At 40.2% G+C, this 60,948-nt stretch overlaps 1 protein-coding gene across 2 annotated transcripts; it reads left to right on the top strand.

Annotated features, from left to right (window-relative positions):
- The first annotated feature begins 5,436 nt into the window (after positions 1-5,436).
- On the top strand, positions 5,437-42,311 carry ELOVL4 (ELOVL fatty acid elongase 4). Of its 2 annotated transcripts, none has more exons than XM_051778063.1 (6): positions 5,437-5,910; positions 24,234-24,421; positions 27,839-27,919; positions 34,510-34,681; positions 36,844-36,971; positions 37,477-42,311. In XM_051778063.1, the coding sequence occupies exons 1-6, from the start codon at positions 5,811-5,813 to the stop codon at positions 37,750-37,752; spliced, it is 945 nt and encodes a 314-aa protein (XP_051634023.1). In that variant the 5' UTR covers positions 5,437-5,810; the 3' UTR covers positions 37,753-42,311. The 2 variants fall into 2 exon arrangements, with proteins under 2 accessions (XP_051634023.1, XP_051634021.1); XM_051778061.1 differs by lacking the exon at positions 5,437-5,910 and adding an exon at positions 5,921-6,118.
- The last annotated feature ends 18,637 nt before the right edge of the window (positions 42,312-60,948 follow it).

The following is a 60,948-nucleotide window of genomic DNA, read 5'->3' as shown; positions in this document are numbered from 1 at the left end:
AAGGTAATACTGCCAGCTTATCTCAGTAGGGCTATATGGCTAACTTACTGTTTATAAAATGTTTAACCCTGTGGCAAATACTTCCACATGATCTTCCGAGGATAAGTCAACACAAGCCTATAATGAGGATTGGCACTCAGGTTGTCCATCAAGAGTGTACAGATCTACAGAATACCCCCCTGGCAGAGTGAAAGGTGGAGCGTGCACCAGGTCGCACCAGTTCAGAGGCCGAGAGGCTGACGCAGCCTTTATGTAACTCCTTTACCACAATTTCATCCTCCACACACCATACAGATAAAGGGGATGGCCAGCACCATTGTTACCACCCATACTCACACAGTTACAGCCAGGGACAGCATAATAGCACTCAACTTGCTCAATCAACGCCCTTCCACCTAACTATATTGCTATAAGCGGCTTCTGTAGGGGACTATGCCCTACATTTCAGGCCATTACTAGCGCAGAAGCAAAGGTGCAAGATCATCCCTACAAACAGCTACACGCCTTCAGGAGGCTGACACACCCAGTGAAGTGGGTGCAGTAGCAGTGACACACACCTGTGGAAAAGACGATTTGGTAGTTAGCGACGTGCTGCAGATCTGACTATACATGTTGCTGTCATTTCAACACAGTGCCCTCAAAACATCAGCCCGTAGTTTAGCATCGTCGTTCTCCAGCATGTACACATATGAAGCCCTCATTGCAAAAGCGTGCTTGCCACACCTCGCAAATGATAGATGCTGTGACAGATATCACTGCAGATAAAAATCTCAGCTGTGTAAAAGTATGAGAAACAGTGTAAGAAAAGTATCAGTAAGGCAGAATGAGATGGTATACATACAGGTTTTTATAATCCTCATGTCTGTGAAACACTCCTTTTTAAAAGGAAGCTGAAACATGGGTGAAGCTATGAACATGTGAGTGTACAACACATCTCATACACTGTATATGCACATTAGCTTCTTGGTTAGTGACAACTCCCACAGAGGAACTAATTATAAATTTATCTCTCAGATTGGGGCTGGGAAACACTGAAATAATGGCTCCTCCTCTGGACCAGTACTGAACAGCAGTAGTTTAAGATGGATGTAGCCCAGCCACTGCAGGCCAGTGCTTCAAGTCTTTGTCCAGATTGCAGTAAATGGGCTTAGTTCTACAGTTTAAAACCTGTAAACATAATGATCCGGAGTCAAACCACAGTTAATTAGCTTGGGAGTAAAGCCTGACATGGCTTGGGAGAAAGCTGCCCACCACTTCCCTGGTCTTCTACTTGGGACCAAATTTGCATGCAGAAAGATGAAGAAGAAATGTTAATATGTATAGTGAGTCCTGTGGAAACAAAAGGTGCATTCACTTTGCCACTTGGAATGTTGGATCTGGCCCTTGAGCATTTAAACCAGGATATTAACCACACTTTAATTCCGATATTTCAGACAGAGCCACAGCAAAAATGGCTGATTTTCAAAACATGAAGTTGACACAGACGAGAAATCCAATTCAGTGCTGATGCTGACAGATGCAAGTGAGGTGGAAGCTAGTGGGAACTTACATCAAAGGTAAGTTTTGGCCAAAGCCTGCACTGAGAATTAACAGCTCTGGATACTTTCTGATGCATCATTCCAATATATTTGGTTTGGAAAAAAAGTATTTTGATGTAGCTAAGTGTACAAAACGGCAGATGGAATCTAGCAGACAGGTTAGAAGACAAATAGTAGGATCTTTTTTAGCTCCTACGGAAGACTCCCTGTGCAAAAGCTGTGTAATCCGTGTGTGCCTGAGTTACCCCACCTCAAATTATGGAGTTAACAATATGTTACGTAATAAACAAAAAAAATTAATTAATGCTGAAAGACACTTCGTTGGTTTTAATGTTATTATTTTTAAAAATTATGGTTGTATTAAAAAAGTGTCTTTTAAACTTGTATAGTATAAAGCTGCCTTAAATCAGCCTCTGTATTGAAGCAGATAGCAGTTGTGCTATTGCATATGAATACACTTGAGCCTGTACTTGTTGATTCAAAGATCAGATAAGCTTTTTTTGGCTCAGCTAGCAGTCTTTATAAGGCATATCAGCTCGAAAGCTTTAATGCAAGGAGCATATCAACTGGACAGGCTGTGCAAGAAAATCCCATGCACTGCAAATGAAGGTGCTATTTTATTTCATAGTTTTCCTTCTTGAGACATTGATGGAAACAAATGAAAAAATATGATAGTTCAACAGTTAATCAAAACACATTTCTAAAGTTAAGGTATTTTGAACATTTAAATTTGGTTGTGCTTAACACATATAATACTTTATATGCCTTCCTTACTGGTAAGTGAATAGGTTGTCCCTTACCACATGGTGTAACATTTAGATCTGTCAAATGCTTTGATTCAAGCACCGTTATGCTTTCCCACCAGAAACGTTGCTGATTGTGGTGATTCTCTTTGTAGCAAGGCAGAGTTCTTTTACGGCTGTTTTTGTCTTTTGGTGAGCTGTCTGGAGGGATCACTGGTGGCAACATACAAAGTTCTGCCTGCTTTCTTCCTACTACTCTTCATAAATATTACCAAACACACCTGTCTTACATTTTTCCCCTTACAGCAATTTCACTGCTAACCTGAAGCGAAACCTGAGTGGGAATACTTTCAACTAGTGCAGAAGCATCTGCTGATTCATCAAACATTATGATAGAGTATGATTCACTGAAATTAATGAATATGTGTGTTTTTATAAGCATTACTGAAGGCGCTGGTCATCCGGAATTTGAAAAATTTCTATCACTATTCATTTGTTTCATGAAGAAGCAGAATATGGCTTGAAACAATTCTGAAATGAGATATAATTGGGTTTTTTTTACCAAAAGATCTGGAAGAAATACAAACAGTTTGTATGTGGAATGGGAACTGTGAGGAGACCTTCCTTGAGGCAGGTTGTCCCACAACTTCCTGTTACCTTCTGCACCCTTCCTGAAGCACACAGACTTACCTGCTGCCAGCACAAACACCCTGGAGAGCTGGCCAAAGGGACAGAGCGCAGTTGGGAATACATGTGTGCATTCCTCTGGGGTCAGCTGCCACAGGTCTGCCTTTTCCTAGAAGAAATTTGCCCATCTGAGATGTCCAGGTTTTAGAAACATGTAGATTACCAGGTAGAAGATGACAACACTAATTAACATATTGAAAAATCATCTTTTTCTGACTACCATGCTCCATTCTTGGAGAATGCTTTGATACTATGCCTTTGGATGCCTTTCTCCTTCTGGTCTCTTTAAGTAGAAGACATGGTCTCAGCATTTTTAGATCCACCACATCTTGCTGGGTGCACAAATGTAGGAAAGTAGCTGGAATGTGTTTGGAAGCCCCCAGACACAGACCTAATCTTAAAAGCATGTCCATATACTTGCAGGTTGAAAGTTAAACTAATGAAAATAGTTTGTCATAGATTTCAGCACATTTTTTACAGGCAATCTCAAAGCACAAAGGAAGTTACTCTGGTTAGATTGTTCATCTTCTCCCCATTGTCCAACCTCTCCAGCTCAGTTGCGACTCTTCTCAAGGCTTATTTGCTCTGTAAAATTATCTATGTACAATCATACAGCCAGTATAAAGGATTTAGTTGCAATCAAGGAAAGTTATTTAATCTGAAATAGATGAAACAGTAAATTGGATTGTATAAACATTTTATACACAATAATTATTGGTGTCAATTGTGCAAAAAAGTCTTCCACAGAATAAATAAGTAAACATTTTAATACAGAAGTTAGCATATCTAGGCTATTAACTATAAACAGGAATATATATTAATATTGATAATATGTCTTGTTCCTTTTTTGTTCTTTGGTAGGTAGACTGGATCTTCACTCCTTGTGTTGGTGGCACTCTCTTTAGACCGCATCTTGCCCAACAAAGGCAGTGAAGTGCAATCCTTTGTCATGTTGATTCATTCAGTAGCCCATTCCGTTTCAAGCAAATGGCCATACACCAATTTGAGGATTATGACTCAGTCTTCTGGTTTCCCTGTGTTTCAGACAATACTAACCACAATTAAGATTCTAAATGTCCAACAATACACTGCAGTGGTTTCTCCTAAAGGAGGCACGGGAACCACAGCTAACACTACACTGTCTGCCCGCAACTTGGGAAGCAGGATGCCCTACCCAGTGACAGATCCGTTTCAGAACTCTCACCAGACCTTCTGCCATGATCAGTGCCATCAAAATAAAGCGTAATTCAAGTCAGCGTAATTCATGAAGAGTTTTAAATGACGCTTCTCACGTGAGAGAACTAGTAGTTGTCCATACATCCCTGTGAGATAGCCTTGCTTTGCTCCAACTTTCAGGCGGCATTGGGATAAGCTGGACTTCCCTCTCCATCCAGGGGTTGACATAGCTCCTCTTCTTTTCCCGGTGGAGGTGATTCCTGCTCCCAAACACCTGGTTTTGGTGCAGCAGCTCTGTGGAGTACCTAGTGATGGCCAGTGTGCCTCTCCTGTCCATAGGGCTGGGATCGCAGCAGCCAGGGCAGTCCAGGAGCTAAGCAGATGGTGACTCACCCAGGAGGAGGAGTGTGAGCTGTGCTCAACAAGACCAAGTGACAAGTGACAAAGGTGCTGGTGCACTGGAGAAGGGAGAGGTAAATACCATCTGATCTGCTATCTGCTGTGAGGAAAGCTCACAACTCGGGTGGAGCAGGTCCCCTCCTGCCCCTCAGTGGGCAAACCGATCCCGGGGGTGTCATGCAGCCATCCACACTATGCAGAGTGTGGAGAGGGAGGGTGAGAGACAAGCTGGCAGGAGGAGATAAGAAGCAAAGGGTGTGAGCAGCAGCTGGTGCCCTCACACCAGGAAGGGGGTTCGTTGGGGCTGAAACGCAGGGTGCCGAATGGATGCTCCTTCTGCTGTAGCACCCAGGAACGCTCTGGGCAGGGAAAACCTCTCTGCACCATGGAGCGAACATACAGGTCTTGGTGTAGCAGATGAGGGGAGAGCGTGGATGGCGCCTGGAGGAGGCTGGTCAGGGAAGTGCCACCAGCCGGTGGGGCAGGGAGGTAGCGAGGTCCCGTTGCCGTTGCTGGTGTTATCCGTGCTGGGAGGAGAAGGGACTCTAGCGGAGGCTCCTTGCAGAAGCAGAAGAGCCGATACTTCGGTGCGCACGAATGGATGTAACGCGAGCGTGGCGAGCGCCGGTGCCTCGGCATGTCCGTCAGGAGCGAGTGAGGGGGGGAAGAGAGAAGGAAAATCCAAACTGCTACAAAGCGAACAGGAAGAAAGGCAGTAAGAACTGTCTGAATTTTTTTTTTTTTTTTTTCCCCGTCTGGTGAAAAAATAACCAAACCAAATCCTATTTGAAAATAAAAAGCCCAGTTAAGTCAAGAAGCTCCCCTTCGCCGCCCCGCACGCTCGGTGAGGGAGGAGCGGGGTCCCCGCGCCGCCCGCACCTGCTCGCGCCGAGGCGCCTGCGCGGCCGGGCCGTGCGGGGCCGTGCGGCCGCGCACCCCGCGGGCGCCGCCGGCGGGCAGCGGGACGGCGGCCACGTGACGCCGCCGCTCGGCTCCCTGCGCTCGGCTCCGCACCGCGCCGGGCGCTGCGCACCGAGCTGCGGAGCCGCCGCCGCCCCCCGCCTCCGCGCCCTCCGCCCTGCCCGCGGGGCACGGGAGCCGGTGACGGGAGCGAGGCGGAGTCTGGAGGGAAGATACCGAGAGATAGAGATTTAAATCACATCCCCGGCTGTAGAAGGGGCAGCAGCAGCAGCAGCCCCGGCGCAGAGGTACGGACGCACGCGCCGAGACAGGTCTGCCGGCTCCGCCGCTGCTGCTGCTGCTCATCATGGGTGCCGCCGCCGCCGAGCCCCCCAGCGCCATGGGCCTCGTGTCCAGCGTGGTGAACGACACCCTCGAGTTCTACCGCTGGACCTGGAGCATCCGAGGTAACGCGCCAGGGCGGCCCCGGCCCCGCCATCGCCGTGCCCGGCGCCCCCCGCCCGCTGCCACTGATGCGCAGCGGCTCAAAATGGCTCCGTCTCCGGGGAGACGCGGAGGGCGCTCCGGCTCCCCGGGACCCCCCGCACCCGCCTCTCCTCCTCGCCCTCCTGGGTGAGCTTGGGTGCTTCGTTTGTTTATCCGCCGTAATCCCCGGTAAGGGCCCGGGGTGCGCGGGGCATCGCGTCGTGGCAAGGTGAGGGTGTCCCTCGGGCACCCGTGGGCTGGACGGAGCGAAATCCGCTTCCCAGAGCCGTGGCTCCTCTGGTTCCCTCTCGCCGCGGTATGCCTTGGGGGGGTCATACGGGAATCTGATGTCGGAGGTAAGCGAGGCCCTCCGGTACTTCGTGCCGGAGCTCAGACGGCCTCCGGGTTCTGCGGCAGGTGCCGTGCCGGCAGAAGCCCCGTGCCGGCATCGCGTGGAGTTAAGCAAACGAAATGAGGAAACGATTATTACCGTCAATGCTGAAGCTTTTTGTTTTATATTAAGTGTGTTTGGTTCAGTTTTGCCGTTTTTCATTTTTAATATGCTCCATTTCTGTAATTGCACTCCACGACTGCAATGTGGAAGATGCTGAAGGAAGAGAGAATGTCTTGGAATATGGAGAAATGTGAAAAAGCAGCTTTCAGTGTTGGAACAGTAAACGAGGTGGTAATTTGCTGCAATGACTAGTAGCTCTGGAGGTGTTATTGGTCAGCGTGAATGGCTCTGTCTCGTTGGTCAAATGAAAGGAGTTGCAGCTTTCATAGCTCATATTGTGAGTAGGCATGGGCAGTTGACAGAAGGATCACTTCTCTGGATGTTTTCCTCATTTTTTTAGTTGTCCACACAGTGATGAGGTCTAGGCTATTTTGATTTAAACCTAAAAACACATAGAGCGAAACCAGAGTGAATGCAACTATGGACGTGTTTTATGGCAGTGTGATGAGTGGAAATGTGGGGCCTTCATTACAGACGGGGAGCTCACTGCATCAGCACTCTTTGCTTTTCCAACCCCCTCCTTTCTGCCATCTGTCAGATAATAAATTAATTTTATGTTATAGATGGAAGGAGCTCACTTTTTTCCACAATTTGCCTTCCCATAATGTAGGTGTTTTGCCATATTTTAAAAATTAAGCCTACACGCGTATTCTTCTTTTCTGTATTTAACAACTGCCAGAATACGAGAGCAAATAAAAATGCTTGCAGCAGCACTGCATTGTAATTTACCAGTGTTTGCTCTCTTTCTCTGCCTCTTGCAACATACCATTGTTTGTAGACTGCCAGGTAATGTGTGAAAGAGATGCTGTTCTAGCCAATCAGTAGCATTTTCAGATGGATATAAAAATAGATGTGAGTACAAAGTTGATATCCTTATGGATTACTTGATTTCTTTGGAAAAAATACTTCAACTTCTGATATGTTTCCTGAACTTCAAACATGTTAAGTCTGTACACAGACCATGTTCGTTGTAAGCAAAAATGATGAGAGAAAAACTAAAAAAAAAAGGAGGGGGATGGAAAAGCAAGTAAATGTAAAGAATGTAACAATAATGTAACTGACAGTGATACTACATATAGAGCAAACTTTCATTTCTTCTCCTCTTTGCAGAATGTTAAGTAGTAGTAGGGTGACTACATTTTGATGGCAACTAAAATATGCTTAAGTCTTATTAATTTTCTAGTGCAGAATTTTAAATTTTTGCTCTAAGTTCGGTAGTGTTGCTGTTAACACAGGATTCCATTGTAATGAAATAATCAGTCCTATTTTGTGTAGGAGGTGGAGCGTTTCTTGTTCAAATTCTGAATTTCAGCAGGTTCCTGCAAGGCTAGTTTTGGACAGAGCAGAAAAACATACTACAGTGCTTTATACCCAGTAGTACATAAACCAAGGTCCTGAAGGGATTACGGTCAGATATGGATAGGCAAAACATGTAATGTCTCACATTGTAGTCACAAGGTAGCTCTGGATAAGAAAATGTCATTCATGAGGCAATGCTGTGTAGCTTTTCAGTGAAATAATTTCTTAACACATTACGTTCCACTCAATTTGCTGCTTTTCTGCATGTGTCTTTGTTCAGACAAAAATAATTGTCTCCATTTGCCATGTCTGAGTGAATATATAGCATCCTTCCAGTACCTAAAGACAGGTGACAGGAGAGGTGGATAGGGAGCTTTTACAAGGCCATGTAGTGATAGGACAAGGGGTAATGGATTCAAACTGGAAGAGGGCAGGTTTAGATTAGATATTAGGAATTCTTTACTGTGAGGGTGATGAGGTGCTGGAACAGGTTGCCCAGAGAAGTTGTGGATGTATCATCCCTGGAAGTGTTCAAGACCGGTTGGATGGGGCTTTGAAAGTCTAATGGAAGGTGTCTCTGCCCGCTGTCAGGGTGGTTGGAACTAGCTGATATTTAAGGATCTTTCCAACCCAAACCATTTTATGATATGTTCAAATCATGAATTCAGCACTGTTATGTGAATTCATGCAATTCACCTTTGTGTCAAGAGCTATGACAGTGATATTGCTCAACAGAAAACTTAAATTATGGCATGCAAGACCATTGCCTAATGTTCAATATCATTAAATAAAAGACTATACCACGCAGCAAAGTTGCTCAACGAATGATGCTATGCAATAGCATTACACAATAAATCATACTGAAACACTACTACACAGCAAAATTACACAACAAAATGTGAAGAAATTTTATTCCCACTACGACTCCTACACTTATTCTCTCCAGTTCCCACTTCCATTTTTTATTGGACACCCATCTGTCTTTAGCCCTGTTCTTAGTATTCAGCAGGATTGTCCTGCCAGCAGGTGTTTTCTCCTGCTGCCTCAGACTCCTGTGATGAGACTTGTGTAGAACTGTGCCAGAATGTCCCACTGAGTTTTGTGCTGCTTTATTTTTGCACATTAAGGATTTGATCTTTTTCCTCCCCTGCTCTGTACTATTTAAAAGCAACTGACCTTTTCTGAGACTAAAAAGAACCCTGAAAGGGTTCTTTATGATGAACCTAACTGGATTTTGTTTGAATGATGTCACAGGTTTTTTTTCAGCATTAAGCATGCTGTCTAAAGCTGGTTTGTTTGTGGTTTTGGTTTTTTGGAGGTTTTTTTTAGATCTTGCATTTGGGAATAATATTAGTGTTCTGTGCCATTTTCCCCATATATATTATCAAGTACATTTTCAGCCTTACATTAATGTTTTTACTTGTTCATTTGTTGAAAAATTATTTTTTTTCTCTCCTTACTTGACTATGTCTAAAAATCTATTGTAGCTGTATATTCACCTAGGAGGCTGAAGGATATAATTTAGGAAGCCATAAACTTCAAGGAGAGATACAAAGGTCAAAAACATGGTCTTGGTAGTCATCAGAAGGAAAAAAAAAAAGGTGGTCGGAAGAATAGTTACTATCAGGAAGGATGATCTAGGAATTCCATGCCCTTATTTCTGTAAGGGCATGGGACTGGTTCCATGTAATAGCTAGGGCAGGGCTTCCTTCTTTCTCTCAGCTCGAGTAGCTGGTTGAGGTGAGATCTGCCAGGAAGGATTTAGGATATGATTAGATGACTGAGCAAGTGATTTTCAGGGAGGTTCCAGACTGTGTCCAGGGGAACTATTAAGATAATAACTCAGGACACAATCCAGGAAAGAAGAATGTGGAAATTTCAAAACTTGGGTGAAGAGACCACTGACAGTTGGGAAGGGGGAATAGGAGACTGTGGCTTGAAAAGGAGATTTGTGAAACGCTGTACAAAAAGATTTATTTAGAGGAACTAGTTAATTTGAATGTATTGAGCTAAAGAGCAGAAGGCTTTACTGACTTTGGGTGAGAATGATTGTTCTTGGAGCTCAGAGTTTAAGGAGGCAGGGCCATCCCGGGCCAGCTGGGACTACTTTGGAACAGCAACTATTTACAGCTGTTGCAGTTAATAAGATTACAGACTTTTTCCGTCAGTAGGAAAGGAGACAGGAGAAAGATGCAAACTTTCACTTTAGTGGTAGGGTAGTCTTCTATGTAGCATCTTGTTCAGGAACAATATCAGTTGTAGTTTTTATCAGTTGGGTCAGGAGCATAAGACAGCGAGGACGGAAAACATGTGAAATTTACAGCTGCTTGCCTGAAGAGTGAATCAGTGGAACAGCTTTCATGGGAATACAGATTGCCATAAAAACTTTTGCCAGGAAGATCTTTAAGAATGCCCAAGAAGTTCAGGTACATTTTCTTTTTCAGTCCAGGGAACAGAACTGGAACAAAACTTGTTTCTTCTTCCCTCATTCATTTCCCCATGGAGAAACCAACTATGGCCAAAGGATCCTGAATGTTTATGCTTGAGGAAGGCTCATTGGGGTGGTTAGCAGAACACTCTGAGTGAAAGTAGTCCCTTGTATTTGAGGATTTGTGCCAAAGCTGGAGGCAAGTAGAATCCCAGTGAAAGTTCCTCAGAAAGTGATGATGGGGGGAGAGAGAATGGTGAGATGAAGGTACAAGAAGCCTATTTCACAGAAACAAAGCAGAATGTATTCCTAAGCTTTTGGATGGATGGCTGAGCATTAGACTTGGTGATTTGGAATGGTGACTTGGTGATTTTTGATACTTGTCTTGCAGATACAATTTTCTTGGGAAAAATTTCTCAAGGGAACAGTTTTTTCCATCTGTGACTGTGACAGGGTAAAACACAAGGATTAGACAGGAACACACCAAAAACTGGAGAAGCCGTGTAAATGGGCTTGGCTGCCTTGTGGCATAAACACAAAGAAAAAAACCTGTGGCATAACCAGCCCTCAGAGAAATTGATTACAGAAGTAAAGAATGTTAAAGACTAGATCATATGAGTCTGCTTTCAACCAAACTGAGCAATAGGAGCATCCCAGTTTATTTGGTTTGTTTCACATTTAATTGCTTGTCAGTGGAGGGAGGTGATGAAAAAATTATTTATTAGTGACGAAAAAACAGCTGTTGGTATTGAAGACAATTTGCTGGGTGTTTGAGGGAAATACCACCCACATTTCATCACCAGGAGATTTTATCATATTACAGCACTTGAAAGACATAATCAGAACTAAACAGATACCAAGCATCTTTGGAAATGAAAACATCATTCAGAAAAGTACATTACTGAAATGGAAACGTCTGCTTAGAGATTTTGGATCACCAGGCTTCAGGAACTCGATTATGAGGGAGTAGCATGAAGCGAAGTTAACATTGTGGATGAGGAGCTGAGTTGTGAGTGGAAAACTTCTCTTTCCTAAAACGAAGGAGAAATTGTGGGGACCACCTGCTCAGCTTGAGCAAAGACACTAAACAGAAAAAAGCCTTCAAAGAGCACCAGCAGGAATGTGATACATAATTCCGTTTGAACACTCATCAACACAATCCAAAAGCAAAAGGAAACGTGTAGACAAAATCACAAGAACATAATTTTCGGAAATTCATTTTAAGGCTGTGTAGGTAGTGTGTCTTGAAATCTTTGAAGGAAATCAGATATTATAAATACTCCTAAAGGAGAATCCATGGAAAAAGATGGGAAAACAGCTTTATGCAGAATTTAACCAAACTGATTGCATGACCTTAGTACCTATTGCAGAAGGCCAAATAACTAGAAGCTTAAAATTGTGGCACACGGTAAATTGCTGTTGTGGAGTTCTCAGTAAATCATGTTTCTTAGCTGAGGCTGCATGCCATTAGTGAGGTGCAAATCGATATGTGGTCCTGGAGCCACATACTACAACCAGAGGTGAAAAATCCTTGAGCAGTTGAAACAGCTGTGGCATGAAGCAAATTCCACTAGTTGCGTAAATTGATCAAGAATAGTGTCAGAACTCTTGCTTGTAAGGTAGCTTCTCTAGTTGGAGTAACTTGACTAGAAGTTGATTGTAGTAGTCACTGTATTTATTCTGTGCTCAGTGTGATGAGACATGTAGCAGGGCTATGGTTATAGCTATGGCAGACCAAAAGAGGTTGTATTCAAGGCAGCTGTGCTGTACTGTCCTGTGCAACCAGGGAAGATTGTCAAAGGCTGCATAAAGACAATTAGTAGAGGAAGGTGTAGGAAGCATAGGATGTAGTTCCTTTTAAGGTCTTGTAGATCAGGAGCCATGAGGAATGGGTGAGGCAAAACTCCACTTTTTCCTTTGCCAGTCCAGACAGGTTTTTGGAGTTACTTGATTCACATGGATTAAGAGAGCACTTAGATAAAAGGTGAATGAATGAAAAGGCTCTAAGTGTATATGGAGACAACTTTGAGAGGAAGAATTGGCTAGGATGCAAGATGAAGGGAAGAGAAAAGGCTGTTGTGTGTACTGAAGAGTTTTTTGAGGTAAGGCAAGTGGGGTTGAATGAATGCCTGAATGGCCTGAAAAACTGGAGCTACATGAGAGTTTATTTATCTAAAAAGAATTGGCCATTAAAAGAATGAGACCTTTGGCTTTTAAAGATTGTTGGTATGACTGGAGTGTGCCTGGAGAAGTTGGCACATTGTGATTTAAAGGACATATCTGATCCATGAGGTAGGACTTCTCTGACTAGTAAATATATGACAGGGCTTTGCTTTCTCAAGCTGTATTTGGAAACTAAATTTTAGCTACCATTGTATTTCATAAGGAACTCTTTGAGTGGGACTGTCTGACTGAGATTTTTTTTTAGGAGGATGTCGATGCTGAGTATATAGTTACCAGGTCTCATTTAGGTGACAAGTGGGTACAAGCATACTCAATGTTGTCAAGACTCAAGTGCTTCTGAGCATCTGAACTTCAAGGTCTTGTGGCAAATGAAGGCAGCTCTGAAATTCAGGCTTGCAGAGATCTAAGTGTCAGCTCTGTTGGGATTTTGAGTACTACACCCTAGATTGTAGACTAAGCAATAAGTAGCTGGAAGGCAAACCTGGATGATTTGAGTGTGGCATGGTTTGTATTAACACCCTCTGTGTGTGCTTGGATCTCAAGATAAGCATGAGCTAGTTTATCTTTCTCTCATGAAAGGTGAGGGGGAATAAGCTACCTCAGTTTGGCTTGCAGTTTTGCCATCAAGTTGATTAGAGGCATGGAGCGCCTCTCCTATGAGGAAAGGCTAAGTGAATTGGGATTGTTCAGCCTGGAAAAGAGAAGGCTTTGGGGTGACCTAATTGTGTCCTTCCAGTATCTGAAAGGAGACTACAAGAAAGATGGAGAGAAACTTTTTACAAGAGCATGTAGTGACAGGATAAGGGGGAATGGCTTCAAACTGAAAGAGAATAGGTTTAGATTAGATGTTAGGAAAAAATTCTTTACTGTGAGTGTGGTGAGGCACTGGAACAGATTGTCCAGAGAAGCTGTGAATGCCCCATCCTTGGGAGTGTTCAAGGCCAGGTTGAGTGGGGCTCTGAGCAGCCTAGTCTAGTGTAAGATGGCCCCGTCCATGGCAGGGGGGTTAGAACTAGATGATCTTTAAGGTCCCTTCCAACTCAGTCTGTTCCGTGATTCTGTAACGTATTTAAGAAGAGAAAAAAAAATGGCGCGGAAGTAATTACAGCCAGAGAAGAAAGGAGTGAGAATATGTGAGACAAACCACTCTGCAGACACTGAGGTCAGTGAAGGAGGGGGAGGAGGTACTTCAGGTGCCAGAGCAGAGCTTCCCCTGCAGCCCATGGGAAAAACCATCATGAGGCAGTCTGTGCTCCTGCAGCCCATGGAGGTCCACAGGGCAGCAGAGATCCACCTGCAGCCTGTGGAGGAGTCTCATGCCAGAGCAAGTGGATGCCTTAAGAAGGCTGTGGCCCTGTGGGAAGCCCATGCTGGACAGGTTACTGGCAGGACTTGCAGTTGCAGACCCTTAGAGAGCAGCCTGCTCCTGAAGGACTGCACCCTTTGGAAGGGACCCACACTGGATCAGTTTGTGAAGACCTGCAATCTGTGGGAAGGACTCAGGCTGGAGAAGTTTGTGAAGAACTGTTTCCTGTAGGAGCGACCCCATGCTGGAGCAGGGGAAGGACTCCTCCTTCTGAGGAGGAAGCAGCATTAGAAACAACATTTGATGAACTGACTGTAACCCCCATTCCCTGTGTCTCTGTGCAACTGGCAGGGAAGAGGCAGAGAATCAGGAAGGAGCAGAGGGGTTGGGGAAAGTTGTTTGTGAGATTTATTTTACTTCTCATTATACTACTCAGATTTTGATTGGTAATAAATTCAGCTAATTACCGCAAGTCAAGTCTGTTTTGACCATGACAGTAATCTGTGATCTCTCTGTGTCCTTATCTCAACTCATGAGCCCTTTCTTCTGTTTTCTCTCCCCTGTTCAGCTGAGGAGGGGAGTGATTGAGTGGCTTCGGTGGGTACCTGGTCCCCAGCCAGGGTCAAACCACTGCATTCCTATTTCATTTCATCCATCCCCCTCCCACATGTACTCCTCTCTTTCAACATAATCATGAACTCTTGACTGTTTGGTTTGTTTCTGTCACATCTTCCTATTGTTTTTATCTCTTTCGGCTGTATCTTAAAGTGTCTTCCTCCAGCTCTTGTATATGTTATGCTTAGTTTACATGTTTGACCATGGTGTTTCGGGTTTTTTTATCTGCTTATAGACATCTCCTTGTTTCCCTCTCCCAATTATAACCAATATGAGAGGTTGTTTTATTTCTTTCTGAATGCTCACAGAATGTTGCTGGAAGAAGGGAATTCATCAACCATATCTTTTACTTTTTCTATTAAGCCAGGAAATCTTATCTCTCTAGCCAATATTTTATGCCCTTCTATTCTTAGAGTATCATTGTAACACATTGTCTTTAAGATACTCTAAAGAAAAAAAAGGAAGTAGGAAATACAGCTGTTAAATTGAGTAGCTCAGCTTTAAATAGGAGACTTCATAACCATATTTTTTGTTTGCATTTAATATTTAGTGGTTTGCCGAGAACAGATGTGCACAATAGAAGTTCTCACACACAGAGTACCACTTTGATATTTAGGTCTGATTTTCTTCTATACTGTCTAATCTCTGTATTGGTGATCCATGAATTTTCGATCAAGAGTGAAACTTTATTTCAGAAACCATTAGAGAAGCTTAGATTTAGGGACCATGTGTTACCGTGGAAGTGAGGAGACTTAGTTGTGGCAGTTGTTGGGGCATGGACATTATGTAGCTGCCAAACTGATGATTTTGCTACTGTATACTTAGCGAAAGATTCAGACACTGATCATTCTTTTCACCATCTTTGGGTTAAAAACATTTTGGCATTCAGTTCATGTTTTGAAAATCAACATTTCAAAATTAGTCTCTTTTTATGCTGTTGGTTTCTTCACCCCTAATTTGTCATTAACAAAGATGTTAAAGGCATGTTGAGGAATTAAGTTCTAAATGTTTAGAGAGTTGTTTTTCTTCGGAGGCTTTGACTGATGTATTTGTGTTAGGCTCACAGAAGACCTAATGTATCCCACAACTGTAAGAAATACTTCTACCTCTGAACTTTGAAGAGCTAATGCATTTCAATAACTCCTTTTGTAGTTTTTAATCAAAACAAAATTCCCTCTTCATTCATCCTTCTGTAAAACCAAAGTGATGAGCATTCTTGTGGTGATGCAAACAGAAAAAACAGGTAGTTTATCAGAGACATTTCTGTGCAACTTATTGCAAATTTTCTCCAGTAGCTTTCTTCTATTTTGAGGTAGATTTCACTTGCCGCTGCTGGTTTACATACATGCTCGAAACTGCATCTACAAGTGTCTAAATATTCATCTGCAGCCCTAAATTATTCTGTGTTACAAGAGCAGCAATGTAAGTTGTTTATGTTTGCAGTGGAGTTAAGCATCACTATCCTTCCACTGTGTTAGCACATCAGCAAGACGTGTATCAGTGCTCAATTTACTGTCTCGTGTATGCTGAGTATGTAACACATGTCTCTACAGTGGATAAGGCCTTGCAGAGTTATTATTAAACTGTTGTTAATAATCCTTCACATTTTTCAAGGATTAGATTTAAACTGAGGAAATCTAATAAAAATATCTGTTTATGGAGAAGATAATCATATTCTATGGTCATCCCCTTCAGCATTATAAAATCCTAGATGGACCAATAGCCTAATCTGCTATTGCAACATTGAATATGCATAAATCCTGTGTTTGTGTTGCTGCTTATTGATACCCCTACAACTGTTCTCATAGGACCAAAACTCAACGCTTTTCTGTGCAGTAATGACGTCTCCAGTTTGAGGTCTGAGAAATAGTTTTGGCAGAAACCAGAGAAGAGTGAGTAAAAGTTTCAGTAAGGAAATCACTGTAGAAGGAAAGTTTTATGCAGTACTTTTATTGCTTTAGAACTACATAGACATGGACAGGATCATGAAGTCTGCAACTAGTTTATAAAACTGCATCTTGTGCCTGGATTGGGGATTTTTTTTGTTTTCTTCTGTTTATTCTGTAACATACAATGTTTAAGAAAAGGCATACAGGTATTACTGCACTGGGAATGCATCTTGCATTTGTGATGTTTGGAAAAGTAAGATTTGACAAACAGAAGCCCTCAAGGCATGAAGCATTCTTCTATCTTCCAAATCTTACGTAAGCTTCAATGAGGATTATATTTTTATTATTCCCTGAAACAGAGCATTTGCATTGTCCCCACAAGTAGTCATAATCAATGGAAGAGATAAATATAATTTGAGCAAAGTAATCTCTTTAGACTTGAAAATCCTCAGACTCGATGTTAAATAGCTGTGTCTCTTGAACTTCATAATAATTCCATTATTATTCTTGTCTTGAAACAAGTAGGTTCTGTAATTGCTATATACAGGTGCAAAGAAAATATGGTATTAATGATTGAATGATGGGAGTCCTGAGATGACTAGAATGCTAGTTAGAATAATGGGAAGGGTAGATAAAATACATCTGGCCTTTTAACAGCAAGGCATTCCTGTTACTTTATGGAAGTTTATGAAACATGCATATTACACAGATGTTCATTAGCTGCAGGAGATATTGTTCTTAGCTGTGTGGCATTTTGATTTTATGTTTTAGTATATAGCTTTAAGGAAGACTAAGTGGTCGATTACAAAGCCCTGAAATTCAAAACAAAGCCACAACTGGTTATAGGTCATACCTGTTAGTCTTGTCTTGCAGTCCTTTTGGTGCTGGGACTGGTGTCTCTCATTTCTGAGTGCAGCGGGATTCATACATCTTTGCAAACTTAGAATCTGTGGGCTTCGTTGTTTTGATTTTCAGAGTAAGTGCTTTCGTTATTAATTGTGCTTCAGGCTGAATATTCTTATTCTTGCACCTTAGCTTTGTGTTTCATGGCTTGCTTTGCCATAAAATTTTGATGTCTCTTGTTCTTGACCCAAACAAGTTAGTTTGTTCTTAACTAGTTAAAGCTTGAGGACATAACTCAGCTATTTCCACTCATTATTCAAGATCAAAGTAAACTTGCTTTCTCTGTATTGTTCTGTTCTGTATTAAAAAAATAATTACTTAAACCAGGTCACCTGTTATGCTTTTTTGTTCCAGGTTTTGGGAACCTTTATCCATCCTGTGCATGTCATCCTTAGCTTTACCAGTAACACACATAGGACTTTATGTGAGGGTGATGAGGCACTGGAACAGGTTGCTCAGGGAAGTTGTGGATGCCCCATCCCTGGAAGTGTTCAGGACCAGGTTGGATGGGACTCTGAGCAACCCAGTCTGGTGAAAGGTGTCCCTGTCCATGGTGGTGGTTGAAACTATGTGATTTTTAAGGTCTCTTCAGTTTAGCAGAGAAAAGTATAATAAACTAATTAAAGTTTAATCCTAATTCCTTTGGATTTAGAGAGCAAATTTATGCAGTGGGTCTAGTTAACATTTTACAGCAAGCTGCTATATGTTCTACTGGGCTTTCCACCTCTGAAAAGACATAAGCTAAACCAGGAAATTCTTCTAAGTAAGATTGCTTAGCTAATATATGTGTTAAGGGAAGTTTCATGGCCTTTGTTTGTAAATGATGCTGGATTCTTCCTGAATTAGGCACAGGTATCTTTGACCCTGTCAGACTCCTTAGAAATATCCATAGGGCCAGAAGACTGCAGACATTGTCAAGTGTGATAGGTAAGAAAGAAGCTTAAACTGGACATTTCTTGTGTCCCAGTTGTTTTGCTTTCCTGTAGCAATCTGTCTGCACAATCCTGCCTCGGAGGACATAGAGAATTTTTCTGACTGAAACAATGATGAGGCTATAGGCATGTAATCTTAGTTCATGTGATAACTTCAATCTACTGTCATAGGATTTCTCATAAATAAACTTGATACACTGAGATAATTAGCAACATGACAAGAGGAAATGACCTCAAACTATGCCAGGGGAGTGTCACTTTGGACATCAGGAGGAATTTTTTCACAGAAAGGGTGGTCAGACATGGGAAAGGGCTGCCCAGGGAAGTGGTAGAGTCAGCATCTCTTGAAGTGTTCAAGAAAAAACTGTATGTGGCACTTAGTGCTATGGTTTAGTTGACACAGTGTTCAGTCAAAGATTGGACTCAATGATCCTGGAGGTATTTTTCAAACTTAATGATTCTATAATTCTGTGAATTGAGGATTAGGGTGCAATATGTGCAATGAATAATCAACATCAAAGCAGGTAAGTTAATTTAAACACTAAAGATGTTTAAAAGAATAATTAATTTTGGGCCATATGAACTGGTCTATTAAAATCATAATAAATAAGTGCATAGAAATTTTTAACATCTATAGATGTTCAATCCAAAAATATATGGCCTCTCAATTTTTACTCTGCAGTGGTGCTTCTCTATCAGTCTTCAGTCTCAAGCAGTGCAGCCCATATAGTTAGTCACATACTGTTATAAAGGCTAAGCTTCAGCTGTTTTTGTTCCATTTGTACATTCTGAGATATTAGTCAAAGACTGAGGGTTTTTTCTTGGAATCTCTACAAACTGGTAACAGTAAATGTACTTCTAAATTGTTCTGATACGTTCATCATCATCATCATCAGTTTAAAAGCCTAGGGTCTAATCAGGTAGATGCTTTTTCAAGTTTACTTTCAACTGAGCCAGTCTGCAGTGGTTGTGTAGCCACAGTGAACCTTGTATTCACTTGTAAATATTTACATGACTGAAACAGTATTTTTAATACAAATGGAGAAAGAGAAGTATGCTGTATAGAGTATTATCTGTAGCTAGAAAGAAAAGGGGAGAATGAGACAATAAAGTACTGCAAAACGATCTTCTGTGAAAGCTTTGTAAACATTTTAAGGTGTGTAAAGTTTTGTTTCTCATGTTTTCTTATACAGGTTTTCATTTTGAAAGAGCCTTCAATTACAGTGCTACTGTAACTAACAAGACATGGGAAATTCTTAGATAATTAAAATATTGTAGTTCATAGAACAGTGCTCCAACTAACTAATATTGGGTTGCCTTCCTCATATTGTGGAATTTAAAATTTCACTCATTTAAGGAAATCTTTCTTAAGCTTGAGGTTGGGCTTTGAGAGGACTTCTTCTAAAGTAAACAGCGTGATCTGCAGAGAACTCTCACAGAACTACTTTTAAACAGTTGCCATTATTTCTGCAGTGTCTTTGGAAATGTAATCGGACAGATGGATGTGCTGGATTGGCACTGTAAGTGTCTTTGCGCTGAGAATAGTATCAATAGCTATTAATAACTTCAAAAGTCTCTCCAGATAAATTAGTGAGTAGTGACCTTATAGCTAAGGAATGCATAGTAAAAGTAAAAATAAAGACTATCCAAGTTTTGATTTTTGAATCTAACATGAATGCAGGGAATCTCAAAAATCATGTATTTTAGTAATGTAATATTTTCCCCTAAAACGAGTATTAAAAGCAGAGATAGTCACCATTGTCCTGTTTCAGAATTTCTCTTGGTGAATGTCAGAATGACTGTGCTATACATTTGTTTGCTTATTTTTAAAATTTGAACTTCTAGAGGAAAGGAAAAAAAAATTGATCATAGGCTAAGTAGTATGCAGGAAATTGAATCATCTAAAATCCTTTCTGTTGAAAAGGAAATTCTAAACCACATTTAACAGCAGTGTTTGTGTATTGAAACAATTACATTATGTTTCACAGAAGTTCCTTGCGATTTTAGTACTAACCATCACTGCAACCTTACATATTGAAATACATCTTCATTTGACATCTATATTTCAGTATAGGTTAATTATGTTCTCTTTGGACATTATCGGGCAGGATATTCAGTGCTTTTCACTGGTCCTGCTCTCGTTCTTCCTTTGAAAGAAAGAATCAGAGGATTTATGTGTGTATTTCTTGTTAATTTCCCCATGTAAATATTTCCATCCTGCAAAAGTAGGTACCTCAGGGCAATTTTAATCATTTTTACATATATATATATATATGTATATATATACACACACACATATACATACGTGCATACATAATAAGTTATTGTGTTTCTTGTCCTTGAAAGGTGAAACTTTAAAATATATTTACACTAAATGACAGAAAACCTTGTGTATATAAACATTTCATACTGTTTCCTTACACGACAGTAATTTTCTATCAGGAACAAGTTAGCAGATGCCCTATTCTACATTGGATTCATGTTTGCTATAAAGTGCAACTCTAAGTATTTGTTCTAAAACTTTTCCCACCCTACCAAAACAGAACTGTACTACAGGCTGTGCCATTGCAGCAGACATTTTATTTGTGATCGAATTAGAATCTGGGTCTTGGGATTTGAAAGACAAACGCATTAATCCCCTGAAAGATTCAGTCAATCTCTGTCAATTCTAATCAGGTAAAGGCATTGGTCATTTTGCTTCAAAGCAGCTGGAGGGATTTTTTTAAATCAGGGAGCTGGCCTTTTTATTTCAAGCTTATTTCATCTTGCAGGTAAAAATGTCCCTATTGCATGTGAAATAGTGAAGGATTTAATACACTCATATGTCCCCTGAAGCTATCAGAGTGCTTTCTAATTTGCAGAATCTTTTGTGGTCATCAGCACCAGCTACTAAGTAGGACACAAAATTCTGCTGGTTTTGCTAAAACAAGGTGGGGATGGAAGGGAGGAAGGTGTTGGAGTAGCTTGCGATGTTTATCACTAAGCAGATGACTTAAGAGGGTGAATTTATCTTGGTTTGGAAGAGAGTATATGAAAAGAAGTTTGGAGCAAGGGTCTGCAGGTTACTGTGGGTTTTGTGTAGAACATGGACAAGGAGGCTTGCTGGGTAAACTGAAATGAAATTGATTTTGGAATATCTTCTGTGCAATAAGAATGATTCGTGGAGCTGATTTTAAATGCAACAATTTACTTTGCATTATTCAGGAGAGGTCTTGTGATAAAAAAGTTCTGGAATGAATAGTAGCATGTTTTCTGATGCCACAGTACTAGTAAAAAATACTCATATGCAGAGTCTCCTAGATTTCTTTAAAATAAATGTAAGGTCATGTTAGTTAGCACAGCAGGAATTAGAATAAAGTTTTTCCTGTAGATACGTTTCTGTTTTGGCCAGGATGTACTCTAGAACTGAATTGCCTACCCTCTCATACAGGCATTTTGTGTTTGAAGTGTAATTAATTGTCCTAGAAGAAGTCAGGCCTCCAGAATAGCAGTCGGATGCCCTGGGCAATGTGTTATGAGATCTGTATCAGTAATCTATGTTTTTCTTGCAAATACTTAAAGACTTGTCTCTGAGATGTGGCTCCAAAAACCCTTTGTGGAGGGAAAGTACCAGGCTGAAACCATGGTATGGAGGAGTAATGGCAGCTTTTCAGGTGCTCTTATGTTGTTGTCAGAATTAGTGAAATACATCTCTGGGTTTTTTCCAGTGAAGTTCTTCAATTTGTAGTACTTGTGGAAAGGAGGTGAAAGAATTGTTTACAGTGCTGATGAGGTATGAGGCAAAGCCTAGTTACTGCTGGGCTCTAATATAAGTTGTCCATTTGTTTTTCCTTTCACCCTCTAGTGAATCCTTATTCTTCCATCTTTGTCTTCTGCCATAAAAAGAAATCTGGAATAGGTCATGGTTTTCCTGTTTCAGCAGTGGGTGGTAACATTCAACTCCTGGGTAAAATTACAATCTATCTTTTCCCTTTTTTACATTTCTTTGTATTGCCACTTCAGCATTTAAGATACCATGAAACACTATGTTATAAAATAGAAGACAGATTCTCTTATGTGTCTTTGCCTCTTTATTCTCTTTATATTGCTTACTGCAAGAAAACTGGGAAAGCAACTGTGTCTCTTCCTCACCTGCTATTAACTCTGTGCACACTACAATGAAGTGAGATGTGGATTTGATTGAGACATGACACACAGACTATTCCCAGAGCTGCTTCCTAACTGACACCTTTCTTCTTGCTTCATGATGAGTCTTTGTCTATTAATTTGTATCAGATAGATTATGAGGTTCTTCATTTCTTTTTTTAATAGTGTTATCTTTTATTTTTAAATTCAGATTGGTAGAACAATTGCTAAAATCAAGCAGGAACTAAAGTGTAAGGGATATAACTGTGTAATAATTGGAATGCATCAGTGATTTCTGCTTTAGTAGGTGGTATTCTGTCTGGTTCCAGGAACTTGCTGAAAAGTTAAGAGTCTTCTCTCACTTTGTTCGGTTCTGTTTCCACTGCCTGTGTTTCTACAACCAGTCTTCTCTTTTTTTTTTTTGCACTCCTCCCTGTACTCTTTGCTCTGTCTTGCCCTTGGCTTCTGTTGGTGGCTGTGGCTGCAACACTGAATCCCATCATTCTGGCAGTGTCAGTCATGCTGGAGGTTTCTATGCAATTAGGATGAATTCTTTCTTCCGGTATTAACAGCCGTAATGGAAGCAGCTAGGCTGGTTTCTCTTTCTTCTTTTCCACTTCTTTTTAGACCTCCTGGTATCTTACTTTGAATGTGCAGCTCAGTTATTGTTAAATCATCTGGATATAAGAATTAGTGTTCTGTGTGCTCTCTTTCTGTAGTTCATAATACTTGTTGTTTAAGAGAAATAGAGGGTCTCATGAAATCTGCTCCTAAAATGAGGTTCTAATTTATGATCTTAAGGACAACAAAGGAAATGAGAAAGAAGTGTAGGAGAAGTAATGGCAGTGCTGTTCTTTACTTTCCTCATTGCATTAGAGTTCCTCATTTTCAAGATAAGTAGAGTTTTCTAACTTACTGGTTAGTATGCCTGGGATTAGGAATTAATTTTTGGTATAGGGATTTTTCCTCTGTCTTTGAGTTCTCTAAAAGAAACTTGTCCTCTAAGTAAGCATGTGGGCAACTGCATTTGTGAGTTTGCCCACAAATGACTGAGGGCACGTGTTTTAGATGTCTGAGCTTCCCAAGGAGCCCTGTGATGTGATTTCCATATGAACTATGACTAGCCTAAGCAACTGGAAAGTATTCCAGTTAATATCAGAGCTGTGCAGTATCTGAAGTTCTGATAGTTATGGAGTATTTACCTTTTATGTCTTGCTACAACTTGAGATTAGCTTGCAGGGCACAGAGGACACAGACGACACATGGGACGACACGGGCGCTGAGTAAGGAGGTGTCATTGTAGTCTCGCTTCCTTTCTCTAGCAGAGCCATCTTCTAATCCTACATGTCACTGGTTCATCAGGCTAAGAGCGTTTTTTTGATACTGATCCAGAACTTAATACAGCATATTCTGGGCTCTGAAATATGTGTAATGTAACTCTGAATCCCGTGAGTGGCTGAAGCAGACTATAAATAAAACCTTTGTTTCCCATATGGCAGCACAGATTAACTAGAACCATCCCTTTAAACTCTTCTATTTAATTGTTTTCCAGTACCATTGATAGTATTCTGTTTGAAACATGAGACTGACCTACATCAAATAGCCAAAGTTCTTGGTTATCATCATAACACCTGTATAAAATTAATAGGAGGCTTTTTAGTGCCTAATTTTAAACTAATAAAAACTACTGGTTTTATCAGTATTTTCCCAAATTTGTGTATCTTTCATTTGCAGTGGTGTTGCATATTTGATTATGTTGCCACTGCAGTCACTGTTCATCATAAGCAAACTGGGTTTGGGGGGATTAGTGGGTTGAGTCGTGTTTGTGCTCATGTGATACTGTTTGCTTTACTGTTTTGGATTGTAGAACTGGACAACAGAGCTTAAATAACATAATGAATCTCTGTGTGAGGTAATATGATATAGTGTGTTTTTTAAAAAAACTATTTTCTTTAACCTTCCTAGAAAGAATGAGTGCATTGTGTTTCTACCAGCTGATGCAGCTATTCCAGGAGAGAATAATATGTAACAAATTCAATACTTAAAGTGATGATGAAATATATTTTATTCAGACCTTGTTGACTCCTTCTGTTTGCTTCACCCCCTCAGACAAACGTGTTGATGATTGGCCCTTGATGCAGTCTCCATTTCCAACACTGACTATAAGCACTATTTATCTCCTCACTGTCTGGCTGGGCCCCAAATGGATGAAGACGAGAGAGCCCTTCCAGTTACGCTTCCTGTTGGTTGTTTACAACTTTGGAATGGTTCTGCTCAACTTCTTCATTTTCAAAGAGGTGTGTATGCCCTCCTGCAAGAGGGAATTCTTATTGAGGTTTGAGGATGTCTGCAGGTTGCAAAATGAAAATAATTATTTTGCATATTTATGATGTCTATTGAGAGTGAATGTTTTGCACAGACTTTTAAAGATGGCTTTGTCTTTGGGAGTATTTCTATAGCTAGGTACTGTCTGTTTGAGAATAAATGCAGTAAATGAGTCTATAGAGAGAATTTGTGTACTAGCTATTCCAAGTTCTTCCTAGACTTATGTTAGTCTAAATACTGGACAGAATAAGTAAAATCTATAGAGATTTAACACTTGTAACTGATTTTTTTTTTCTTTTTAATAATCCTAAAGGGTGTTAGAATGCATCTTGTTAGAAATTGAGCTGTTTGTTCTTGCCTTCAGCGTGTTTATCATTTTTAGAAATTCAACTGTCCATTACCTGTAGTGAGGAAAACTGTCTTGTTTGTACATTATCTTTTATAATAAGAGTAAAAATTAAGTGAACTATATCTCTAAATAAAAATAAAAGGATAGAGTCTTCTACTACTTGGTTTGAAATGTTCAGAATGTGCTAATTCTAATAAATTTCTGTGTTGCTGCATTTTTCCTTTGGATTTCTGTACAGAGGAAATGAGTAGTAACAATGCAATGGACCAACTCTGTAGTAGTAGCTAACTGGGATTACTTAACTGTTTGGTAATTATTATTCAAGGATAGCTGTACAGAATATGGCTGATGCTAAGTTAATTCTGCTATGACTGCTCACGTGGTTCAAGAGGCGTCTTCCTGGAAGACCTCGGATCATAGTTTTGCAAAATTTGTTTCCAGAAGTAAGCAAATGAACAGAGTAGTTAAAATTACAGCATTCAAGAACTTTCTGGCTGGCCTGTTCTGTACTTTTGCCAAGAAAGCATGGTATAGCTGATGGTGATATGCATATTGACCCTTTCCAAAAGCTTCTATAATAAGAGCATTTAACTGATTTCAGCTTCTTTTTAAGACATGGTTCAGTAAAATTTTAGCCATCACAGCTCAGTCATCATTTTGTCTAAATTATTTCCTTGGACTATTCAACTAAGTAATTAAGTACTACAGGTACAACAGAATTTAATGCTGACACCCAAGGATAGTTGTGGGAAGAGATTAAATCCAATCATCTTGGCAGGTTAAAACTGAAACTCCTCTGAAATGAATTCTGCGGTGTTACTGCCATCCCTGACTTTTAAATTGATTTATTTTATCCATAAGCTGAATTATACCAAACTTATAGTCAAATGGTTTTCAAACCTATGTTGCTTATAGGGTAACATGTTTGTGGCATTTCCAAGTCACTGAATTTGTGGCATTTCCAAGTCACTGAATTTGTGGCATTTCCAAGTCACTGAATTTGTGGCATTTCCAAGTCACTGAATTTGTGGCATTTCCAAGTCACTGAATTAACACAAAAATGAATGGGACTGCAAATACATATTTGCTGCTGCTATGCTGAAAGCTCATAGTTTTAGACAGAGAGGTTCTAGTTTCCTGCTCTCTCAAATGTAGGTTGTTATTCAGTGAATGTTAAGGCTATGGATACAGCATTTACAGGAAGTGTCTTTTCTTGATCTTAAGAGACTGATAGGAGGAAGCTGTTCAAGTTTCAGTTGATCCCTTTACGAGGCAACTTCTCCTTCCATCTACATGAGGTTTACAATACCACTGTGCCACTGTTGTAATTCACATGAGTTTTAATGGAATTGTTATGAGTAAAATGATGCAGTTTGTATTTTGTGAATGACTGTAAAGCTTCCAGACAATGCTAAGAACAGAAATTGAATGTGAAAGGCCTTTAAATGCTATTTAAATAACCATCCTGTTGGCAAGCTGTTTCGTTCATCTGTGGTAACTTACATTAAATAGTAAGTCCAGAAAGCACTGTGAGGATGTCTAGTCCAGCACTTCCATATGTTGGATTCAAATGCAGGTTCATATTTGGAGACAGTTTTGCTCAGAACATGCAGAAGTCCCTGTATGTGGGGATGTATAGACCCTATGTTGCCACAAAATCAGGACTTTCTTATTCTACTTTGAGGCAGTCTGGTGAAGTCAATTTACTGCCTTTTGCTAAGGTAACCTTGGCCAAGTTACCCAGTAGGTTGCAGTAGAGATTGGTTGATTTCTATAACAGTGTGGGCTAAACTTCCCTTGTTCTTCCTTAATAGTATCAAATGTCCTCACGCCTGTGTGGGACCACACTGGAGAGTAGTGATGTTACAGCAGTTTGTAAATGGACTTAGAGGATGCAGAAGTATGTTTTCTAGAATAATTTCTGTGGACAGTTCTTTCATTTACTTACGTTAAAAGACATGTGCAGCAAATATGTCCAGAGCTTCACAGGCTTTTGTATACTGGGGTGTTTTTTCTGGATAACACTTGTCTCTGCATCTGACTGCACTCCTAGTGCTGTGTGCAAGATGAGACACCAAAGTAAACTCAAGTTCAGTTCAAATAAGATGGAAGTCAGGTTAGTGGTAAGAGTAGTCAGTGCCTACCCATCCTTTTTTTTTACCATCTTTTTCTCTCACCCTTCTCTACTTTTACAACTCCCAATTTACAGGTTATGTCTGCTCTGCTGCTCTCTCTCTTTGATCCATAACAGGGTGGAATTACCTGGCTTTAAACAGTCTTGGATCATAACATTTATGAATGTCAAGATTAGAAATATTGTTTGAATTTTGTACAGCTCTAGACAAGAGTACTTCTTTCCAATGGGAACTTGCTCAAGTGTCAAGTTTTTCTTCTCCTGTCCAGGTTTTTGCAATGTTCTTGGTTTGGAGTGACCCTACAGGAACACTTAATGTGTTTTAGGCCATTTCTGTTGGCACAGAATGGGGAATTTTTCTCCATCCATTTTCTCTCAATGTGTTTTGTGGTTGCTCAGCTTTGGCTGTTCAACCTGGGTTTTTTTCTGGATTGTAGTTGGTATGCTGTGTTACGAATTGTAGATCCAAATTATCTAGTCCCTGTCACATAAATAGAGTTCTCTTGAATCCATCCTGGGAATAGTATTTCTGTCAATTGCAGTGAAAGCAGATAGGTGTTTTCTGTCTCCGAAGCTAGAGCCATCAGAAAGAATACTCATGTTTGAATAGCTCAAGGTCATACTGGAATTCGTAGTAATTTGTATGAGGCTGTAATTATCTGGGCAGATACATGCAGGGAGAAATGAGTACTGTCTTTTTAATTATAAGAAAAAAGTAAGTACTGTGTAACAGCTCGTTGTTAGTACTAAATATTGGCTTTCTCCAATAGTATTCTAAGGATCAATAAGGATACTTTAAATATTTCTGTTCAGGTAAGTTTGACGTAGCAGGAAACTTGCTGATAATTTTTATAAATGTGTTTTATGTAGTATCTTTCCACTGATGTATGACTTTAATATTTTCAGCTGTTTTTGTCATCAAGAGCTCGAGGGTACAGCTATGTCTGCCAGACTGTGGATTATTCAGATAATGTTTATGAAGTTAGGGTGAGTATTTCTTTTTTTATATTTGTATATGAATGTGTGTTTTATACAGCACCACATGATAGTTTAAGTCTTGTCTGAAAATAGTGGTTCCACAGTTCTGTTGTCAGCCATGACTGTATCCCGTTATATTTTCACAGACCACTTCAGGTTTGACTACACTGTGCACAGGTTTAATGAAAGTGCATCAGCATATTTGCATTAACTTTCATCTGACTGCTACAAGTAAGGGGAATCTTAGATACTATCCTTGGCTTCATCCACGGTTGTACAATCCAGGATAAACTTTGTGTACATACTTTGGTTCCTAGATCTTGCTGAAGTTTATGATACCAGGGTAACTGCAGTAATGGTGGTGTTTTCTAGGTAGATCAAAGCAAGTAAGATTTGTCAGCATATCCTGTGGTTGCGCTTCACCCATACTGGTGAGGCAGCTTTTTGTCTCCTTTACCCATCTTTGGCTTCATGAGGTCTTGCTGGCTTCTGGCAAATGTATTATCAGTACATTTCATTGTAGAATCTTAGATTTCAAATACGTGAGTTTTGGAAAACATCCAAATTAAAAGTGCAGATGCGTGTTAATTTTTATGTAATGCTGTTGATTAGCTCATGTACCAACCCTTATCTTCCAGCAGAGCTGACACTTGAGAATCTCTCAGCTGTCCTTGCAAGTTTCACTTACGAATTAGAACATTAGGAACTGTAATGAAAGTATGGTATGGTCTAAATACATTTAATGTTTATAGCACCATTGAAAAAATGTTTGTCTACAAGGTAGCTGTTCATGGATAGTATTACTCAAAAGCTTGTGCATGTGGCAAGGCTGATAGTGAGACAGAAAGGTTTGAATCTTACATGTTATGTGTAATGGCTGATATTGCAGAACAGCTCTGTGTGTAGACTTTATTGGCCTTATGGTAGTTGCCAATCTTTCACCTTTGCCAATACTGTGCTCTCACTATTTCAGTCACTAGAATACGACTGTAAATAATTGTTGAAAAACAAGATCTAGCAAAGTATACCAAGTGCTTGAAAGGTTTGAGGTTTTTTTATAGATAAGCAAAATAGAATGCCCATGTATGCAACTGAATGACATTGAGGACTGGTATGATGTACATTAAAGGAATTTTTATATTAATCTGTATTAATGTACAAGAGGTACAACTTTTAGCATGCAAAAGTTCTGTTCTATATCCTCACTTTTAGGTGCACTTGTTTGTGGGAGGCGGTGGACAGGCCAGACCTGCACAAAAGAATTAACATCTGTTCTGTTTGTTGTGACAAGCAGACCATTATTGTATAATGCAATAAATGCAAAATGACCTGCAGAGTGTATTTACAGCATATAATATGTCCAGAAAAGGATTGCTCTAGCAATCTTTGGATTTCCTAACATTTTTTTTTTGTTATTATTATTATTTTTTACAAATTTATTTAAAATATTTAAATAAAATTTATTTCTGAAGTTTTAAGGTCCAGCATATTCAGTTTGCAAGTGAGGGAGTTGAGGAAGCAGGGAAAATTGAGTTCTGTCAAGTTGTTGCAGCAACCGTATAGTACGCTATCAGTCAAGACTCTTACCTTGATAATTTTCTGGTGGTTCTGTGGAATGAATTGTCAATTTAGGTAAATAAGTTGCAAGCAGAAGATTGTTTTCCACAAGTGTACTTTGTCTAACTCAGGAGTCTGGGATACATTTCTGTTCTGCTTTACAGTGTATCATGCTCTGCATTTAGAAGATATGTTGTTGGTTTTTGATGGTGTTGAACAGAAAAGAAACCAAACCCTCAAACCTCCTCAAGATTCTTTTCACCATCGTTTTTCATAATATAAACCTGCAAAAGCAATTTTAAAATGTTTTTGCAGTTTTGTGTTTAGAATAGATGAACATTGTAGCACATCTCTCACATCCTTTTAGTAGCTCTAGGTACTAAATGTCTAGTATCTGTTGGCATCAGGTTTTCCCTGAAGAGAAATGCTACATTGAAGCAGTAGAATTCATTACAAATGCAAGTACTTTATTTATAAGAAAATGAGTAAATAAGTCCTGTATTGCTCAGATAAAGAAGACTGGGACTAACTCCAAGGGAAACAGCACTGAACCCAGAAAGCACTTTGGAACGTGCTCTGGAAAGCAACAGCTTCATGTATGGTTTTATTTTGGGGCTTAGAAATCTGGAACAAATATTGAGAAATGTGAAAGTAATTGCATATGATGGTCTAAATGGCAACATAGAAGCCTTGGTATGACCTCTGTTTCTGTCTTTTTGGGAATGTGCCGCTGTGATGTTGCCATGCAGTGACCCCTTTTGTTCAAAGATCTTGATCAAAATGAGGGATCTAGAAAGCATCCTTTGTCCCTCAAGGGAGTGCAGAGAGCTGGTAAACAGTTCCCAGGAAAAAAGTTTGGCTATCCTGGGTGCCAGAGAATGTCTTTCCTTTCTTCTCTAACCCACACTGTGTGTCAAGACAGTAAGTCAGTGGTGATTTTAAGGGAACAGTGTGAGGGCATGTGGTGGCACTTCGATATAGTTTAGCAACACCAGCAATATGTAACTCACAGATCTCTTAAGTCAGACATAGCCTCTTTGTTTTGCCAGTTTTTAAGGGGTTGTTTTTCCATTAATTTGCCTGTATGTTTTCTTCAATATTATCAAGCTTCTGGTTTTCACTGATGATGAATTATGTAGGTAGTTTACGCATAATGTGAAGGAGCTGGTCCTCCTATTTACTGTTTTGAACCTACCTACACCTGTTAATCTCATTCAGGCTCTCCTGGCTGTTCTACAAGAGGCAATGGACAACTGGAGCAAGCAGGGATGAAAATTAGATTCCACAGTTGTAGAAATAAACTCCTTTGTGATGGATTTATCCTTCTGGGTATAGTAGGTAGCCACCTTACTAACTGCTGGCAGGAAGTTAAATGCATTTTGTTATGAAAAAAATAAAATGTCCGTGGCAGACAAGAAAGAAAAGAGGGAACAAATCTCCAAGAAGGGATTTGGAAGGATCTACTGCTGCATCTTGGAAAAAAAATTTTGGTTATAGCTTAAGAGTCAAAATAATAAATGCGGAGAGGTGAGGTGTTAAATCCACGCTTTGTAGTACTCCCTTGGGAGCTTCAGTATTTGAAGTGAACAATTTCCTAACACTGTCTAACTTAAGGCATGTTTAGTGTCTGTGAGTAGTCCTTTTCCCCCTCTGCTTACATTTGTGTGCCCTTGTTTCCCAGGTCAGGGTTCATCTATTTTATTAGCATTTCTGAAGAGCTAAGAAATGGGAATATGGGGTTGTGTGAACTGGGTCTCTAGTTTTAAGCGTGCTGATTGTAAATCCTGAAGCTGAGCAATGGTTGTCTTCTGTATTGTCATTGTAATCTGCATTGTTTGTATTTATGTCTAGAGCTTGAGTGATTTCCTCTTATGAAAAAAAACCTAATCTTAACTTACATTCTTTTTTCACAGAAGTTAAAAGTGACTTAACAAGTCAAGTCCCGTAAACAAAATTCTGTAACTGGGAAAAGAGTTCTCTTTAAAAGCTACTTTAATTTTTCATATTACTGTGACCTTCCAAGAAGTGCCTGTCCCTTCATACCCCTTGATGGGTAACTATTTCCAACCCACAATGAGGAAGGATGGTGCAGAAACAGAGTCCTGTGTTAAAACAGCCCTCCATTCAAAACCCTGCAGCAGGCAGAGGACATGGGATTGAACCTCTTGTTGACCCCCTTAATCCTAGGCTGTAATGTAATCTTTCTGTGCCATCTGGTGTTTTAACTGACTTAGGTTGGCACATATGAAAATTACCAGAAAAGATACGGTTTGACTAATATTATTCATTACAGGAATGTGCCTTTTTAATGCATGTTTTCTTTTCAACTAAATCTTTTTTTCATACTGTGTTCAAAGAAAGACTACAGGTTAGGTCATGATTTCTGAAGCTTTGCAAAAGAAGTTTAGTAGTAACCACCTGCTCCTGACATAGCTTACATATTAGTATATTGTTCTACTTTATTTCTGCCCTCAGTCACTGATTGCATGCATGGCCTCAAGCAAATGACATGACTTCTGTTTCATTTTGAAAGCATCTGTATAAGCCATTAGAAGCACTGAAATCTACACAAAATCTATCAGGTTTGAGAGTAAATGGTAGTAATATTTGATGATAGTGAGAGAGCAAAGAAGCTGACAGGCAAAAAAATCTACAGGAACACGAAATCAGCAGGTATCATCCTGCAAAGAAATAGTCTGTTCTTTTTTGTTATTGTTCTTAAGTAATAGGAAATATTTTGATCAAAAGTTCGAATTATTTTTATCCAGGGGATGTAATTGCTTTCTGTGCTAGACAGGTGGAATTCAAAAGAAGAGGAATGAGATGTGTTAAGGGACTTGTCCAGGAGCATATACTGATCCTGTGGCATCTTGGGCATGAAACATAAGTGTTTTGTCAGGATTTTTCTCACCTATATTTTACTCTATATCATACAGTAAATTGGGGTTTTGCTTATTGGCTGTTTGATTTATTGTTCCCCCATTTCATTAATAAAAATATACATTTGCTTTATAAAAGATTTTCGGCAGTTTGCGTGTAACTGGCATATTGATTCTATAAAAGTTTCTCGGAAGGGAGGACTTCCAAAGAGCTAAAGTATTGCAGTGCTGGATTTGTCACTTTATGGATATAGTCCAAAGTGTTTGTTGTTAACTTATGAGATGAAAAGATGCTTGTCTTAATTTATTTAAGAGATGCAGCTTTAGCAAAGATCTATAAAAGATGCTGGACTGTTATGCTAATCCATGGGTGTGAGACAAACCTTGATGTGGGTGTTATTAACCACCTGACTACCTGTCCCAGAGGCAGTACTGTACTGGATATTGAGCAATATATGTATGTATATGCATATGGTTCTTGCAGCTTGCTTGTGTGTCTGGGAACTCTGAAATCTGTGAGAGTCACTTTTCTCTTGCTGAGCCTCTCTCCAGCTTTGACAGATATTAGTATCTTTTTGGTATAAAACTGGTAAAATCTACCTCCTCTTCCTGAGATCTGAAGTAAGCTAAATCAAATCCAGTGAGTGAGAAAGGTGTTCATTAAACAATACATTGAAGTCTGCAGTTTGGCAACAGTAAGATTGTGCAGTCCCTTTGGGAAACTGCAGTCTGCAATGCAGATCTGCAGCACTCTTCTCCTGTGCTGCTTTTTTGCTGCTGCTGTAATTTCTCCTAAACTGGTCACCAGTCCAATTGTGGCTGTGAAAAACTTACTCTGATGAGAGATGTGTTCCTTTCCCACTAGTTTGGAGAGGTGGAGGAAAACATCATGCAGGGCTTGTAGCATTGTACAACTCATTCTTCTGATCCCGCTTTCTCTCGCTCCCCTAAACACTATGTGTGTAGTTGGGAAGGAAAGCTACTCTGTGTTAACCTTTTTTTTTCTTCTGTCTCCCCTGGGGACTGAGGAGGTGGTGGGGTTATTTCACACCAGGTTAAGGTAAGAAAGTGTGATTTGTCATCAACTGAGTCCTGAAAGACAAGGCAAACTTCTTACAAATAGGTGTGTTGTGACATTGCCTCTCTCCTCTTGCAGGTCGTACCAATTCCAATTCTTTTTTTTTTTTTCCCATTCTCTATGTGAGTCACCATCTGGGATATGTTCTGGTCCCACCCTTGCATAACAAGCTAGATGACTTACAATGCCAGGAACTAGACTTGTTGCTATGCTTTGGGATCTGGAAGGGAGTCCCTACCACCACCATACTCCCATATCATAGTATGAACAAATTGCTACACAGAGCTTCTGGGCTTCTGGTTTAACAATATCCTGATTTCAGCTGGAAACCATGTTTATGTTGCATCCTGGGCAAAATTCACTGTGATGGGTGGATTAGAAAAAGAATTTTGGGTGTGTAACACTGCCCTGTTGGGTAAATGGTTATATCTGTGCAGTTTTTATGGCTCCTCTAGTCTCATTTCTTCTATTCCCTGAATGGCACAGAGCCACTGGGGGAATGCTGCTTTACAGAGGGAGTTAGTGAGCAGGCCAGAAAAAACTGAGGGAACATTGCTCTAAGGGATGTGAACTCTGTACTACACCTAACTTGTAAGAGTGATTTGGTATCTTTCCACCCATATGCCTGTGGTACTGAAGGTTTCAGTCTTTGCTACTTCATTTTATTGTAATGTTTCTGCCTTATTGTTTTGACCACATCAAAGTGTTGCCTCACTAGTAGGGGAAGCCCTGTGGAAGTCTTCTTTCACAAAGCTTAGGAGAGAGAATGAGGACACAAACTCCCTGTTTAACTGGTAAACTGTTCAGAGATGGCAAAGTTTTTAACTATATTAGCTCTTTTTTTACAGTTGTAATTTGTGAGCAACAGATTCAGAATAATCTACTTCCATGTCCAGAATAGATGAAAGGAGTATTGTTTTTGTTGTTATTCTCATACCGTCAGATGCTTGATGACTCCACCTCAACATTTACCAGGATACGGGGAAAGAAGAAGTATCCTTCTCTTGCAGCACATAGGTGGAGAGAACTTTATTCCATTCAGCTTGAAATCACTAAACTTTTGTATTGTCTCTTTTTCATTGCAGATAGCTGCTGCTTTATGGTGGTATTACGTCTCTAAAGGAATCGAATATTTGGATACAGTATTCTTTATCCTGAGGAAGAAATTTAACCAGATTAGTTTTCTTCATGTCTATCACCATTTCACCATGTTCACCTTGTGGTGGATTGGTATTAAGTGGGTTGCAGGTGGACAAGGTGAGTTCCCTTCCTCCCATACCCTTTTGATGGGGCAGAAGGGAGAATTATTATTGTTTTGGAGCAATGGAAAAAAGTTTTGTAGAACTTGACTTTATAATTTACAAGACTGTTTATTAACACGTACAGTCTGTGGGAAGCATGGGGGAGGAAAAGATAACAGGGCAATAGTCTAATGAATTGCAAAACTTCTTTTCCTCATGGGCATCAATTGCAAACCTGAAGTTCTGCCTTAAAAAGTGTCCTTATTCTCTGTGAATCAGAAAGATGTATATGTCTTGCCTAACTTTAATTTTTGCAGATACAGAGAACTGCAAAATCTAATTATGGGCTACAATCTGTGTGCAAATTTAATGAAATTAACGGAGATGTCATTTTGGCATTGTATCTGAGTTTGAGGTTTGCTTTCTTTTTTATAAAGAGGCTTGTATAAAATTCTGAAACCTTCCCTTGGAGGTGAGCCAATAAATCTGTTAATTCACTTTTAAAACCTATTCATGATGGCACAAGTCTGTAATTCGTTATCAGCCTTTTTTTCCCATTGCTTCTTTTTTAAAACCTCCATCAAATAATTTTATTATTATTTATTGTACTTGCCACATTCTCCCTTGCCTGTATTTGTACCCTTGTTCCTGGTGTTTTGCCATTGTCCCTCTGAAATTACAACTCTGCGAAGCTGAGGATAAAGGAAAAGTGCCATGTTTTGTTTGTAATGTGCTTTGTAGGCTTATGACACTAAAAATAGCATATAGTAAACACAAAATGCCGTATTATAAACACCAAGTTAATATTTTAGGTTTGGCATTTTTGTTGGGTTTTTTTCTGAACCACACTAATACTTAATGCATGGGAGGCTTATGTTCCCATTTACTATAGATATTTTGTACTGAGTGGTCACTTATATTCAAAAGAAGAAATATATAAAATTAATACCTGTGACTATCTTTTAATTTCTCTCAAGTAATCTGCAGAAAGCAGGTACTCAACCAGACAGTTCATGATCTTTATTGGCAACTGCATCTATAAAATAAGTTTATTGGAGACTGGATGGTTACTTGTGGTCTTGCTTAGAAGTTCTCTTGGTGTCTCTCCCTTGTTGCCTTTTCAGAGTTTTCATGCTAAATATCAACAGTTTTCAATATAACCATTGAGACTATTTCCAAATTTCTTTCAAGTTTTGTTCTTGCACTGCTTCTTAGTTTCTAGGTCCTGCAAAAGGAAAAGCAGAGGTTGCTTTTCTGCCTTTATGTAGCACTACTGCATAAATGTGGATAGATGTGTTCTTCTGTTTTCTAGTTGATAGCACATTGCTTACATAGACAGGTCTATTGTAAACTAGACCCTAGTATAACTAATGGGTCTAGACCACATGGATATCTGAGCTGCTTCATGTCAGCAGCTACTGTCTGTGTTGACCTAATCTTAGACATTAGAGCCTTTTTGAGCCTCTCTGTCAGTGTAAGAATACCTTAACAAGATGCAATGTGTGTCTGTTAAATGGCTGCCAATCTTGACAAAGCAAAGAGATCTTAATATAAATGAAACTGTCATCATTTCCAACATGGAACATTCTTGATAATGCTATACTATACACTTATATATTTAAGAATACTGGATATTTTAATGATAAATAAAGAAACTAAAGATGAATAATTTAGGAAAACTCACCTGTCAGTGCCCTTGAAGTTCTTATAACCATAAGTCAAGTTTTACTCTGGTTGATTTTTTTGGCCTATTTAATCAGACTTTCATGTGAGTTTCTTGATTTCTTGCTGAGAAGTGAACTTCGTGCATTTAAATTCAGAATATGATACGTTACATTGTCAAATACAGCTTTTAATAATCTCTTAGCGAAACAGTTGCAGTTATACTACAACAACTGATGTGGAATCAATGTCATTTATGTCTGTTAAACGAAAATCTTATGAAAAGCTTTTACCTAAATAGTTCCATGAAAGGTGTGACATACTACTTGCATGAACAGGTATTTGTGTCAGCATATGTTAGCAGTCAGGTCTGTGCTATACTATTGAATATTTTGAAGATGGAATCCTGGTGTGTCCTGTGCTTTGTAATTTTTACTGTAACATAAATAATAGTAGAAAAGACTTCTCTCTTTCTTCCAAAATTACACGACAATCTTCCCTTCTGTTCCATGACAGCTTTTTTCGGAGCTCAAATGAATGCATTTATTCATGTCATTATGTACATGTATTATGGATTAGCAGCTTGCGGCCCTAAATTTCAGAAGTACCTGTGGTGGAAACGATACTTGACCATACTGCAATTGGTAAGTAAAATTTCTCCCCTTATCTCAAAAGGTATTGCCTCTGAGTGGATTTGCATTTGCAGAGCTTTGGAACACATACTGCTCCTTCCAGAAGTTCTTCTCTGTCTGCCACTGACAGCTCAGCTTAGAATACTTCCCAGAGATGGAAGCATTTATTCAATTTCTAAAAAAATATGCGGCATAGATAAGAGTTGTGTCAGTTAAAGTCTTTCCTGGCTGGTTGTTTCAACTGAATTGCAAAAAACATGTTCAAAAGGTAGAGAAAATCCAGATCTTTTATAATCTTCTCATTTTCCTGTTTCTGAAAACTATGACAGATACTGCAATAAATTTGACGTTCCCGGTCAAGCACAGGTGTGCATGCATGAATGTGACAGCTAAATACAGCTCCCTGCCACCTCCCAGTTTACCAGTTTTCATAACTTAATGCATAGGTGTAAATTGTTGCAGTCAGACCTACAGAATATATCCAGACCTTTTTGATTCTATATTTTCTGTCTTACAGGTGCAGTTCCATGTGACTATTGGCCACACAGCCTTGTCTATTTATATTGATTGTCCTTTCCCTAAATGGATGCACTGGGGTGTCATTTTCTATGCTGTCACCTTCATTTTCCTGTTTGGTAACTTCTACTATCGGACATATAAACTGCCCAAGGAACCTGTAAAGAATGGAAAAATAGCAAATGGTGCTGTTGCAAATGGAGTAAGCAAACCAGAAAATAAAGCAGTGGTGGAAAATGGAAAAAAGCAGAAAAAGGGAAAAGCAAAAGGAGAGTAACTTGATCCAGGCCTTAACCATTGTTGGCAGTGAGAACCTCCGGTTTGGTTTATAAAAGGAAGAAAAAAACACTATGTGTACCAATTAACCTTAGGTTACTGAAGAGCTAGAACACAGATATTTTCATTATTTATGAAGATTGTTTTAAGAACAACACTAAAGTTGAATTTCTATTGTAATTATGTAATTATCATGCATATGGTCTCTGTGTAAACTTGTAGACTGCTGGTGTTGGTGAATGTAAGGAAGAATTGCAGTTGATTCCATGTTTAGCAGTCCAAAAGTTAATATTACCATTGGTAAAGGCAGTTTTGTTGGCACCCACATTTCTTTGGGGGGGAGGGGAAGGAAGTAGCGTTTGGATACTTGTGTTTTCCTTCCAGAAAATTATTAAATTTCAAATTATGATATATTATCTAATCAGAACGTGCAACTTTTCTTGTCCTCCTTGGAGGGTATCTTCAGACACATTATGTGCTGTCAGAACAGTGTTTGAATTTTCAGACATTACTTGATTTAATTGAGTATCTGTTACAGTTTGGTTTTTGTTTTATTTTTTTTTTGTGTGTGGAAATATACCTACCTCTTCATCTGCTGAAAAGAATATTGAACATTAAATAACTGGTTTCTGAAATATGGAGTCTTCTAATCTAAATATCTGTTAACACTAATTCAGAAGAAAATATGATTTCCTGTGGGAGTAAAAGGGATTTTTTGTGGTATTTTTTGATCAAGTCATCAATGACCTTTTTTAATGTAAACTGAAATTTTGGAACAGTACTTTTAGTATAGCTAAATCAAGGAAACACTTTAAGAATGTATCAACATGAAAGAATATATTGTTTGAAGCAATCAGTAAAAGTAGGCTTGCTGCTTGTTTTCCATGACCTGCATTAAACCTGTGGTGCTGACTGATACTGAAAATGGTAAGATAATGTTATGTTGGAAAGAAAACAACAACATGTAATTCCATTTAGAAATGCTGCGTGCATGGGCAGTCATGCTATCTACAAGACCATCACTGTATTGGGAGAGGAATTTGGATTAAAAGTACTAAATACAGCAAACATAAAACGTTGAAAATGCTGTTACTGCTGGATACCTGTCAAAACTCAATTTGTTAGACACTTGCAAAGTATTGCTGGTAGACGGGCCACCATTTTTAGTCAAAACTGCTAAAATAAGGAGAAGCCTTTTAGATGGATGTTCATTTGCATGTTATATAAAGGACTTTTTACTGTTCCTTTTGGGAAGAAAATAGAGAAAGAGTTATTCGCCTTTTGAATACTGTGATTACTAAGAGATGTTTTGAGCTACTCAGCATGCAGTGAGTATAGGACAGGGATGGAATTAGAAACCATGTCCTGGACTCCTGTGTTCCTTGCTCATCACTTTAAGAACTGCGTTGTTGCTGTCCAAAAGCATTCCCCCCAGCCCTGGTCAAAAACATGTTCACAGATAGCAACAACCTTGCATCTGTCAAGTGGCACCATTATTGCAGGAAAAAGTACATGGAGCTGGAGGTGTAAAGTGTGTGACACATTTAATAGATTTTTGCATCTCAATTATCCATTCATCTGTTTATAGTACACAAGCAGGTCACATCTTCTATGTCTCAGGTTTGTCTCTTTTCTCTGTACAAAAAAAATAATCTAAGCCCAAAAAACAGGTCCTAGGAAAAAAATTTGGATATAGTCTGTTGTATTCCAAACTAGTTTGTAATGCTGGAGTTGGTTCAGCTGAAAGGTGGTTCATCCATAAGTGCCACCACTGTGGATTTTATGGCTGAATATAGAATTGTGAAAGAATGTCTCTGCTGAACTGTAATGTATGTGACCATTAAGTTTTTATCTGTTGTGTCTTGTGATTCTTCCAGCCTTTGTGCTGATGCTTTTTGCATTTGCATAACTCTATGTATTTTTGTAGTGTAGCATGAGGAAGAGGGACAGCGATCTATGCTTCCTTCTTGGACAAATGCTACTACTCTTAACCAAGCCAAAATGCTGGCTGACTCGGTAACTTTGGAGTGGCTAAAGGAGTGAATAACTACAAAGCAAATTTACAGCAGACCTGCTACTCCAAGGTAATGGGTGGTGTGAATACACTTACCCTACTGTAAATTCAAGGTAGTTTACCTCACTTTGATTAAAGGGTAGCTTCTTTTTATTTGCCATGGGATGTGAGCAGCTAACTTTCAAATCTGTATCATTCCTTGAATTATGTTAAATTGGTTACATGCTCTATCGTTCTTTGGATAAGCCAGATCAGATAAATTGATACTCTTAGTGTGATCTAGCTCTGTAAGAGCATACTGAGGAGAATTTCAGTACAGGTTCAATTATGTCTTTGCTACACTTTCTAAATTAGGGATTATATCTTGCATAATGGCAGATATTTAAATAACTGAAAGTTAAATCTTTCCTTCCCTCATCACACATGGAAGTGGCTTAAATTGATTAAAACTTGAACCTTATTAGCAGAACTTGAGTAGGAACTTACTGTCAAACTCTGGGGCAATTGTTAACTTCTAAGAAAAAGTGAAAAAGCACATTGTGAGAGTGCATGGGTACATACACGTCATGTTGTCTGGCCCGGTGCATAAAACCAGTTTGAGAGATCGCCATTTCATGGGGGGAAAAAAGTTAATTGCTGGAACACTGCTGTTTTGAGTACATCTTCTGCAATATGACTTTCCTAGCTCTATTAATGATATATTTGATTGTTTGTGTAACTAAAGTCCCGTTACAATCTTGAATATAATGGCCTTATTAAATGTGCATTTTTGTAGGCATGGTCTTGAGTGCAATATTTCTGTTTCTGACTGTGCAGCCAGACTCACAGGATACAGGGCTGAACTTTTACAGCTTTTTCTTTTTCAAAATTTGAGGCAATGATGCACATGTGAGATATTGACAGATTCATTAAAGTCATCTTTGAGTCTAAGGCACCTCAAAATTTTGCCATGAAGGTAATAGAATATATGTATAAATATGTGTATTTGCTATCCACAGAACTGAAATTTAAATTATACAGTCTACTTTGCATGTTTGTTGTTTTGGTTTTTTTTTTCTAAATCCTTCAAATTTATTTAAAAATTAAATTCAAACCATTTGGAACTTTTCTTCTTTTGCCAATGAATGAGATTTTTTTATTATTTTTTTTTTTTGCTAGGAGTTCTGAAGCTCTTGGACCAGAGTATCATAATTATTTGATGCCATACAACACAATTTCATTTAGCCTCATCTCTAGCAGTGGCAGTTGTTGGATTGTTTTAGCACTTTGTCAGTGTAAAATAAACACAAATTATCGATACATGTCTGTATGTATGTGTACACATACATAGTGTATGTGTGTGTGTGTGTGTATATATGTATGGGTTCTTAGCAGATTCTTTCAATATGTGAAGGAAATTATGTTTCTTTAATGTGAAGTTGGCAGGAGCTAAAAGAATGGTTCCTACAGCTTGAGCAGTAAAATTAAGCAGTTTTCTTCCATCCATAGATCCCATATCAATCTTGCAAACATAAATAGTATTTTTCAGTCATTTAGACATAGGATGGCAGACATGGCAGAACCATTTCGCCCAGTGTAATAAATATTTTGAGGCATCAGTTGTAGATTCTGAGGGGAGGGACCTCAATTCAGTGTAGCTGAGGAAATATGCTGGTTTATAGTAGGAATCATTTTAGGAAACAGTATGAGTAACTTGCTGCAGCTAAGTCTTTGAAATGATTGCAATCATATTCTCTGTTTAACAAAACACTTTGAAAAGTAAATCATAGAGTCATAGAACCATTTAGGTTGGAAAAGGCTGTAAAGAAGATCGAGTCCAACTGTTGAATAAATGTTTCTCTGTAGATTCAAAAGCAAGGCCTATTTGAATATGTGACCATCAATTACTTCCAGCTCCAGATCAGGAGAAAAAAGGTGAAGGTAAAATGAAAATGATGCGTATTTTTTTCAGGTTAACCTTGGGGCACATTTCTTCAGAGTAAGCACCTGAACTCCACGTGCTGGGGAGGGAAGGTAAGAAAGGATAAATAGCTTTTGTGCTGCAAGGTCTCAGTCCTAAAATAGCTTATGAACATACTTGCTGTCTCTTAAAAACTCAAGTAAAATTGTTAATGGTGCATAAAGTTAAACCTTGCATGTGGGCTGAGAGTCATAATGTTGAAACAGATATTTAAGATGAGATCTGTTTCAGTTAAAATTGAAGATCATGGGGAGCTTATAAAGTATATGGATAGTGTATTTGTCTTGGTTAGAAGCACAGACTTATCCAATCTGACACCTAAAGCAAGACACCCATGTGACATCTCACTGCACTGTGCTCTGATGCGTTGGCCTCTTTGCTGACATAAGCAGCTGGAGCTCCGTGGGAATCAGTGGGGTGGTTCCCGTTTACCTCAGCAGGGTACGTTGAACCCTCAAGAGTGGAGAAAGTACTTGCTTTCTGCCAATATCCTGGGAGGATAAGGGAAATGTATGGCTCAGGGTATTGCTTTTGCATAAGGTGTTCATGCTTTTGTAAACATTAAAAATAAACATTACTTTTTTCATGCTGTTTGAGTTTGGTTTTATACGTTCCATAGTGTGTTCTTCCGCGTCCCATCTTGCTTTCGGATGCTTGCTAATTTCAGTGTTGTGCAGATCGTATGAGGTAAGATGTTTTGTAGCCCAGAAGTTTGAGAAAAATATTTTTGTGGCACACCCTCCCATTTTAACGTTATGGGGATTACCAAATTTTGAATATTGCCCCCAAAGAGTAGTGTAGTGGCTTTGAAATCACCCTTAGAGAACTGGTTGAAAATAGGATGTCCACTTATACAAAGAAAACCCGTAAGTTTCCTTTTTTGGTCTTGAAAGTACTTGCAGTTAGGAATACAATTAACACGTAGTTTAGCTGTTGTGGGACACTGTGTTGTGTTAATGTGATTTCTCATCCCAGAGAATCTGGAGGACTTTTGGCAGTAGGTACAATTTGTGATTACATGTTGCTGTGTACAGTAAGTTCCTTCAGAGTTAGTTTGCCAATTATGATCTCTGTAATCAACCTCATAATATTGAGTTGCACCCATATTGCAGTCCTTGCACCTAAATGCAAATAGCTACTCCGGATGCCAGGTAGTAGAGAATCAAGTCTGCCATCACAGCAAAATATGGTGTGATCAATTATCTCTTGCATAATTCTCAGCTGTTGCTTCAATCCACTGCTTACATCCTCCCTGGAATCTGAAAATACACTATGTGTTCAGAGCAGGATTTGTCTTTTAGATGATTAATATGTGCTGGAGTTAGGCTCTCTGTCCAGGCGTCTTTTCCGTAATACTTATTCCACACTAGGAATTAAAAATCAGAACACATGATCAAGTTAGATTCATCAGATGATTGGATGGAATAGACTGGATCCTCTGTTTTTCATGTTCAATTTTCTTTGTTGTATCACTTGCTTCTTGAAGACCAGAAAATTGGGGTTGGGGAAAGGGCTTTGTTACCTGTTTCCTTGCTCAGCTCAAAGCACCGGGTGAACGCAGGCTGTAGTCTCAGACACACACGAAGCATGTACTCAAGGACAGCTTTGATGGCAGTACCTTCTATGGACTAGTGCCTTTCAGTGTCTTTTTTTGCTTGAGACTTCTCCTAGGGAACTTCCTGAATGCACACACACTTTTCTGTTGATTGCCTGATGTGTCAGTGACATCACATTTGACTTAATTACAAAGATGCTTATCGATGGGCAAGATTAAGGGTCTTGATCATCCCCATGTCAGTTGTCCAGACCCTGATTAGTGCACACTGGTCTATAGTATTAGAATAGTGCTGGCAGTTCCTGCCAGAGCACTGTGCAAGTCAGTGCAGCTTTGAGGGGAAAAAGCTATTTGCATTTTGACTGTGTATGTGGGAACTGACACGAGCTCATGACATCATCACTGTCTGTCAAATCAGTATCAGGTAGGTTTCAGTCTGCTAAATGAGAAGAAATCTTTGATTCATAGAGTGATTCAAAGATAAGTGTTGTTTGTCCTTATCTTTAAATGGAGAACTGTTATTCTTGCAGTGGTATCACCTTAATTTGTTTCATAAGAAAACCACCTTTATGCTGATATCTTTTGGAGTGTGTTTATGAGAGAAAACTAGAGAAATACAAGAAATAATTTGGGCCAAAAATTAGAGAACATGGTGTAGTTGCTCCTCTAGTTTTTGCCTTTGCCCCTAGATGTTGCAGGAGTTAAATGATTATTTTGACTCTTACTGCTGTGTATTTATTTTTTATAGATACTGTAATTGTATCCAAGTAGTGTACCTGTGCATAAGTACATTGTGAAGTACATAAAAATTTGCTTTGTCTTAAATGACAATGAAGGGAACTATTTATCTAATCACAAATGTTAGTGGTTAAGTAATGACAAACATTGTAGTCCTGCATTGGCAGGACCCACAAATAATTTATCTTTCCTCTTTATTTTCTGATTAATAATCTTCAGAGCTTTGAGGAGCTTCTTGCACTAATACAAAACTCTGGAAAACTGAAAATAGCTGTATAACTGATAAAAAACCTGTTTTTGCTGAGCTCCTACTATTGCTTAGTTTCTTTTTTATAAATGTATTTTCAGGTCAGGTGCTTGCTTACTAATTTATTTCAGAGTGGGATGTATTTCATAGAAAGACTTGTAGTAGTTGCAAGAGAGTAAAATGTTAAAATGAACTCCGGAGTATTTTATAGGCAAGGGTTTCATGTCCATGGCATCATTTGATAAACTGGCTTCATCTCAAATGCTGCTCTTGGACACAGGGCACAGCAGTTGGGGTCCATCTAGCCTACTAGTCATTACTAGACAACAGATTCTCACCTGGACTTGCTTTCCATACATTTGGCAAATGGGGCAGGAGAAGTCCTTGGACCAAAGAGGAATGGTTTTTGCAGTTCTGCCTATTCTCAAAACACCAAACTTGGCTGGACGTGTTGGAACATTTTCTTCTGACAGCATAAGGTACAGAGTTCAAAGAAAATGTGTTTCTGGATTCAGTACTTGTAGAGAGCCTATAATGCTTTTCAGTTTTTAGTTGCTTGACAGAAATCAAATTTGCTGGAAGTGCTCCAATTAAATAGGAAAAACCCCACACCCTTTTAGGATTTATTCAGGAAATGAGACTTTGTTTAGTAGCTAGATTTTTACTGAGAAATTTTCCTTTTTTCCCCTTTGCCCTCTTCAATCACTGTGCATGCCTCTCTGCTCTGCCAGTGTGGCTCCTTGGATAAAGATTGTGATGTGTGTTCAGGGAATAATTTACTGCTGTGATATTTGTCACCAGGGCATGTGAAGTGACTTTTCTTACTGTCTGAAATGCAGAACAGCAGCCGCACAGTCCGAGCAGGTTGAGTAGTAACAGTATTTTGCATTTAATGGTCTCAAAATACCATAACAAAACTGGGTGTTCTGGATACAGTAAGCTAGAAAAAGGAAGAGGTTTTTAGTAAATTTTGTCTTCCTGCTTAATAAAAATGGGGCTACAAGGACAAACTCCAGTTCTGTATTCTATGATATGAAGGTATATAATACATTCATAACCAGAGCTTATGGCTGCAAGAGACAGAGTTTACTGCACTATAAAATCACTTTGTTAGAGATTTTATACTGAGCTACTCTTTTCTGTGATCAGAATTTAATAAAAACCAGATTTTTATATAAATCTGACCTTTGGTTTGGGGTTTTTTTATTTCAAAGTCAGGTAACTAGATAAATATTTTCTTGCACAGGTAAAAATTCTCATCCTGGCTTTTTTATGCTTTTTGGTGTTCTATATGTGAAGTTGTACTTATTTCAGTGAGTATTTTCACTAAGGGCACTCCATGAAGCTAACAGAATTTATAAAAGCACACTTACCATTTAGACCTCACATTGCACACTAAGAAGTTTGGAGAATAATAAAAAAATAAGTACCAAAATCTTTTTTTTTTTTCCTATGTAGTTTTTTTTAATGACTTTACAATGAAGGTATAATTACCTCAGTAAAACACTTGAAGTGGCAATGTATTTTGAACTTACCAGTTCAACTTATCAATTGGGTGCAGCAGATTCCTTACTGAGAAAACCCTGCTTTTGCTGCAGACCAGTGCGTAGGCAGACCTTTTTCATGCTTTCTGACACTTTATTAAATCTACTTTTGATAAGGGATCAGACATGAGACTTTATGTGCAACATCTGTAGCCCAGATTCTCCTGAATGCCTCTGGTTCCACCAGCACTTTGGAATACACCTGTAGTACCATCTTGATAAGCAGTTGGCTTAAGTTATCTGTCTCACAGGTCTACAAAATCTCTTGGATCTGGAAGATGTTGTCTGAAGCCTGTTGAAAACTGTAGAGGTATTGATTTACTAAAATACTTGAACGGAACTATTAGGACAATAGCTTGAATTCCAGATTAAGCAAACCTGTAATTTTTTTCATACTGACTTTTGCAAGGCTCCATATGTGTATGTTTCAGACCATTTTTGGCGATAAGACAGTTTCTCATTCTTTCAACACTTTGAGTCTTTGACTCTGTGAGTCTCTGGTCCTGCCACTGGCTACCAGGGAGCAGCACAGGGCTCTCATCTATTCATGACAAGTACTAGAAGATGGCTGCTCAACTCAATAGGTGACACATTAGGTAGAAGGAATCCATTTACTTTGTTATGTGTTTTGTTTGGAATTTTAACAACTGACTGGAGAGTAAGTGGGTATTTTAATCTGACCTAAATATTCTTGGTATTTTCTTCACATCATATCTAAACGTATGTTTTTCATGGGCAGTTGGAACATGTGCTGGGTTACAAACAGATGCACAAAGCGTTAGTGGTTTCTTGCTTTTGCATTGCAAGGATGCTGAAAATAACGTGTTGTTTTAGCCAGTCAAGTGATTTGGGGCTCTGTTCTCAATTTAATTTTTGGTGTAACAATTTTGGCAGCATGACATCTTGAGGCAATGTAATTCTTTGTTAGAACAGGAGCAGAATGCTGTGCAGTGCCTCCTTCACTGAGCAAATCTCCCATTGTAGGCATAATGCCAGACAGCAAGATTAGCTCTCAACAGCATTGTGACCTGGTGAGCAGTGCGTTCTGGATCTAAATTACAAATTTAAAAGAATTCCATAGAATTAAGAAAATCATTATCAGGTTTTAAAGCCTCAGCTGGAGCCTGTTTCTCTTTGTTACTTAGATAAAATAACCATTACAGTTGTGAAGAGTGCTTTAGAAAAGAGATTAATGATATACTCAATCAGAAATGGTGGTGGACTAATTACTTATGTTTCTTGATTTCTTTTTTTCAGTGATATAATGTTGTCTGAACGTTTTTGCCAGAATTTCAGTTCCTGAAACTGGAAATTTCTGTAGCAGAAGGAGCATGTTATGTTAGCAAGGAATAACCCATCCACACCCAGAGGGATGGCCCTGGCATCCTGTGAAAGTCAAAAGAATTAGAAATCATAGCAATATTTGGCCCTGACCCACTTTTAAAATTACAACATTCTCATCACTCATCAATCCTATTTCTTGGGACTAGTTTGCCTTTGAGGACTTACTGGATTGACTGAGCAGCAATTTAAATAGGTAAGTAAACAGAAGTAACAGATGCTGAATATTTGTTCCAGGTGATTTAGTAGGGAAGTGAACATTCCTGTAGCTGGAAACTCCATCCACTTGCAAAACATTTTCTGGGTGGCAATTGAGTTTAGCAGGTTTGCGCAACCCACAAGCTGTCACCAGATTACACGATGCAGGGACAGATACAGGTGAGTGGTAGTGAAGGCACAGCCAGATGGATGATGTGTTTCACTACAGTGTTTCCTTGGGAAAACTTGGAGCCTTTCCGAACTGCTGATGTTTTCTAAGGAAGAGCTAAGTAATGTTCTGGCATCAATAGGAAGGGCGTTTCTGCAGCTCCACCTCCACGGCTTTAAGACTTTAACTGATGGGCAGTCATAAAATGGTTTTTCTGGTGTCCACATACCGGCAGAAGGAAAAGCTGCTCTTTCAAGAGCTCCTCAACATCAGTAAAAGACCACTCTCAGGTGTTTAGCTTTGGGCTATTTCTTGCCTTAACAGGGAAAGGAGAGCAAAAGAGAAGACCTGTGGTTTATGCGGAATAGCTACTGTGCAAACTGCGGGAGGTTTGTAGGTTTTCCAGTGGTTTATAGGCAAGGGTGGGAGGATTGAACAACCTTTGAGCAGACACCCTTTCTGCAGTGTGGTGTCATGCCTTAACAATAGTATTATCCCTCCTGGCAGCACTATAAAGTGAGGAGATTATTAATTTAACAGTAAAAAGCAGGGTAGGTAATTTGTGTAAATCCTAGCTCTTTGTTAATATTTTTTCAAGAACAAAAAAAAAAGGCATTTACAAAGTGGTTGGAATACTTGGTAAACAACCAGAAACAAGACTTGCAAGAACTTGGGTAAGGATGACTCTCTCCTTTGATCCCGTTCCTTCTGCAGCCATGACAGGCTAACACAGGGCTGGTGCTCTGTCTTCAAGTTCAGTGCAGGACTTGTCATACCAAGGGGCTGGAAATGAGGTGCTAAGGCCACTGCTGCCTCCTGGGGGATGGTGGTATGGAGAAACATCGAGAACTGGCAGAGCTTTTGCTCTCCTGCCCGTCCCCAGAGCACCCTGAATCTTCTCGTGCAGTGAATATGCTGCAACGTGTGATTTGTACCATCACAGCTTTTGCAGTTTCGGGGATAAGAGACTGAATTAGTTTGCGCAGCATTAATAGAAATTGTGCTGAATGCTGAAAGCTAATGCCAAATCCAGTATCTTATTCATTAATAATAAAGTCTTTTTTAATTTGGGATGTAATTAGCTTACATCATAAAAAATTCCTAGATAAGCATTTTCTAACAGCTGAAAAGCAGTCAGATGGAAATATTCATAATTGCTTGACACAGAGCTAAAACAGTTTTTTCTTTAAAAGCTTCTAACACAATAGCAGTTGTGTTAGCCATAAAATCAGAAACTGTTTATTTTTGCTACATCTATCTACATATATACACCCAGACACCCATCCTTCCAAAATCATGGTGTTGCACTTTTCACTTTTATTTCGAAGGTTAATTGTGTTTTACCGCCTCTTCAGTGTATCCAGGCTATTTTCTCTTTTTCTAATGTTAAAATTAAACTAATCTGCTGACGCTGTATTTTTCTACAGCTCTTGTGAAGTAAATTGTAAAACCTCCAGCATCTTTCTGGTGTTATTCATGAGCAGTCCCAAACACACCAGTTTAGCTGTTTGTGTGCAAGTCCTAAAGCCTTTGTCAGCTGCACAAGAACGACTCTTCCTTAGCTTTTACTTTTGCTGAGCCACAGGAGGGAGATTTTTATAATGTCACCGAACTGCTCTGTCCTGCGAGTCTAGAGCACGTGAAATTCGGTGCCGGTGATCAACTGGTTTTGCAAGGTGTTTATATACGTATTTTATCACCCTCTAATGAAAATTAACACTGTGACTGTACCACAGCCATCAACAAAAAAGGCTACAACTAGAAATTGGCCCAATGTTTGAAAAGCCAGCGACAGCTCAGGAATGAGGCTAGTGCCTCCCGCAAAAGGCTCATCCCCTTGGTGGGGTCCAGCTCCTTCACCTTGTCCAGAGGGCAAGTGTCCCTACAGGAGTGGCCATCACCTCTCTGCTCCAACCATTCTCTGTATTTCCCCATTCCCAGACTAACCCTCAGCTCATGCCCATCACTTATGGAAAGGAGTGACCGATCTGGCTCCTACCACAGAGACGCTGGCTTAGGCAGGAAAACATGCCAAAACATCACCAAGCAACAGGGAAACAGGAGCAGGCTTGGTCTTGGTGTCGCCCCGGCTGCCTCTGAAGAGCGCTGGCTGTGCAAGGCAGGCCTGCCCCTTGCCTGCTGACAGCCCTGTGTTATCTCCCCTGCCATCCTTCCCATAGGCTCATTTTGCTTGGTTCTACCAGTGACTCAGTCTATTAAATGGGCGTCATATTTTATTATAAACCAGAGCTGATTAATTACATGCTGTTAGGCAAAAAAAAATGCAGGGCAACTGCAGAGGGGAGTGGTGATGAAATGAAGGTGCAAACAGAAAAGTTGTCACTTCTGGAGAAGGAAAGAAAAGGATTAAGCAGCTAAATGTAACCAGAAGAGCTGCTTTCCCAAGTGGATGTCTCACTGGAGGCATTGGGAAAGCATAGCCTCATGGGCCTGCCACCATGGGAAGCACTGCCACACACCATGCCAACACCCTGCACCTCTCTTTGCAGGGCTGGGGAGTTGTGGACCTCCTTGTACCTCTTCAAAAGTAGTTACTGCCATCTGTGCTAATTAAAAATAAAAGTGGTTATGCTCTTTAGGAAAGATTTTGAAAGTTCTTTGAAATGGTGCACATCTGAGCTGGTGTGGGGGGATCCAAAGGAGGGAGGGTTTGGAACCATGGTGCTTTCTTCCTCTGCCTAGTGGTAAAGCAGGGGGAGGAAGTGCCCACAGATCCTGCCTTTCTGTTTGGGTCAGCATCCTAACTTTGCAGTCTAATCAGAAAAGGGCAAGACTCCTCTTGCCAGGGAGAGACAGAGAGTTCCTGGCAGCTCTGTGTCTCAACTGGCACCTGTGGGGAGGGAGGACACAGCTCCATCCCTTTGCAGGTAAAAGCAAGTGCGAGTGAGGTGAGGAAGACCAGGGAGGATGGTGACTTCCTGCTGCCAACCCTGTCTCTCGGTGTGCAGGCTGGCAATGCCTGTCTTTCAAAAGAAGGCTCTGTGAATACACACTCACACACATAAGAAAACGACTTTTAAAAACAATTTGGGAATTTTGTGTCCAAGACAAAGAGTAAGTGGTGTAGTTTAAGAAGCCAGGAATGTGAGTAGATGAGTGTATGAGTCACTCAAACGGCCTTTTACAAAGGGGAAGGCAGCAGGTATCACACTGAAATTACCATGGGTGGCAGCTCACACCCCTTGAAGAGCTGGCTAAGCCAATTTATTTTTTTGTTATAAGTGCTTGTTGACTGCACCTGAAATCACACGGAAAAAAACCACTTCTGCTTGATCTGTAAAGCAGACTGTCTCTTTGGTGCTTGAGCTGGCACATCCTTGTGTGGTGGGTTGACCCTGTCTGGACACTGTGTACCCACCGAAGCATTTCTCTATGACTGCCCTCCTCAGTTGGGCAAGGCAGAGAAAATGCAACAAACAGCTCATGGGTTGAGATAAAGGCAGGGAGAGATCATTCACCAGTTACTATCACAGACAAAAGAGACTCGACTTGGGGAAATTAGTATAATTTATTGCCAATTAACACCAGAGTACAGTAATGAGAAATAAAAACAAATCTTAAAACAACTTCTCCACACCCCTCCCTTCTTCCATGCTCAGCTTCACCTCTGATATCTCTACCTCCTCCTTCCCAGCAGCACAGGGGCACAGGGAATGGGGACTGCAGTCCCCATCATACATTGTTTCTGCCATTCCTTCCTCCTCAAAGAGAGGACTCCTTACACTTCCTCTGCTCCAGTGTGGGATCCTCCGGGGGCTGCAGGTGGATCTCTGCTCCAGCATGAACCTTCATGGGCTGCAGGGGGACAACTTGCCTCACCATGGTCTTCCCCACAGGCTTCAAGGGAATCTCTACTCTGCCACCTGGAGCACCTCCTTCCCCTGCTTCTTCACTGGCCTTTGTTTCTGCAGAGTTCTTTGTCTCACATATTTTCACTCCTCTCCTCTTTGGCTACAATTTGCTCCCAGGCAGTACCTTTTCCCCTTTCTTAAATCCATTATCCCAGAGGTGCTACCACTGTCACTGATAGGCTCGGCCTTGGCCAGTGGAGCTGGCTGGCATTGTCTCTGTTGGACATGGAGAAAGTTTCTAGCAGCTTCTCACAGAAGCCACCCTTGTAGACCCCTGCTACCAAAACCTTGCTGTGCAAATACAGTGCATCCTGTTTTCCAATGCCATAGGAAACTCTCTGAAGCCTGTGGAGTAAGAGAAAGGGAAAAAATCCTTTCATGCACCACTTAACTCTCAAAACCAAATCCGTGGACTTGCTAGCTCTGGAGAGGCCACACAAGTCTCCTGTGTGGTAGATGTGTACTCACAGAGCATCTCTGAAAAGTCAAGTTTGGTTCCTTAGAAAACCACTTTTAGCTTTTCCTGATGCTGGATAACTTCTTCCTGTGGCCCCAGGTATTTCAGAGCCCTGGCTAAAACACAGCCAGAAATGGCACAGATTATGAATGTATTACTAGCAAATGCAGGTGACTCTGCTTTCAAAACAGCAGTGTTATTGCTGTCTCACCAGAGAGCACAGGTTCTGTGTAACAGAGGAGCCAACAAGGAAAATGTACATCATAGGGCACTGGGTACATGCCTAGGCACCAGCACAGCAACCTGGCATCAATGGAAAACCTTCAAAGTAATTTAAAAAATCATTGGATTAGGGAATATAAAAAAAAAAATGGTTATATGCTTCCTGCAGATTTTTACTTCAGGAAATAAAATAAAAAAGTCCACGTTTTTTCAATAATGTAGTTATGTCTTATATCTCATCCTGTACCCCACTTCTACCTTTTTTTAATACTTTCAGCTATCTTACTATGTGATATACCACATTTTTACATAGAATTATAGAATAATGTAACCTGGGAGATCTCTCTGGTGACCTTCTAGCCCAAACCTGTGCTCAGATCAGGACCACTTTCCAATGACTGAGAAGCTCCTCAGATAACCCCTGCCCATTACTGAAAATGTGTACTTACCAAACACTCACTATTTGGACACTTTGACTAACACAGGGAGAGGGCAGAGGGAGACTGTAGGTGTCCCAACTGTTAGTGAAGAGGGTGGACTAAGAAGGACCTGAAAGAAGAGGTTAGAGAGAGGGTTCAAGGCTCAGCTGGCTCATCTTTTACCTTCCTGTATATAGAGACAGTCTGGTTTTCTTTTAAATCATGACAAACAGACAGCTAGCTACTTGCTGGAAATAATGATGATTCCCAGCAAAAGGCAAAATTCCATCCATCAGGGTAGTTCAGAAATTGAAAATTCAGAATTTGGAATAGGAACAGTGCATATGAGGTCCAGCTCCAGGAGCCATGGCCAAAAGCTCCACAAGAAAAGACATTAGAAAAGGAGATGAACTTACAGCATCCCACCAGGAGAGGTCTAGAAACCTTTTAAGCTGCCAGAGGTACTGTATTTTGTATGAAATATCCAGCAGACCAGCATAGAACTTGTGCTCCTGGTGAGACATGAGACATGCCGAGGGCTTGATGGATATCCCTGAAAAACAGCAGGCAGCACTGATACCCTACTAAGGAGATGGTAGAGAAGAAGTAAAGACAGATAGATAGACATTTTTATTATGCATTTAGAAACAAGTAAGATGCTATTTTCAAGGAAAATGAGAGAAGTGACTTTTTTTAGCTGCTAAGTTGTGAGGATGTTAAAAATCTGTATTAGACATAAACAGGTTTAAGTCTTGCTACATACTCAGGCCTGGAAAATCTGCCTAGGAGATAATTGGCCCACTTATCTTCATTTTGAGAACATCCTGGTGTACCGGGGAAATTCCTGAAGTCTTACAGAGCATTAGCATTAAGCCACTGATAAAAGGCATAAAGATGAGCCTGGTAATTGTACAACATTTAGTCTGACATCAACCCAAGGCAAACTGATGAGACTGCTGACAGAGGGATTGGACTGATAGATGACCACAACAGAAACTAATGCTGCTCACTGTGATGAAGAGGAGGAAGGAACAGTTTGAGGGGTTTTTTTTCCTGCACTTTTTGTCTGCACTCTGTGTAGGCAGATATTTGGTTTTCTGTGAATCTCTTGGTTCAGTGCCATACAACACTTTAGTGAAAAATTTGTAAGTTGTATTAGAAAGAGCAGACAACTCTGGGTGGGCAGGGGAGAAGGGACAAAGTGAGAAACAGCAGAGGGGACACCAAGGTCGGAGGAGGAGAAGGAAGAGGGCAGGGGAGGAGGTACTTCAGGAGCTGAAGAAGATATCCACCACACTGTTGAGGACCCACACTGGAGCAGATTTATCCTGAAGAACTGCAGCCCAGGGAGGACCCCATGCTGGAGCAGGGGAAAAAACATGAGAAGGAAGAAGCAGCAGTTGTGCAGTGACCCCAGCTCCCATTCTCTATCCCCCTGAGGAACCTGGGGAGGAAAGGAGCTAAAAGAGTTGGAAACGAAGCTAAGGCTGTGAAAAGCAGAAGAAAGATATAATATTAATGTTTATCCTTGTTTCTCTCTAAATGAATCTATTTCAATTGGCAACAACTTAAAATATTGTCCCCCTCCCCATCAAGTCTAGTTTGCCTGCAATGGTAACTGGCAAGTTACCAAGGTCCCTGTCCTACCTTGACACAAGACCTGGGATGAAGGGGGGGTGTGTGAGTGAGTGGCTGGAAGGGATTTCGGCTGTCTGTGATGACTAACCTACCCCAATCAGATCATGGGAAACAGAAAGCAAATGCATTAGTTAGTTTAGAAAAAAAACCCACAAATATAGATGATTAATAAAACTAATAAAAAAAGGATAAGGAGGCCAATCATGGGGTCATATTCTTGCTTCTACCAGGAGCCTGTCCTTGGATGCCATATGTTGGGGACCCAATGCCATCTCAGGTCATTCCAAAAACTGAAATTGAGTGCTCTTGGCAGATTGATTTTTCCTTACAGGTATTTTTGCCTTGTATACATCTACGAGATAAAAAAATCAACCAGTTTGTCTTGAAGTATTGATTTTTAATCTTGTTTGCCCTTCATGTTTGATTTAACCAAAGAGAAGGAGCTCTTGTAAGAGTTTGCAACTGTTTCCATGTGCTGTGCTTACTGTGATTCATCCCTTGTGTACCTTAACTATAACCACAAGGCTTTCCGGAGAGCTGCTGCCAAGACTCCAGAGACCAATAAAGACCTGAGATATGTTTTCCAAAATATCCACTAGAGGGTACTCAATGACCTCCTAGTGAAGGCAGGTTTGCGATCTGGTGACTGGGAGAGGAAAGGCAAAAGAAAATGTCTCTGATCCTTGAATTAACAATAGCAGAGCACAGTGCAGCACCAGAAAGCACAGTAAAGAGGATTTTAGGGGAAAGAAATGTTGGATGAACTTAAATCTGTACCACAGCTCCAGTGGCCCCAGACTGCCAGATGGAAATGGGGCAATGGGAAATGGAGGTTTGTTGGCCCTTTCCTGGGGAGTGTGAGCCTGTACCCGGCCCCACTGTGGGACTGGAGTGTGGGGTTGGCTGGAGCCCCAGCACACTGCTGGGGTTTCCTCCTATCTTTCCTACTTTTGCTGTCTGACCTGTGCTAGAAGTAACCTCTGTGCTAGCTGATTTGACATAGCTGAGATTTTCTGGGGAAAAAAATGCATTTTTTTCATATTGCTGGCCATTGAGAGAGTTGATGTGGGATACTGGGTATAACCAACCATCTCATAAAACAACAGTGATTGTTATTCCACAGTGATCACAGTGATCTATTTTTTCTTTTTTGTGAATCACTCATAATCATTTTAAAGAGGCAGCCAATGACTGTCCTTTGTAGGCAGACTAGAAAATGATATAATTTTACCAAGCAAGAAAGTCACAAGCAGAGACTTTATAAACCTGTCAGATCCCCTGGTCACAAATTTCTGCTTGTATTATTATTATTCCTGGCTTTTATTTCCCCATTAAATGCTACAAAGGACATGTAAAATACTAGACAGGGTCTCAGAATGCTGGCCCTGCCAAGGATATACCATTCATCTTTTGCCTTCTGCTTCCAAAAATCAATAATAAGCATCCTATTTCAGTGTTGAAAGAGAAGATTTTTACTATCCAGCAGGACATCTGAATTATTGACCTTGAACGCTAATCAGTATGTTTGAATGTTCTCACCAAGTTTAGAGCTGAGGCTAAAAAAAAAAACTTAATTACATCAGCAGGGGGCACAATTTCTTCAAAATATCATAAGATTATCCAACCGTATGCTGGGTTTTCTTTCTACACAGTGCAGAGCTGCCCTATACTGTTTCTAAAGATCTAATGTGTTTTCTCTCAGTTAACCTGTTCAGTTCCTGAACTGTCCCACAGGGAAACCTCAGATCTTATTAGTAGAATTCATGGTCCTGCAAAGGGACTCTCTGCCCCAGCAGTGGGTCAGTCCTGCAGGGCATTGCTTTTAATCATCCTGGAGTCCTTTTTGTTTCTTTTCCTGAAAGTCCCAGTTTCCTGGGGGCAGCCCAAGCCTTGTCTGCTTTGCCATTAGCCTGCAGTATGCTGAAGAAGAAGTACTGGTTCATATCTGGCGTGGCCATGGGTCATGGACACCAAGCCCAAAGGTCCTGGTGGGCTGCAGGAGACTTGCCTGCACCTCTGAAATCATTCTTAGCAATAAACAAACAGGAAAGCAAAACTGAGGCAAATAGGCCCTGCAGGTGTTTAAAAGACGTGGAGATGTGTCACTAGTCCACTTAGTGGTGGACTTGGCAGTGCTGGGTTAATGGTCAGACTTGATGATCTTAGAGGTCTTTTCCAACTAAATGATTCAATGATTCTGTAGACCAGCAAGCAGCATGTAGGTGAGCAGGTACCACTTCTGGAGGCAGCAAGAAGAAAACCTAGGGGTAGTTACACCAACATGGGGACTGCCACACCAGAGGGGACCCTAGAAAAGACCAGAGAAAGGACTACCCTGCTCAGTGCACCAACTCTGTCAGGAGACTGTACATCCATAGGAAAGGTGTTTAAAAAGAGAGCACATGTAGGGTGTCTGTCCTCTCCCTCCAGAAATCAGTCAGCAGTATTGGGACTTCCTGAGGCGGGATCCAGTCCATGGTGCCTTGTAACCATTAGTGACTTTACTCACAGAAAGGCTGTATTGAGGATGCAAGCAAAGATTTTTATGTTACTTCCCTCCCAGCTCAGTATAGTTATGGCTATTTCATATCTGAACTTGAATCTTGACAAGCTCCCATTTTTGGTCTGGTTTTTATAACTCCGAAAGCTTATCTTTAAAGGCTAGACATTCAAGCTGTTTGGTTTCACAAACCAAAAAGAGAGGTGAATTCATGAAAAAAAATTACTCTTCTGTCTTTAATAAGCAAATCCCAACTAAGAGCTATGAGTATCTTTAAATGCGTGTTTGTCCTTTGCAAACATTCTCCTGAAATGTCTCTACCTGTTCCCAGTATATGTGCTACGTCTCAGTCAGAGCCTCATTTGAGGAGTACTGCTGATGGGGAGAGTACCTGAAAGGGCTGGAGGTAACAGTGGCAAAAATTACCAGTGTTGATTGTGGGCATGGATGAGGGAGCACTGTAAGGACTTGCTCTTAGAAAAGGTACTATAGCTCTCAAGGAAAATTTTAAATGCTAAAATGCTGCAGGTGAAGATCCTCCAGTAGCTTCCCAGTTATTTCCCTACTGCACCTCACCCCCCCCCCCTTTCTTCTACCCCCTCCATTTAACTTGTTCCCCATTATGTCCCACTGCAAATGCTCTACTTAAATACACCTTCAGACTGGATTCAAAACTCAGAGATAAAGCAAAGGTATTATCCACTTTTAGTTCAGGACAATGAAATTTCCCCATTTTTCTAGCAGACTGGCTGGGTGCACTTGCCATTTCTTTACCAGCTGCACCACTGGATGGCTTTCACCTGCTGAATAGGCAGGGCAAAAACAGTGAGCATGCATGAGGTGGTCAGTGGGATGGTGCTCTGGGGCAGAATGCAGTCAGGTCTGAGTGCCCACAGCAGTATGGACAAATGACAAAAGAAGCTGACATATCCTTATTTTTTGTATGTCATCTTGGATACTTGATCCAAAGGCTCATGCCATTTTCACGGGAAATTCCCATTCAGACTCTGCCTCAAGTTCTTGGAAATTTGAGTTCACCTTCAGTCTTTGGTCAATAGAGAAGAGAATTTACTTCTTGGCATCAATGACTGTAGATTTGGGGGCTCGGATTGACTGAATTTGTTTTCTCTTTCTGTAGAAGTTGACAATAAAGACACAACTATGTGAGTCAGTCAAAGTTCAGAACACAGTGTAACCCTAAATGAGTGGTTTGTGGCTTGCAAAGCAACACGTCAGTTATTTCAGTAATTGCACAGTATCCCTTTTTTTCATGCAGATTCCCTGCCTTCAGTTCAGTGCACTTATCTAGGTCTCTAGGTCCCTTTGCTTCAGCACTAGTAGCCTTTCATGTACGTCTCCCCCTTTCTGGCTTTTTGATACCTCAGAAAATAAAATGGGGTTAGTAAGGGGACTGTTTGGGCTTTGTTCCACAAGAGACTGGGTGACAATAAGATATTCCAGTTTCTGCTAAACTGCTGTCAGGAGGAGATCTGCACACTCAAGCAGACTTCCCAGAAGACAAAGTACTTCATCTTGACTGCTTCCCCAGTGAATACACAGATGTGGATTAAGGTACACCCACGTTCTGCTGATCTCAGGCCTAAATCGTGCACTCTGAAGTGGGCACATGTTACTATGACTGCTAGTTGCTAAAAAAACCCTTAGTAATGCAATTGTTTAAAGCTATTAAATGCTGAGGGAAAAAAATATACAAACAACTATTTTCCATTTGGGGAATATTTTCCGACCATATGTAATGAAAAGGCAGAGGAGATAGAAGCCAGGCTGCAAAAATCTCCTTTTTTCTTTCTCCCCAGTCACCCCAACCAATGCATATGCAACTCCCCTTGTGCACACACACGTGCCAGCAACTTCCTTGGAACATGCAGGTTTCTATCTCCTGACTAGTCAAGACCTGCAGAGCAGGCAGAGAGATGCTTATGCCTGCCCACGACCCCTCTGGCCCTTTGCTGTAGACATATAAACAGGTTGACTGGGCTGGATTGCTCAGTAACGTGGTATAAGCCAACTGGAGAAGCAGTGGCCGCAGGAAGAGTTAACTGTCCCATCAGCCAGCATTGGCAACTTACTGTCTGGGTAGTCCCAAGAGGGGAAATAGGGAAGAGTATATACACAAATATAAAACCGATTTTTTAGGTTCATGGTTAAGGAGAGAAACAGATATTCTGTATTTGCTCACCATAAAAACCATACATCTCAAACAATGGATATAACATAAGGAATATTTAGGTGTTCTTGGCAGCTTTTGGACATTTCCTTGTGTCCAGAGCATTGCAGTTACTTCTCTGAGCTGGTTTATGCCAGTGCACAATCTTGTCAAAGGCTGCACAAGCAAACCCCTTGCTGATGTGGCAGCAGGCTGGTCTGCATTAGTGGCTCTTTTGGGAGGCTGCTCAGGGAATGATGTACTTCTGTAAAGGTGGATGATAGGTCAGTTTGTGCTCTGCAGTCCTCCATGACACTGAACAAGTGTTGCAAGCTGAACTGTTCTTTCAAGATGAATGGAAAGCTTTCATTTACCTCCACCCCGAGGAGAAAGTAAGAAGAGATTTTCTCTGTGATCATTTGTTTGCTGGAGCCCATCAGTTTCAACCTCTTGTTTCAAGATGAGGTGACCAAAACTGTCCAAAGCATTTGAATGGCATTTTCTCATTTCTCTATTCCCGTCCTTTCTGTGTTTTGCTGAAGATGCCTAGATCAGAGCCTAGTGTTGGATTGTAGCCCCAAAGGTTGTCAATATTTTCTCCAAAAAAGTCAGATTTCACAGAGAAATGAATAAGGGGACAGGAGAGCTCAACATATTTCTGCGAAGACTCATTATCTCATACTGACAAGAGCCAATTTCTTCCGTCATCTTGTTTCATAAGTGACTTTCTTCTGCCAGTTTTTCCTGGAGTTTCCCTTGTCCAGGAAAGACTGATTTGCCTAAAAAATGCTGTCCGCTGCAAATTATTAACTCGGTGCTCTGTATTTTTAAGGTCTCTAAATGCATTTTAAAATTGTTGACAGATTTGCATTTTTCCAGTCTCTTACCTTTACTAAGACTTTCACCTTTTCTCATTTGCTTCAGTTTGGTTTTCCCCTTGTAAAGTGCTGAAGAAATCTCTTCCATGTAGCCCCTGCTCCTTAGCCAAAATCATAAACGGTGTGTGATGTGTGGGTGGATATATGATTCCTGGTAAATGCTAATGATCATTACAAGATGATCATCATGTAAAATATTTGTGAACTTAGGGACTGGAATAGAAAGTCCATGTCTGTGCTTGAAACCTGCCTGATACCAGTCTTTGGCATAAATATGTACATATACACACATACATACATGTATATACACATTATATATCTTGTGTACCCTTCAAAAGAGGGCTGCTGCATCCAAGCTGTCCATGGAAGCAGTGCTACTGGGAGCAGCAGGGATTAGCCAAGATACTTCCCAGCAATGTCCATGCTTGCTGGGGAGAATAAGCTTATTGAGCTGGAGCAAACTCCAGATTTTGTATCACAGTGCTCAAATCTTTCTCATACCACTCTTAGGTGTCACCTTCATCTGCGATTGCTGCATCTGAGCCACCAATTTGGCAGCTCAGAGCAAGAGCTCTGAGAGCTGGAAACCAAAAGGAGAAGCAGCACAATGGGGAGGGGAGTTCAGCAGGCTGAGTCTCATGGGGACTCCTTTTGTTTTTTGAGTCCTGTGGCAGCACCTCATCTACTCAGATATATTTTGTCCCAATTTTAAAAACTGAGGCTGTTCCTCTGGTGCTCAGCTCATCATACACACCCACTGGGCTAGATTTCTGAAGCAAAACAAGTGATATTACAGCAGAGATGGGTTTCTTGCTCTACTAGATTATGTCGTCATATTGATGTATGGACACCCAGGAATGCATCTGTCTTGATTAACTCATTCCAAGTGGACAATGCTCTCTTTGTTTTCCAACTTCTCAGCAATGCAAGACATTAACTAAAATGTATGGCTCTCTCAAGTGCTATTTTAATTGCATTTCAAGTCCAACGTAAAGGGCTGGCAAATAATAAAACCAAGTATTGTGTCCATTTTGAAATGCTGAGAAATATAGGGGGAACAGACAACTCCTGCAATCAATTTGCTGTCCCACGGTGCTCAGTTCCTGAGCATGCCATTTGTTTGATTAATGGATGTTATTTTTTTTTCTGTAAAAATCAACAATTTTAATATTGTTTTCCATCAGAAACTCTTTGAGCCTTGATGGTGGATTAAGGAGAAACTTCTTCAGCATCTCTCCCATGTGCTGATGAAATCATTAGTCAGAACAGCCTCTCCTG

The sequence above is a fragment of the Manacus candei genome, unplaced genomic scaffold, assembly GCF_025592945.1.
Source record: "Manacus candei isolate 608988 ecotype Guabito, Panama unplaced genomic scaffold, ASM2559294v1 h1tg000011l, whole genome shotgun sequence".
Taxonomy (NCBI): domain Eukaryota; kingdom Metazoa; phylum Chordata; class Aves; order Passeriformes; family Pipridae; genus Manacus; species Manacus candei.
This window is presented reverse-complemented; position numbering and strand designations above follow the sequence as displayed.

Coding starts and splice junctions, on each gene's coding strand:
- ELOVL4 (XM_051778061.1), top strand. CDS start 5,977: ATGCGCAGCGGCTCAAAATGGCTCCGTCTCCGGGGAGACGCGGAGGGC. Junction 24,422..27,838: donor ACTTCTTCATTTTCAAAGAG/GTGTGTATGCCC, acceptor TAATATTTTCAG/CTGTTTTTGTCATCAAGAGC. Junction 27,920..34,509: donor ATAATGTTTATGAAGTTAGG/GTGAGTATTTCT, acceptor TTTTCATTGCAG/ATAGCTGCTGCTTTATGGTG.